General features: G+C 37.9%; 3 protein-coding genes across 4 annotated transcripts; 1 reads left to right on the forward strand and 2 right to left on the reverse strand.

Annotated features, from left to right (window-relative positions):
* Positions 1-2,964: 2,964 nt before the first annotated feature.
* Positions 2,965-9,157, reverse strand: LOC146315699 (homeobox protein Hox-D11b-like). 2 transcript variants are annotated; one of them, XM_084736355.1, is made up of 4 exons: positions 7,286-9,157; positions 5,577-5,715; positions 3,905-4,020; positions 2,965-3,591 (listed from the first exon to the last, which is right to left on the reverse strand). In XM_084736355.1, exons 1-3 carry the CDS (start codon positions 7,974-7,976, stop codon positions 3,927-3,929), a joined length of 924 nt encoding a protein of 307 aa, XP_084592481.1. In that variant the 5' UTR covers positions 7,977-9,157; the 3' UTR covers positions 2,965-3,591; positions 3,905-3,926. The 2 variants fall into 2 exon arrangements, with proteins under 2 accessions (XP_084592481.1, XP_084592480.1); XM_084736354.1 differs by having other exon boundaries at positions 2,965-4,020.
* Positions 9,158-19,206: 10,049 nt separating this feature from the next.
* LOC146315700 (endoplasmic reticulum junction formation protein lunapark-B-like) lies at positions 19,207-30,632 on the forward strand. The gene is made up of 16 exons (XM_084735873.1): positions 19,207-19,333; positions 20,469-20,538; positions 21,778-21,819; positions 22,262-22,312; positions 22,406-22,542; positions 22,829-22,887; positions 23,416-23,456; positions 23,854-23,937; positions 24,040-24,091; positions 24,298-24,405; positions 24,663-24,773; positions 24,980-25,085; positions 26,387-26,457; positions 26,656-26,826; positions 27,711-27,800; positions 30,225-30,632. The coding sequence occupies exons 2-16, from the start codon at positions 20,512-20,514 to the stop codon at positions 30,428-30,430; spliced, it is 1,356 nt and encodes a 451-aa protein (XP_084591999.1). The 5' UTR covers positions 19,207-19,333; positions 20,469-20,511; the 3' UTR covers positions 30,431-30,632.
* A 3,867-nt stretch (positions 30,633-34,499) lies between these two features.
* Positions 34,500-57,654, reverse strand: LOC146315701 (acetylcholine receptor subunit alpha-like). Its single transcript, XM_084735560.1, has 10 exons — positions 57,371-57,654; positions 47,175-47,317; positions 41,794-41,838; positions 40,139-40,248; positions 39,844-40,039; positions 38,916-39,153; positions 37,490-37,713; positions 37,289-37,403; positions 36,884-37,008; positions 34,500-36,383 (listed from the first exon to the last, which is right to left on the reverse strand). The coding sequence occupies exons 1-10, from the start codon at positions 57,423-57,425 to the stop codon at positions 36,255-36,257; spliced, it is 1,380 nt and encodes a 459-aa protein (XP_084591686.1). The 5' UTR covers positions 57,426-57,654; the 3' UTR covers positions 34,500-36,254.
* Positions 57,655-72,089: the final 14,435 nt, after the last annotated feature.

Here is a 72,089-nt window from a genome sequence, read left to right on the forward strand (position 1 = left end):
GTTGTTGCAATTCATTCCTGTAGGTGGCAGTGTGATCATGACTGCTGTGGTGGTGGAGGTGGGAGGTCAACCTCAACCTGCTGTCATAGAGTCAGGAGAGATTGCTCTGTAAAAGCCATGCGGCCCGACACATGCATTTATATGACAGACTGTAAGAAGTCATGGAAAGATACCAGGCAACATTGCCCATGGTGCATTACTATAAACTGATGTCAGCTGGGATTAGCATTAAAGGGACAGTTCACCCCAAAATTAAAAATACATATTTTTCATTTGTCCCTAGTGCCATTTCTTATTTATATTTATCTGGATTGTTCTGGTGTGAGTTGCTGAGTTTTGGAGATATAAGCCACAGAGATCTCTGCCTTCTGTCCAATATAATAGGATACTTCTGTGGTACTACTACCGCTTCTTTGCTATTGCTGTTACTAGCACTATCACTATTAATTTCACTGGTAACACAAGTCCCCCTAGCTTTAAACATTTAATAAATGGTTTATACTGTAATGTAAGCAAATGTATGGACATTTTAAGTGTTTATTAATGTATAATATTTTTCAACAATAACCTCTCTTATGACGTATTTTATATTATTATGTGTACTTTCTATATCATCATTCATTAACTGTTTACACACCAGTCTTCTTTTATGGCTGCCAACAAGATGACTTGTAGTTTACATTAATAAACATGTCTTCTTGAAATGACATCCTAGTGTTTTAGAAACAGTTTATTAAATGCTTATGCACTACTCATGAATGTTAAAGTGAAGTGTTGCCCTATAACTGTTATTTTTTTTTATATCTCTGTTAATGATACTGCTACAACAAGTACGTAATATTACACTGCTTCACATCTTACTGCAGTTTACTACAGCTACTGTCACTTTTTCTCATTTCAACAATAATGCTGTTGCCATGCAATACCACTATACTACTACTACTACTGTTGCTGCTGCTGATAATAATGATACCTACTATATCATTATTACTGTCTCTTCAACAACTCCAACTATTATCACTATCTGCACTTCAATGATCACACATTTCAAGGTAATTTATTATAATTTTCATCATCATTATTTATTTATTTAAACCCTTGGAAAAATCATCAAGAACACTCTGAGGAAGCAAAAAACGAAGAATACAAAGTAAAATGAACAACGTTAACAGGAAATAGTGCATGAGTTTGCAGAGACAAATACATGAGTAATAAAATCAAGTAAAAATGAAAAACAATTGCAATTAATGTCAATAAAATTTGCAATTAAACCATGGGACTGTCTCAGGGGAATTAATGAGGAAATCTTAATTATTTTCTGGAGCAAATTCCAGGTATGGCACAGTAACAAAAAGCAAATTTTTTTCACTCTGTATAATTTTTTGGGACCTGCAAGATAATCTATATCTGTGAACAGGTACAGTGGTGACCATCATTCCTATTAGTAATTATACAACATGGTTTTGCACAACAGAATCAAAGTTGCTGTGCTACACATAGAACATTAAGACATTACAGATGAGTGCAAATTAGGACAACAGGAGATAAATTAAAATAAAACATATTTAAAGCATGTACAATTATTTATATACATATATACATATTCACGCAAGTAAATAATTCTTTAGTGCTTTTGAATTTGCATTTTGGGTAATTTAAACAGCACTAACAAGGCAGCGATGATGCCACTGTTGATTTGCCACTGCTTCTACTACTGGTTCTAGATTACAAATTGAATTAACACAGCACAATGCTTAGCAACAAAACTAAAGATTAAATAAATGTTAAATAAGTTGAAAACGTGTCTGTGTTGGGGAGAAAAAGGCTCAGCATTCTTGCAGCCGAGTTTATTGTAGGTCATTAGGTTGAATGCCTTTAGTTCCAAACAGAAACACAATCTCTCCTTTCATCTCCTTCTCTTTACGTCACACACAAACACACACTCACGAACAGTCCTACACACACACATACACACACACACACACACACACACACAGACTGAGTGTGTGAGACAAAGAGCAGAAGAGACAGCAGACTGTCTGAATTGCCCCAATAAAAGCCTTTAGGTTGAGGAAATGGTGGTTGTGACAGTGTGTTGTGTTTTGTTGCGGTTCAAGGTTCATTTGCAGCCTTGGACTCACGGACTGAGTGTTTCTGCTGTCTGGCCGGGTGGTGTTCAAAGTCTGGGTCAGAACTCCACAGTGAAGACGAGACAGAATACATGACAGAAAATGTACTATTTACTACTTTACTGGTTTCTTTTATAGTTTGACACTTCTACTTTTCACTGATGGATGTTGCATTTTATTAGCGTAACCTGCTGTGACCTGCTTAACAACCTGATTTTTAGTTTGTCTGGTTGCATTTACGATTTAGGCATCATCCAACTAAAATGTGAGTCTATTTTAATTGTGCTTTTGGGTATACTTTTGCCATCACACATGACATCATTTCATTTTATTACTATATAAATTCCTTCAGATAAACCCTGTGAATGGCCCAAGATAATGCCGTAACAAAAAAGGTATTTGTGTAGTTTATTTATTTTACATGTATACAACATTTGATTTTGTAAAACAAATTTGAAAATCTTGCGCCATCATTAAGAGGCAGTGTTTGAAATTTTCCATTTATAATTTCAGAGTCAGACTGAACTTAAACCTAAAATGCTAAATCTCTCATGAATTTGGTGTGTTTTTTTGTTTTGGAAGTTTTGGAACATTTATCAATTTTAATGAGAAATCCAAACATATTTTAAAAATATGAAATTGTAACTTTTTACATCAAATGAAGGATTACACACTCCTCTGTAGTTGAATAAATTCCATCAAAGCTCCTTCAAAACATGCAACCAACAAAGGATATTGTATAAAGGTGTCAAATCCAGTTTGTGTATTATTATAATGGATACACACCTCACACAAAAGTAAGATAGGCATGAAATAATGGACTCATTGATAAGGGTGTCATTCAATATTTAATCATATTTTTTACAGCTAACATGTCTCTCTTGTACAGTTAGTCTTAATAATCTTGTTCTTAAAAAGCAGGCAAAATGCTAACAATATCAATATCAAATGTCATAATTATCAGAATAATTAATGTAGATTGTCTTCGCTTCTCTAAAATGATTATATTTATATGCTACATAGATGAACTCATTTGGCCTGCAAGTATATTGTCACATGTTATTAACCTTTAGCAGGTATGTCAATTATAAACAAATTAACATGAACAGCGAGAGGATTTATAATTCAAAAATCAAAGTGGCATAAATACTGATAAATCTATTCAGTTATTAGTTGTAAAAGTTCACGGCCACACCCATTTACACACAAACCACTACCGTGTCAGAAGTGCAAGTGTTAACATCAAAAAAACAGAAAAAAACACATCAAGTCAAATATTTTCAGAGATGTGACGTCAAAAACACAAGACAAGCATACAGAGGTACGTCTGTATTTGACGCTGATGTCCTTATATGAAGATTTTTTTTTTTAGATGAAAAGCATAAAGAATGTATGTCCTCATTTGTGAAGGCCTGAGGCAGAAGGGGGGAGGGGTCATTTCTTCACAGTTCGCCACATGACACTTCAGAGGGAAGATGGGTTCAAATGAGGAAAGAGGAGCATTCGTGTTATTTTATTGATGAGAGACAGAATATTCAATAGAGATGTTACTGTTTTTGACTGCTCCCGGCGTTTTCATGCACAAATAAGGATGGGACCTAAACCTGAGCCTTGGGGTTCCTCATTAATGGCAGGAATTAACTGGGTTTATTTGTTTGTTTTTTACCTTATATGACTCTATTACCGTGACCTGCCAGTGCCTACGGTGCTGTGACAAGGTTTGCAGAGTTGCCCCGCGGTTTGTGCATGACACCGAAAGAAAGATTGTCTCTTACTTCTTTCTCCCTCATCTGTCCATCAAAACAGAGTGTATCCTGTGTAGTACTGCAACCTCTCTCTTTTCAGTTTCTTCTCTTTCATTCTTCTGTTCTGGAACCAGATTTTCACCTGTCTGGATCAGCAGAGGACAGAACAGAAACATGTGTTTACGGTTTTCTTTGTGCTGTTCCAGCTGAGTTTATTTTAAGCGATTCTCGAGACAGAACATCCATGAGGAAGGTAATTGCATAATGGTAATCAGCTAACAGTTTCTGACTGGTTATGCCAACAGCATGTGCTGAATAAATATGATTATGGTGAAGTTTACAAACTAAAAATATCAGGTTATTGAAACGTTGTCAGTTGTCCAAAACTGCCCTGTGTGTGTGGAGTATAGTTTCAAGGGGATCAACAGGCCCCAATCACCACCTTGACTTCTCACTGCACCACATGAATGTTGCACTACTTTGTACCACTGAACATGAATTGTCTGCACGGCTGCAACTAGCAGGCGATTTGAGGGGGGATGAAGCGGGATGACATCCCTCTTGTTAGTGAAATGACCAAAAATTCACGTAGTATGCATGTAGTAGCAGGGCCAAAGAGGTTGTTTAGTTGAATATGTTAGTTTAGTCTCCTTGGCTCACTGATCCTTTATCTGATTGATGTTAAACAAGTCATTCATGTTTGCTAGTCACAGATAGAGCCGCAACAATTAGTTGATTAATCGATTAGTCCATCAAAAGAAATTATTTGCCAGCTATTTTGAAAATTGATTGGTCATTTCAGTATTTTTTCAAGCAAGAATGTCAAAAATTTGATGCTTCCAGCTTCTTAATGTAATAGTTTGTTGCCTTTGTTTTTCATTTATTATTGCAAATGAAGAGTTTTGAGGTTTTGGCCTGCTTGTTTGGATAAAAGAAGCAATCTGAAGATGTCACTATGAGTTGTGGGAAATTATGATGTGCATTTTTCACGGTTGTTTTTTTGACATTTTATACACTAAAAGATTAATCAAATGATGAAAATAATCAGCAGATTATTGATGATGAAAATAATCCATAGTCATGGGTGACTGGAATGAAGTGGATCCATCCACTCTGTTAAAAATGAATAAATCACCCACTGCCCACAACTAACTTGTTTTCATTAATCTGCCAGTTATTTTTGTGATTAACCAATAAATCTTTGGTCGACGAAAAGTCTTAAAATTGTGGAAAAAAAAATCAGAATTTCTTAATAACTTCAGTCTAAATGACATCACTCAAAATAGTTTCTGATTAATTTTCTGTCAATCAATGAATCAGTTAATTGACTAACTGCTGTAGCTGTAAGTTTTGATTTGATTTGATTTGTTTTTTGTAATTGTCTTATACTGCAAAGACTGAGGTATGTACTGTAATAAAAGTGCTGCAGCCTGGAGCTATAGGCTGAATAACACCTGGTGAGTGCAGTAACAATCACCCCACCACTAATTTAACCTGATCTAACCCCAACTGGTGAAAGGTTGTTCCTTTGTGCCCCTGTGTCTCAGGCAGCAGCTTGTTTTTTACAGCTCTTTCATTTCACATGTGAGTCAGTGAATAGGAACCTGAGTCCAGTCCTGCTTGGCCTAATTATTTTACCATGCAATATGCAGCTTTTATGTAAATGATATTTCATTAAAGGTGTGTTGCAACATACACGCACCGATCTGAGAGGCGCAGAAGGCGGGACAGCTGCATGCGTCTGTCCTTGTTGATGTAAATGTTGAATAGAAACTCTCTCTCCAGCTCTCTGATCTGCTGCTTGGAGTAAGGACAACGCTTCTTCCTCCTCACATAGGCTTCTGCCAGACAGAGGGGAAACATATTAAACAAACAAACAGACAATTAGATAGATAGATAGATAGATAGATAGATAGATAGATAGATAGATAGATAGATAGATAGATAGATAGAATACTAATGTGATATAACAAGAAATGATCCAAGAGCAAACTTCTAAACATCCAACAGAGGTGCACAAAATTCACTTACATAAATGAAACTCATGTGAATCAGTCTGAGTTTAATTTAATTGAAAATAAATTTAATTTTTCATATCAGTTGATCTAAGTCAAAACAGTGTGTTCAAGAAGTCTAGACCTCCATGAAGCCTGAGTCTAATCAAGGCTCTCATTGCAAAGTGTTCATATCAGATAAAACAATTTGTTTGCCACAAGAAGTTATGGTTCCATATTTAGGCCCACGTGCACGGTTAGACTATTTGCTAATTTTAACAGCCAATCAGCTAAGCGGGCAACTGAATAGCCAACAAATAGAGATGAAATTGGAACATTTACTAACTAAATTGTGTAAACTGATGAATAATCAGATTTACCAGCGCTGTTTAGCTCCAACAGGCTTCAAATCACAGAGCAGTATCTGGGCCTACACAAGGAAAAATGTTCATATTAAAGGTACGATTTCTAAATGTAAACACGATTTTTTCGCTGTATTCATTCTGCGAGATTATAGTTATATTGAACCATACATTCCTTAAATTTTTAGACATATAGCCTATAAGAAAATTACATTACTTTGTTATTTTTTGCGCTATAGCTACCTCAATGCGCTTTATTTTGAAGAGTATCCTGGTCTAATAAAATACTATATCCGACCGAATAAACACACCAATTTTAAAAAACATTAATAAAAGAGCTGAATCTATTTTTAGCCGAGACAAAGGTTGAAATATTAAAAGGACCATTTTTAAACTCGCTGTATACAATTAGCGAGAGATCATATTATTACATTTGGGCCAATTATTCCTCAGATTGTTAGACTTGTATTAGAAAAGTAGTTGCATTTTTACAAGGCTATTTGTTGTTGTTGTTGTTGTTGTTGTTATTCTGTTTATTTTTTACGTCATATTCGCTCGTGCAAGCTATCCCATTACACTGGTCTAATAAAATATATCAGACTGAATAAACACAGAGAAACAGGCCATTAAACACATAAACAAATACATAAATGAAAGAGTTTACTATTAATCTATTTTGCCCTAGACAAAGGTCTATAAATGACTTTTTTTTTTAGCATTTTATATGCCAAAATCTTTATGTAAGTTTATGTTAATCTCAATGAAGCCAAAAAAAAAAAAAGAAAGAAAAGAAAGAAAAAAACAAACAAACAAACAAACATAACAAAACCTTTGGCACAGAGCATTGAAGGAGTCCCTGGAAAATATAGAAATGATAAAAAAAAATAAAAAAAAATTGTGACACGCACAGACGGATTATCAGTTGTACAGATCTCTCGTTACTCTGTCTGTATATCAAATTAACTTGAAACTTGTATTTTTAAAAGGTCTCATTTATGTATTAAGCCATTTAGCTACACTCTCTAATTGGCATTATAATAGGCTGCCTCACTTACTCGGTGTGTGACTGTAGTCTCCTCCAGAGCCGCTGGACAGCGGCGCATCCTCCTCGTCCTCCTTCCCAGCCGGCAGTGACTCTGACCCCGCCCTCACCTCGCTGCTCTCCCCGCTGTGACAGCTCCTCCACTCGGCTCGTTCCGTCTCTTTCTCCTGCCGGCTCCCAGGTGTTATCTCCGCTTTCGGTTCCGCTCCCTCCTCCAGATACTCGAAAAACTGGTCGAAAACCGGCGGCAGAACTTTGTTTCGACCTACCGGGATGAAGTGTTGTGAGTCCGGGTTGAACCCCGCGTAGCTGCCGGTGTGTCTCCGCGGTTCTCCAGAAAAAGACCCGTGAAAACCGGGAGCGGATGCGCCGTACAGAAAGCGGTCCTTACCGGCGTTGAACACGTTATCCGACGGGGTACCATGATGGTACTCCTGATAAACAGCTTCCCCGCTCGGTAAATTGAAGCAGGACGACGGCGGAGAGGTGACGGGACAGTTCGCCGGGTAAAGGGTCCATTTCCAGGGAGGAGGAGGAGGATAGTGCTGCCGGGGCTCCTGGTAGCAGTGGCTCCGGTACTCCGACAGTCTTCTCGCTGAAGCGGTGCTGTGGTCCAGCAGAGCCGAGCTGTTCTCCGTTAAAAACGGCGAAGTGATGGAGCCAAAGTCCGAGTTTGACGGATAGGTGCAGCTTGGCAAATACATGGACAGGCCTAATTAAAACAGCTGAAATTTGAACAAGCTTTGGTTTAGCCAATAACCCAACAAAAACAAGAAACTGTCTACCCCTTTCTCTTTGAGAAACATTAAACTAGTTGTTACCCTATAGTCCTAAATGTAGTAGGAATTATAGTCAATATAAACTTCATATAAACATTTCCATCGTGGCCTATAAGTCTAAAAAGTCAAAACTAGAAACATAAGTCTAATTTAGATAATAAGACAATCTCCTGATGTCCTAATTACCCCCACAGCCACAATGAAAGCACGTCTCAGTGTCCTCTGGAAAGTGAGGAAAACATACTGTAGTCTTTGACCTTGAGCCTGCCCAAACTGTGTCTACTGTGTACAATCAAGAAAGTACAGACTGGGCTGCACGTTTTTGCAGACAGGCCATGTCAAATCCGAGCGTGGCCAGCCCCAAAACACGCACACACAAAACTGCACTAACAATAGTGCTATAGTTAAGCCTTTATGGCATTCACTGTAAAAATATATATAGATAAATATATAAATATAAATGATCAGGTGAGATTGACATTTAAACATTCCAGTGAGTTTTCTGTTTTTCTAGCACAAAGAATAGCATTCCTGTCGCATGCATATTGATTATCTACGCATGTGTGCAGGTCATAAGACTTCTGGGACATTTTTTGACTTGTACTGTAAAACCACAGCAGATGTTTAAAGCAAATGCCTCTGAAATGAAGGAGCACAGACAAGTCTTGATGGAGGCTGTGCCAGGGCTCAGGGAGAGAGACAGTTTAAGGCTCGTTGTATTAATTAAAACCCAGAAAGAGGTATTTAAAAGGCGTTTATCCTCTGTTATTATCCATTGTGTCCTGTGTGCCCAACCAATTAAAGGAAGACCGCTGAGATGAGACAATTAGAACCGCTTGATGTCTGTTTTTTCTTTCCTCTCATCTGTGTTAAACTGAAACATTGTGGCTTAGTGACTGACTTGTTGTAAAGTATCTATCAAAGCAGTAAAAAAAATATTTACAGATCACTATTCTGTTATTCAAGTGAGAAATAAGTGAAATCAAACTACAGCAGTGAAAATATGATTAGAGAAATGATTATTGACCCTATTATTATTGTGATATTTTCCTGACATCTGTGTTTTACTGAACATCTTTCTAGATCCCGACTGATGTATCAGCCACTATGATCAGCCCAATATTGGACTATCACAACTATATCAGTTTCTATCAGTATTTTTTTTAGTTTAGTGCATTGACAAAGGATTAAATACAATATATCAACATATTTTTCCAATATATGCCTATAAGTGCTTTTCTTAACAGAACATGATGTAAATTGTTATTTGTTAGCTGAGGCAACATTTTGTGTATATTTGATATTTTTTTCTTAATTTAACAGCTTAATATGTACATATATTTTGCTGTTTTTGTGTTTTTTTTTTATTTTTAGTTCTTTATAATCATTAAAAATACCAGTGAAAGTTTTAGTGCCATGATGTCATTTTGGACAGTAAAGTTTATTGTTAAACTGTAAAATGTCCTGTCTCTGTTACATATATTTGTCAGTGCTAACCACTGTCAAGGGATCACAGCAAAAAACGTGTGTGTGTGTATGTTTATATTGTATGTTCTGTATATTATATTCTGTATATCGGGCCTCAAAGATCCAGTATTGATGGGGTCCTATATCAAAATACCAAATAAAAAGTTGAAATTGTACTGTATCATTGTTAGAAATATTGCAAAGTTGTTTTAAAATCTTCTATAAAATAACTTTCAACATGTTTTGAAATTCCATTATTGACTCAGTATTTTGCTAACTAATTGATCTCTTTAACCCTAAAAAAGTATATATTTTTTTTCTTATATTGAATTAGATTAAACATTTTTTGTTGGATTTTTGCATTGTGATTATCAGCAACTAATGTTATGATACTGTTTGGAAGACCAGCTTTCAAACTCTGTGTCTGCAGATTGCCGTCTAAGCACAATAAATAAAAATATATCAAATGAAATATTATCCTGTTTGCTATATTGTCAGTATCATTACTGGACTGTAATCAAATCAAGCTGGTTCATCTTAGAAACATAAGTTCCCTGCTGCCATAAAAAGTTAGTTGACTCAATTTATTTTAAATAAGTAGGTCAAAGTTGTATAATGGCAGTGTTTCTTTTGAAATTTTGAGTAGAGTGAACTCACAACAGGATATTTCTTCAACTCATCATTTTAAGTCAAAAGACCTCATGTTTATAAGTTATGAAGTGGTCTGTAAATGATGTCAACTATTATAAAATAATAGAAACTAGAAATTTTGAGTTGAAATAACTTGATAAAATAAAAATCTACATGTTTATTTTAATGTAAAGTAAAAAGATGAGTTGATTCCACTTAATTCCCGTATGCTGTTTTACAGTGTGGTTATAACAACCTAATAACAGTGGTAGTAGTAGTAGTTCATTGCAGAAGATATAGTAACAGTACAGTATAGTCATACAGCAGCAGTATAGCAGAATTACAACTGTTGGCCCATCAGTCTCCATATAAATAAAATAAATGGCTATAATAAGATTTCTTAGTTGCTCTATAAGTGCCGGCAGCAGCAGTAGAACAACCAGTACTGGTAGCAGACAAGCTGGCCAGCAGTAGCAGCAACAGTAACAGTCGAGCAGTAGTCCTCAGGTTACATCTTGGTAATTTCCTCATGAAGTACAGCGTGAGCTCTGTAAAAGGAAAAGCTTGTGGTCTGAGGGGATTTCCAGATTTATTGTTCAATAAATATACGTGTCAAATCAAAAGACATTTCCTATTTCATGCATTCACTCATCATGAGGACATCTCACTGAAACACATCCATGAGCCGCTCTGATGGAAGGGTCATTGACACTTAATGCACAGAGTTATGTTCTTCGCGCACATTGACCATATAATTTGTTCAGTTCTGAGGCAAGGCTGATTAGATAAAAGCATTGCTGAATATAGATGCATGTGAACTCAGACACCGTCACACAGAGAAGGATGTCTCAGTAGGCTTCTTTACATATGAGCTCACACACACTTGCATAGGCTCAAATAAAGACCACGCCACTATATATTTTATTATTAAAGCACGATTTAAAATGCCAACAAACAACCCAGGCAGATGAAACCAGATCCACAATAATTTCAAACTTAAATACTGCGAATCAAAACCTGCAAATAGGACTACCAACAAAAATCTGAATTATATAACAATAACATAAAAGGTCTTGGTGAGGAGCCCGTCTCTCTCGTGTTCTCCTTATAGCCTGTGGACATACTCAGCTCTGGTTCATGACTTCATTAGGCTCTGCAGAGAGAACACAGAGGACATGAGAACAGAGACAATAGACAGAGGGCGGGGGGACGCCACCAGAGGTTTGGCAGCTACCTTTCGGTTAGAGCGACTGTGGACAGGAGAATCCTTGAGTACTATGTAGGAGATGTAAATCATGACTTGGAGTGGTTTCTTAATGTAACAGGACCAGCACAGACAATTGCCATGAAATATAATGCAAACTGTCTCAGTGGGGGAGGCTGGGGACAGTTGCAACATTTTTATATTTGTCTCAGTTACTGAAAGACTAGTTGAACTTGACCAATTAAATCTTGGTATGTGTCCACTAATTACCCAAACCATCCAAAGATGATTACATTTGACACATTGTTTGCAATATCTATTTGAAAGGAAGAAGTCAGATGTTGCAGCTGGGGACAGTTACAACTCCATCAGGGGACGTTGCAACATATTAAAAATATGTTGAACTTTGCTAATATACTTTTGCTTTTGGTCTGAAAATATGCACTTTTTTAGAACAATATTGTAGTTTTATTTATTTATTTAGTAATATTTAGTTATTATTCATTTATGTGCAGGACATAGAGCTATCTTGAGTCAGTGTGCAGATGCTATTAAATTTCTCTATATTTCAGTATAAAACAGCTAGAATGGAACAATTTGCAATGCAACAACTTTATTTGTATTTGGGTGAACTATCCTTTTATGTTCCCACAATGACTTATGACTGTCAAAAAATTCCATAGTCTGTTTTGATATGGCTGTGTAGCTTGCAACTGTTGTGCTAGCTGGACACACTGACCTTGACACATGCTAACCATGTCACTTAGAAGTCAACAAAATAATACTTAAGTAAGTAAGTTTTGATTAATTCATACAAAATCTTGGGACAGTATGACAAACATCCAGCTCATGAAAAAATGCTTTCATACTGACAAAACTTTTTTTCTTTCTTTCAGTAAACACAGCAGTGGATGTTGAATGTGTCTTCTGTCTTCCTAGCAGGGATGGGGTGGAACTGAGCATGTACAGCATGAGGATCATATCTCTAAACATGTTTCTGATTGGAGCAATAAGACTTGCTGCAACCATCCCCTGTTGCAACTGTCCCCAGTCTACCCTTACTTTTGTTTTGCATTATAGTTAAGTTACACAGTATAAATAACTACTTTTTTCCTGCCAACCAAGAGGCCTTTTTCACAGAAGACATGTGGCATGTCACAGTAGGAAAAACAGGTGTAAATAATGAAATTATAATAAATAACAATGGCTGAATTTCAGCTATTGTTCTTGCTGGTTCTCTGTCACACTACTGGAACACAAAAGAACGGAGCCATCGTTTTCACCTGAACACCTGTATTTTCCCTCCTGTGAAAAGCTTGCTGAAACCATAGTTTCCGTTTGTTAATCAGGGTGTTGGATTGTGTGTTTCTGCTGATGTTTAGTTTTCATATGACTTACACTGTCTTGGGTGTCCCAGCAGGTGGCTGCTGAGCGGCTATATGTCTTTACAACAGATTCTTAGCTGGGTGGTTTTGCTTCTGGTTCCATCTCATAAATTTGAGTGATATAGCTTATAACTTACAAAACTGCAGCCACAGTGAACTCAATGAACAAACCAGATGTAGACCTAAAATGGCTATATTTAGGCCATCACATATCATAGGCAGTTATGGGCTACACCAGAAACCCCTTATTGTCTTAGAGCAATATAAAAATCCTTAGTGGTGCATAGGGAGTTTCACATTTATTGCACAATAAATATTTATGTATAATTAAAAGATTTAGGCTATTTAATGCTCCGCACTAGGACATCTAAACATATCATCACATTGTCCTAATGGAAGGTCATCCTCAACCCATTTCAACAACTCCTTCTCCTGTTTTTGATCTTATCGTGTACTGATAATAACCATGTACTCATGTTATATGGTTTATTACTGAGCACATCACTGTTATTCTAATGTTTAACATCCCAGAACACGTGATGGTTCCCAGTAAACATGTTGTTTGCTGCTTGGTCGCCTGCTGATTGTATCTCCCTCAGTTTGACAGCCACAAGTCATCTGTGCTTCGCCTGTGCTTGTGTTGTAGTGTATGTCAGATTGTGTATCCTGCCTGCATTTAATAAATATAGCAGAAAATATCATGTAAGCGCAGTAAGTTGGAGGGACACAAATCTAACCAATTTTTCTGACCTTAGCTTCCTACCTGGTTAAACAATGACAGGACGACTATAACAGAAAGAATGGACAAATGAAGCTCAAGGTTTAAAGTGACCTAAATCACGTGGGCTGTTTCCGGCATTGCTGTTGTATTTCAGTATTGGCTCTAAATCGATTACTATCCTTTGTGCAAATGTGTCTCACTTCAGGCTGATAACGTTTGAAACGTCCAAACTTGGTTGAAGAATGAACGTCCTTACGAAAAATAAATAAAATTAAATAAAATTAAAAATAAATTAAACCTGATGAATAGATCATCCCGCACAGCTCTGCCAAAAATCACTAAGGGTCGGTTATTATTATTATTATTATTATTATTATTATTATTATTGTTGTTGTTGTTGTTGTTGTTGTTGTTGTTAGAAGTAGTAGTAGTTGTTGTTGTTGTAGTTGTAGTTTAAGAAATACGGAAGTCCTTCGCTTCCCTATTCAAATATTAACAAAACTTATTGATTCTATTAAGTTAGGATAAATAAATAATGTTAAAATATTTAGAATTATGAAAATAATTTGAAAAAGCAGGCCTTGCGTGTTATTTAGTCTATTGTTATTTTCTTTCATTGTTTAGGGCCTAACTCAAGTCCACAGTTTTGTTTTGTGTTTATTGTTGTTCATTAAAAGTAAACGAATAAAACCTTTCTGAGTTATACGTTATACGATATTATGTGCAAAATACAGTTCATTGCGTTACATTCAATGCATCTGCATTCAGGGAAGTGCAGGTCAAAAAGTGTTATTTTAATCTTTCGCTAAAATAATTTGATGAGTGTCGAAACAAAGCGCATAGGGAAGGTTGTCGAGCTGAAATGCGGTCAATGGTCTACACAAACTAATCAGAGCAAAGGAAGGAAAGGAGGTAAACATTAAAAAAAAACAAAAATATATAATAACATATTTTCAATAATGATTGAATGAAAAAAAAAAAAAATAACTAATCCAGAAGAATAAAGGAGGCTTACCTTGCTGGATCGATGAAAGGCCGAGCAGCAGCAGCAGCCTCACGCGCCGTGCGTCGGCAGGGACATCTGTCCTTAAGCAGGTGTCTCCTGTTTTGAGACACACTGACTGCCAAGTCCAATAAATGGTCTAGGCCCCCCAAACCAAAGTGTCTTTGAACCGTGTGCCGTCCACTCGAAATGTTCAGTCCATAAAAGAGACACAGGCAGCAAATGGTGGCATGAAGGCCTTTCATCCTCACCGTGAAGACATGTACGATATCTATAAAACCACAAGTCTTAAAATCATACCTGTTCACTACCACATTCATATCATGGCTCTAACAATTTTGAACACATGTTAGATGTTTTTAATTCTACGCAAAACACATTAATAAAATCTAGCGCTTCATTTCTTAAACTCTCTAAGAGTTTTAATGAATCAAGATTTTACGTTGCGGAACAAAATCTGTTGGAATTAGTCTACATGTTATATGTGGATTTATTTGGAGCATTTAAAATGCTATCAACTATTAAATCCGTCATCTGATGAAGGCTAGCTGAAAGATTAAATAAATTAAAGATTATAAAACACAAACGTATTCTGCCCATTTTTACATTTCTACTTTAATTAAAAAAATCTGACACTCATTTAATTGCACATTTTCTTTAAAGCGAATGCAACGAAGTTTCATATTTTGTTTATTTCGGATGTTTTTGTGGACAAAAGCGGAAGTGTTTCCACTTACCCACAAAATTAAGGTCAAAAATATAAATATATGAATAAAAATCTCCTTTTTGTACTGGCTATACTACTCACTGTAACTTTACCCGTGAAAATGTAAACGCAGACTCCTTATATTTCACAGAGAATCCGACCCGGTGGCAGCCATTAAAAATAACTTCATAGGAATAGCCAATCTTTTCGCGAGTGGTTGCATATATGGTGTTGGAAGGTCATACAGAGGCATCAGTGTTAATTTGAGACTTTTTCATAACCAGTTAAAAACTCCTTGTAGTTGCTTTAATTGTATTTTTTTTGATCAAATACAATGTACATTTGGCCCACTGAATACAAACACACTTACCAGCATATGTGTGTGTGTACTTTGTCTAAGTGGGATGCTGGAGAATTGTGAAAAAAGTCCCCACTGTTCATTTTTATTCAGAGTGTTTAATTTATTAAGGGTTAATGAAACGGAAATAACATCAGCATCAGGATTATTCATCAGCTATAATATACATCAACAGTGTGTATGTGTGTGTGAGTGTGTGTGTGTGTGTGGAGTGGGGGGAGAAAGTGGGAGGGGGGGGGGAAGAGAGAGAGTTTTATTAGGCCCATAACTCTTGAGACTCTAGAGGAAGCTGTAAGCATTAAAGCTGAAGGCCAAATCTCTGCACACTGCAGCCTAATCTGAAACAGCTCAGCTGGGAGTTGAGAAAATGCTGCTGAATATTAGGGATCTTCCACAGCTTCACAAGATTTTTCTACAATGTGATAACTGTGCAAACACTATGCCAACATATGTGTGTGTTTGAGAGGCTGAGCTGGGCCCCAGTTTGTTTTGCTGTGTGACACTCAGAACTCCAGACTTTTTTTTGTTTTGCACTACAAGTCACTTTTACTACAAAGACAACAATGAAATTCTTTATCAAGAGATTCCCAAACCATATGCAGGTAGCATATGGGCTCAAAAGTGCCTCACCAGCTGTCCTTACTCACAGAGAGGACAAGAGGGCATTATTGTCAGAATGTTCAACTGGAAAGGAAATTATTCCAGAGAAGATATTTTGGAGGTGATTATATTAGTATAACAATCTATGGTGGCGTTCATGATGGTAAGATTACCATTAATTGTTTAATTAAAGACGTAATATCATCACATCTTAGTGGCAAACTCAGAAAAAATATAGACCTTTTCTGAACCTGAACCTTAATTAGAATCATTGGTAACACCTGTGTTTACTCTACTATTTCATGTCAAAATGGCTGCTGTGAAAAATGTCTATTATTCTCTGTTCCACTCAGCTCTGTTGAACCCTGCACTGAGTAGTGAAAGCACATGAAATAATAAAATTGCGACATCTAGTGGCGAAAACTTGACTTACATTTTATCTTAATCTGGTGACTGACTTTAAGTGTAACTTTTTATTAATGGCTCACTTTAGACTTGTCTACATGCAGTGTTTTGCTATTAGTAGCAATGTGTACTTTTGTTGAATTTAAAGGTACAGTTCACCCCAAAATCATTTCCCCCTCTGACCTAATGCTATTAATACATCTAGATTGCTTTGGTGTGAGTTGCAGACTTTCGCAGTTATTGGTTGTAGAAATGTCTGCCTTCTCTCAAATATAATGAGACTAAATGGCAATCAGCTTGTGGTGCTGAAAGTATAAAATAATCCCAAATGTTTTGTGTGTTTGTGTGTGCTTTAAACACCACAAGATGAGTTCGATTTAGTCCCTTTCATTAAATGGATAAATAGCACTACAGGCAAGAGGATTTTTTTTTTTGTTTATTTATTTATTTTTTTTGTAATTCAATTTTTATTTCTTTTATCTTTGGTGTTTGGCAGTACAAACGTATACATTGTGAGACGTTTCTTATTATGCACATTACATGGCATATCAGTGACATGGCGAAACAAAGATAATATGAAGATGCAATATAAATAATACCATTTGTATAAAGGGCTTGCTGATAATTACATAGCTGAGAAACATATCCATAAAACAGATTCTAATGTTGGATGCACTCATAGGATGGTATTCATGCTGCAAGTTCGTCGGGCAGTGTGATGGAAGTCCCAGATTGATGCCTTGTTCTTATTTCTATTGTTCATCCTGTTGAGCATAAGTTCGTATGAAGCTGTTTTTATCATGATGTTTACCCACTCTTTCAGCTCAGGGGGTTTGGGTGTTTTCCACAGCTGAAGAATTGTCCTGGCAGCTGTTGTAGTCCCTGCCATGATTACAGAAAATTTTCAGCTTGATATGTTGGGTATTTGGCTTCTGTCCCCTAACAGGCATATTCTGGGAGATAATGGTATGTCACTACCCAGCCAGTTAATCAGATTATCCACAACTGTTTTCCAAAAAGGTTGAATAACAGGGCACTCCCAGATGCAGTGTAACAAAGTACCTATGTCTTTCTGACATTTCCAACACAAGTTATTGTTTATTATACCTGCTCTGTTGAGTCTTTGTGGTGTCCAATAATACCTGTGTGTTATTTTGTATTATGTAAATTTCCCTTTAGCTTCCCTAATATATTTCCCATTGTTAGATCTAATTCTCAGCCATTCCTCTTCATCCATCAGACATCCCAATTCTCTCTCCCATATTGTTTTCAGGCTCTGACAGCCTTCATCAGGCAGTTGGTTGGTCGTTCTATAAAATATAGAGGCTCGATGACACTCTGCAGGTAACATAAAATAATCCAAGATGTTCATTTCCACCTTGTACTGAAGTGTGGATTTAATACAGTCCTTGATCTGCAAATATTTCCAAATATGATCTTTTCACTTAAGATTGTATTTTCTTTTTATGTCAGAGAATGACATGAACACCCCTTCCTTATATAAATCAGCAATATGACATAATCCATTCAGGTGCCATTCTTTCCAATGTACTGATGTCTTTCCATGCTGATCATGGAATTATACCACAGAGAGGAGTCTTTGGAGTGAGACATGATAGGGTTCAATACATTACGTGAGGACTGGGATAGTCTGTCAATAGGATTGAAGGGGGATGACAGCTTATTTTCAATAGTAACCCACTCTAGCTGGTTGTCTTTGTTCCAGTGTTTGGCTAATTTAGCCATTTCAAAGGAGACATGATATAATCTTGGGTCTGGCAACCCCAGACCTCCTTTGTCCCTAGGAGAACACATTTTGCTGAATTTAATTCTAGGTCTTTTCCTGTCCCATAAAAATTCTTTAATTATTGTATCATACTGTTTAAAGATCTCAGGAGATATAGTTACTGGAAGCATCATAAGCACATAATTAAATTGCGGTGCAACCGCCATTTTTATCACATTGACCTTCCCCCATAATGTAAGCTTAAGTTTCCCCCATTTATCCAAATTAGTTTTTATTTTTTGCAGTAATGGTTCTAAATTTAATGTAGGTATTTCCTCCACTTTGCTGCTTATTTTGATTCCCAAGTATTTCATCCCTTTTGATATCCATTTAAAGCCAAAGTTTGTCAGTAAATTTGAATTGAAGAGGATTTTTTTTATTTTAGGATGAACTGTGCCTTTAAGGTAAAATGAATGCATGGGAAAGGTGTGTCTAGCTCCAATGTTTGTGATTTTGAAGTTTATGAAATATGACTTCTTTACAAATCAGTAGACATTTGTCATAGCAACCATATTGCCACGAAATAGTGGGGTAAACACAGGTGTTACCAATGATATTAATTAAGGTCCAACATGCACTGTAGCAGTACTCTGTTTGACCTGAATACAGCCTTACAACCTTAATTAGTATCACTGGTAACACCTGCATTTACAGTATTTGTCATTTGTCAAAATGGCTGCTGTGACAAAAGGTCTGTTAGGCTAGATGGTTTAATTGAATCTATCCGTTAAGTTTTTTTGCTGAATGCAATAATTCGCTCTATCTTAATGCTTAAACCCCACCCAATACGGTGAAAATATGTAAAAGTTAAAAAAGACTACAACGCAGAGGACTCTGGGAAACAAGGTTCTGGATTACGTCATCCAGTGGTGCACGTCAGTGACGTTTCCACGCCGCGCCAAGTGTCGCTTGGCAGTTGAGATGACAACTCATAGCAAAAGTGTAGTCTTTGCTTTTTGTGTTTTCTTTAACTCGACCAAATGTCCGTCTAACAGAAACAGTTAAACAACACCTAATGTAAGTATTTAATTAATTTAAAAACATAATGAAGGTGGCCTATCTGAAAGAGCAGGTTTCTCTGTGTTGTTGGTGACTGTTATTGTTATTCATGCAGTAGCTAAGTTAGCTAGGTACAGCAGTTAGCTAACATACACTTTTGGTGTAGCCAGTTTTGTTTAATTCACACTAAAGATATATGTAAAGTTAAAGCTTAGATGACTAACGACCTCTAACGTTATATAACGTAGGTTAATTATTTCTTGCTAGCAGCGTCGTGAAGTATCTAGTGTTTTGATGGAGCAGCTAACGTTAGCTATAACCTCATTAGCTGCAAATGTTAATATATATTGCTGTATATTTGCATAATGTAAAGGAACAATGCCTCATATGAAGATGAGGTATTTGCCTGCAAAAAGTTTTAACCTATGAATGGAAGGGCTGGAAGAAAAGCCAGTTAGACTAATGCTGTAACGTTACTGTCTGTGATCTCCGTGGGACAATAATCAAGGTGCCTTTACCGTATTTATTTACATAATTACACACGTATACTCTAGATCTTTAGGTAATCTGCTGAAAAAGAGTGTAAACCACACAAACGTAAGAATATATACTGTCCAGGCTGTGTTCTAATGTATCTTTTTATTTCTGCGCATTGGCAATCAGTGGACATTTCTTATTTCTTTCCCATTGTCTTTTCTTCTAAAATGCACCCCTGGAATGACAGCTGTGATAACACAACAGCAGCCACTTAAATCATGTGTAAAAATGACTGAGTCATATTCTCATACCATATGACTAGATGTTGACCTGAATCCCGCATAAAACTGTTCATAGTGAGTTTACTGGCCACGTAGAATGAACAGTTTTCACTGTTGAATATAAGACAGAATATGCTATTTGATATAAACTATGTTATAGGCATTTTTTATCAAAAGACCCACCCTGTAGTGTGATATTGGCCCTGTGTTTGTTGCATTCTTTATGTTATCTTGCCTCCCTTAAGCAAAGATATTCTCTCCACAATAACAATGGCAACCATTGTGTCCATTTCTACTATAGGTAGCTTGCTTAATCCTGCGAGGATGTAAGTGCAAGGATTATGTGCTTTGTTTACCAGAAACGTGTTATGTAACAGAGACTTTCTGTTCCATAGTGAGCCAAAGGAATCCAAGAAGAGGCTACTGTAATTTACAGATATGGGGGGGCTGATATCCCGATGGAAGGTAAGTGGACAATTCAGTCAGAAAACACTGGTTTAAATACATGATAGGGAAGTGAAATAGACACAATATAAACAACAAGCAATATAAAAACCAACAACAGTTAGCACTTATCAGACAAGACCTATAAAGGCTTCATAAAACCTTAAAGAAAGTCCTCTTTCATAAGAGATTTAGCCGAATAAACTGATTTTCTTGGCCAGGGATCCTTAGGGAGTGAGCTGGGGCAGACATTTAAAAGGCTGCCTTTCATCACAGGGATTTAAGAGGGCTGACATGTAACATGGGGCCAAGTCATGCAATACCTCAACCAGTACCAGTAAAATCTTAAAATGAGTTCCAAAATCCACAGGCAACAATTGTAGATAGCCAGAAATCAATAAGACTGACCTTCTACTCTGACAAGTCAAGTTTGTAAAACTAAAATTCTTAGATTGAAGTGACACAAAATATCATTAAAAAGTAGTTGGGTGAGCTATCTATATATTTTGTGTATTATTTTTACAACTGAATTACCCTTGAACAGTGACCAGAATCATTATGACTGGATACTGATTCATAGGAGTTTTTTTCTTGTGTGCTGCTAATGTCATGACAGTATTAGAGACAACTTGGATGTGATGGCCATCAACACCATGTGCCTGAGCCAGATGAAATTCATATTTTTAGATGTTCTATTTTTAGACATACTACAGAAGTCAAATGGAAAGAGAGGGAGACAGACAGAGCGACAACAGGAGAGATTGAGCAATAGAAAGTGCAACCCTTGGTTTTTGTGATCATTCATTTTTCAGAGAGATATCTAGGAGGTAGTTTTAGGGGAGAAAAGGGGTGGGGTGGGGTGGGGGCTTCCCTCCCCCCTTATTAGCAAAATGACCAGAATGCATTTCCCTTGTTAATCTGTCATCACCCCTCTCCAGCCCCTAGTAGCAGAGATAGTGCAGGAGCAGAGGGATTGTTGAGTAGAGTAAGTAGAAAATGTTTGTCTACCCTGCCTGACTTATTGATCCTTTATCTGACTGAGGTTTGCACATGGTGGAATCTATGGCTCTAACCGTGGACTGAAATATCAGTAGCCAACCTGTCCTACATATTGATAAATCCATGGAGTTTTGACTTAGATCTTGGGGGATGTTTTCATGTTGTTGTTGGGGATGTTTTCAGTTCCATAGTTCCACAGTTCTGAATGTGTTGGCTGTGATGAACCTGATGATTTTCTGATTGTTTTTCCCCCAAATCCAGACAAAGCCAACCACGGTTGAGCAGCTGGAGAACATTGACAAGGTACTGACTAAATATAATCAGATTTTATATACTCACGCAATTCTCTATTACACAGAACATGTATAGCTGATTTTCTTAGTCACAGTTTTTCATTTTAGATTTTCATTTATTCAACTGAGGCCCATTTCAAAAGCAGGATTATTGAATTAATGGGATGATCACGCTGAACATGGCAAGATACCCAGCTAAGGTCAATATTACTTTGAAGATGAAATGTGGCATTCACTTGTATCAACCTGAAACAGAAATTGACCCACAGGGATGAATAAAAGATAATTTAACTGATACTTGAGTATCCTGAATGAAGTGAAAAGAGCACGTTGAACATAACTTAAAGTTAAGGAAATGGCCTTTCTGGAAGTCCACTACTGATGAATTCTAAATTTAGGATGTGATTGCTTGAGATTATTTGCACTGTTTAACCTCCATGTTTCTATTGTAGGAGATTAAAGAGCTGGAGGAGTTCAGAGCCAAAAACCAACGTCTGCAAAAGGTAAGGTCGCCAAAACATTCAAGATGCAAAGTAATAGTCTTGAATTGAGTTTTTCTCTTCCTCATCCATGTGTTTGTGTGTATCTATCTGCAGCTGTGGGTCGGCCGCTTGCTTCTCTACTCGTCAGTCCTGTACCTGGTGACCTCTCTGATTGTGTATTGCCTCTACCTACCTGAAGAATGGCTGCAGAGACTTGCTATGGCTCTGCCTTTCTTCATATACCCTGTGCTGTGAGTGTTCACTTTGTTTAACAGTACCTTTCACAACTGTCTGCAAAGCACAGACATGTGATTTTTTTTAATCCAGTCCACAGCTGCTTAGATGTGTCATCTCAAAGTATTGTTATGATAATCTGTTCCTTTTATGCACTGTGTTTTTGCACTTTTATTATTATCCATGTGTTTGATAAGCTGCATAGTAAACTAAAACTGCTGGTGTTAGCTGACAAGTTTGCGTCAGAAGTTGGTGATTAAGAGCACCTCTCTCTTGGCTCCTCTTTTTCTTTCTCATCATCAGAGTATGGTTCAGCAGGAAGTTGTTGATCTTCCTTTTTTCCAAACGTACTGAGAGAAACAGTAAGTTGTCTTTCCTTGCCTCTATGTTCAACTTTCCACCCAGCTAAGACATAACACATCTTTTCCAGGCTTTTGGTGATTCCAGGACTTTTATTATCACAAAATACTGAAATATTTCCATCCCAGTTTTTCAAAGTCCAAGCTGATGTCTTTAAATGTCTTGTTTTATTTAAGCTTAAAGATATTCAGCTTAAGATTCAAGTAGACTGGGAAAATCTCCGTATTGGAGAGGATGAAAACATGTAACATGTGACATGTGAAACTGTTTTGATTTTATTGCCTGTCCTATAATGTTAAACAGATGCCATTTTATTGTGTTCCAAACATTAGAAATCAATCTCTACACGGTATTTTAAACTGCATAACAATATAGCTTAATAATATTGTAATAATACTAAATCTTTAGCTTAATAATATGCTAAGTATACACCAATTCCAAACACATTGGACATAGGATATTTAAGTGAATGGAAATGAAAATGATTGATGAAATATGTCAGCTGACAGTTATTTCTGCTTCTTTTTTAGATGAAAAACTAGAAGATTTAAAAGCTGCCAAAAAAAAGATTGTAAGTGGTCAATGCTTCACTTTTTTTCCATTTATGTGTCTCTTACTGACTTATTAAAAGAACATTTTGATGTTATTGTGTGAGAGAGTGTGGCTTTTCTTGTCCTTGCCCTCAAAGTCAAAATACATAATTATATCTTAAGTCTGTTTTCCAAAATGAAAAGTTACTTGTCATCATCACAGTGACTCATCAAACAAGAATTACTGCTCATTTTTTGCTGCTGCCTCCTGATATTTAATTTTGTGTCTTTTACTAATGGTTGATTTCAACAACTTCAAAAAACTTACTTAAAGCTAAATCTTTCTGGTTTATCCCCGCTGCTCCTTTGTGTTTTAACCAAAGAATCACAATTCAGTCTGCATGTTAGAACAAAAGTTTCCCTGTTTTGCGTTTCCAGTTGGAGGAAGTGATGGAGACAGAAACATACAAAAATGCCAAACTCATCCTGGAGCGCTTCGATCCTGAAGCTAAGAAGAAAGCTGTGAGTGCCTTTGTCTAGTTTTTGGCTTCATTTGTGTTTGCTTAGATTTGTCTTTCATTTTATCTTTGCTTTGTTTGACTTTTATTGGATGTTATGTCGTAGGAGCTGGAGTCAACTCCAGTGCGGCCTCAGATGACTCCCAGACCAGGACAAGGTACAACACACATCAATACACAACAGAAAGATAGAGCATCACATTTAAAGGTTGTTAAGTGGCATTTGATGGAGCTCAGGTCAGAGTTCTCAAAAGACCAGAGCTATGAAAAGTTTTTTGAATACAACGATTAAAGGATCAGACTAGTTAAATTCTTGCCTCTGCAGAAGAACAAATTCTATGATGGCTTTCTCTGCTCTATGCAGAGATTCGACAGAGAGGAGTGCCAATGAGACCCATGCCGATGGGCACCCCGACGCCAATGACCCCAGTGGGAGGACGGCCCCCAGTGGGACCAGGGGGAACACCTGTGGGTAAGGAATATGCAGTGACAATGCAGTGTCACAGTCTGTAAGTGCATCAAATTTGATGCCGAGTCCACACAACACTGTGAGTTAACAGAGAGCTTGTCAGACCCTTTTCCAGTCTGTCAGTGCAGAGTCTCAGGCATCCAGGTCACGGGCGAAGCACCAAGTCAGAGGCAACTGTAATGAAGTCAAGTCCAGTTGCCTCTAACTTAGTTCTTTTAGACATCTGTCTGTGTCTGTATTCCATGTTGCTCTCCCAACAGAACGTGTTCCTCTCTCAGCTCCAGGAGGACCACCAGAGAGATCTGCTTTGTCTGCCTCTGTCCTCCAGGGGGCAGTACCCAGGACCCCCTGTTCCCCCATACCAGGAGTAGGTAGGTACCTTTGAATGCATCTTGGCATAAATGTGTGCTTGAAGAAATAACTAAAGGGTTGTGAACTGAAATGTGAAAGTCTATCTGAATCTAAAGAAAACACAGCATAATATTTCTGAATTTAAAGAGAGCATGGCATCCTCGTGTGTGTATGTGTACATGCTTGTGAGCATACTCATTTCCGTATATGTGAACTGTCTTTGCAGGCCTTCACCCACCTGGTCCTCCATTGGCAAGACCCATTCTACCCAAAGACAGAGGAGCTGTAGACCGAGTCATTGAGTACCTGGTAGGGGATGGACCACAGAACAGGTGAGAAGATGTGAAACCTTGTGGGAAGTAGCTTGTAACTTGCTCCTAGTGTCATATTCTCATAGAGCAGTCTGCAGAGTCGATAACTTTGTTTACATGCATGCTAATATTCCACTATTATCCACTATTAGTCTGAATTTAGCTTTTTCTGATTAAGGCATGTGGGATATGTCGATGTTAGTCTGGTTTTATGAACATTTCTCGGACATGTATATGGTGCATTCAGGATGTGTGTCTCAGCTGGGGTTTTTACAGCAACCTCTTGCCTATTACGGTCAGAGCATCTTTTTTGGAAAAAAAAAAACAATTAGCCAACCGTTTGCGAGGCCAAGATAGACCTGCACGCATAAAAGAAAAGCCCACCTTTCTGCTCAGATACCAACAGGTTCTGGATATGTTTTAGCTGTGATATATATTCTAAGCTGTAGGATGTGCATCATTAAGTTAATCATTGTACCCATGACTGTAGGAATATTAGTAGAATATTAATTTTCATTAACCTTGTATACAGCTTTCGAAATAAGGGCAAAACCTGTATGTGAATATAGTCAGTGTCAGTGTCAGTGAAAATATTCTAAATACGGCATACGTTGCCAGCATGTAGCAGAAGTATTATAATGGCAGAAGAATTTAATGTCCTTTCTTGTAGATGGTGCACATCAGCATGTCTTCATCTGCAGATCTACTGCTCCCACAACTTTTCCTGCTTATAAGGCTCGGGTGGAGCCCTTGATCACAGACATTCCCTCATTTTGGCAGTTAGGTACATCTATTCAGCCATATATTCACGTTTTGATTGAAAGGTATAGAATGTGCTTGGGGTACATGTCTCCTGGGGTTATCAAACGCCATCTAGGAAACAGGAAATCACCAGCATAAATAGATGAGGAAGATTTATAAAACTTTTACCAAATAGCCGTTGTCCTGATCATTATGACAAATTTGTGAAGAACAGAGAGAAACAGGCACCAGTGGAAAAAAAAACAACCTGTTGACAGTAGTTTTCTTATTTTGTCAAGTGAATGTGTACATTTTGAAAAAAACATTGTATTTAATGCCCGCACCACAATAATACTGGACATAATAATATGTTAATTCCACCACAGACTTTAAGTTCTTTGCAATCAGGTGGAAAATATGTGCATATACTGGCATTAGAAACCAGACAAAATGAGTTTGAAAATATGAGCATATCGGCAGAAATTCAATATTGTGCATCCCTACATGGAATATACTGAATATGACGAAATGTGTATCAAATAAGCTCTCTCCCTCTTTTCCTTCCTCCTTTCTTCCCATAGATACGCTCTGATCTGCCAGCAGTGTTTTTCTCATAACGGCATGGCTCTGAAAGAAGAGTTTGAGTATCTGGGTAAGAACAGAAACACACCACTGCATTAAATGAGAAGGACCATCTCAATTAAGATAAAATGTATTTAAAATTGAGAGTATAAACTACAGGAAGTTTGTATAATGCATAGCCATAATTTTTAAAATCTTGGAATCTCTCCCTCTAATTCTATTTCCTTGTTTTCTTTCTTCCTCCCTCTTTCCATCTCCGAACCCTCAGCATTCCGTTGTGCATACTGCTACTTCCTCAATCCTGCCAGGAAGACACGCCCTCAGGCTCCCAGGCTTCCAGAGTTCAGTTATGAGAGGAGGCTGAGATCAGAATCACGTTCCCCTGGACCATCACCACGTTCTGGGACAGACACCGAGGAGAGCGCGCCCCCTTCTGGAGGTATTGACAAACACAGATAGAACAAGCAGCAAGCAAGACCAACCAAGGTCTGAAGTGAGAAAACAGTGATTTGTGTTAAAGTTGAGAACAATGCTGAAGAAAGCAAATCCAAATGAGTACCAGGGCTAATTACAGCATCTGCCCTGGTTCAGTCATACTGGAAGAACACTCAGATGTTGTTTGACTGAATAAACATCTGAGATCAGACAAAAAGTAATTATATCTGAGTCTGAGACAAGAAGAGACTTTAGTCATTTGGTTTAGACTTGAGGCCAAGATACTGAAATTGTGTGCTCCACCTCAGAGAGATCCCCCACACCCCCACACACCCACACACACACTCTCATACTCACACCGTTCTTTGCATCTTTATGCTACTTAATCTATGTCTTCCTAACCACCCGTGCTCAGCGTTTCTTAGCACAGTGCTCCTGTTGACCTCATTTGTTTGTGTTTGATTCTTCTCCCAACCTGAATGATGTCAACTTCTATCCCATCGTAGTTGTTAGTGAGACAGCAGAGATGAGACACCACCACAATCAAATATCACCATCTTCTTTGCTTCAGGAAGCAACAACATGTTTAGGTGGTTGGAATATTGAAAACTGAGAAATACAGCTAGCATGAGATATAGACTATCACTCATGTTCTTCAAAGTAATCTCCCTATTTTAAGGCATTATTTTTTAACCAGATAAAATCTGTTGAAAAATTGGAATCCTGATATAATTCTTTATAGTGGCAGACAATCCTATTTGAAGTAGATGCAACAAAAATAATAGAATATTATAGAAGTCAACACATTTCCTTCGTCAGGCCTGTGAGCACACTAACCGTGTTACGTTACAGTGGCCAGTGGGTTTAACAGTGTGATCTTGCCTCTAGCCAAGGCTCCAGCTCCATGGAACTTGGTCCACAGTTTCCAGATCCAGCAGAGTCCAAAGAACCCTCAGACCCAACCTCTGCAGAGTCCAGGTTCCCCTCCTCTCCCTGCACTGTCTGATCTGGCTTAATTTGAACTGATTTGATGGATTTGATTACCCCAGAATGGATCGATTTTCTTCGCTGTAGAATCCATAACATCGTAGAAAGCAGACCAATGCCTATCACAAATCTCTGCCTCTAATCACACTAAAGCAACAGTGGGTTTTAGCAGTCACTGGATGTCTACACCAGACCTGGGTTAAATAGTATGTATAAATACTTAGAGAATTAACATTCATCCTGTTTGGAAAATCACAGAAACTCTTGTGAAAATTGTATACTTTGATTGACAACTGGTCTAGTATCGTCTGAACTGTCCTGATGCATTAATCCTTAACATTTGTGGCCCTATGAATTTAAGCAAATGCTAAACAAAACTAATAATAAATATGTTTGAGTGACCCAGATCTGGTCTTCACTGAGTGCTCAAAATATTTGGACGATCTTCCTAATTGATTAACTTGCTTCCCAGTCAACATAGTCAGTGTCTCAAAAAGCCCAACATTTTCTTAACTTTAAGACGAAAAGAGACCAGAGTTTGTGCCTGGTCAGATCACTTCATAAACACAAGACCGTCAAATATTTTGTGCACAATGTGTCATTTTGTGTCTGTCTGATCATTTAACCTCCATTCGGACATGATGTTCTCTTTATGTGTGCTCATAGCACATTATTATCTAATCCCAGTGTAATTACCTCCTTTTTATGTGCATGTTGTTTATTCCATGATTCATCATTCTATGCATTTTAAAGTGAATATCTGAGTTTTTATAAATTCAGACCTGTGTTTCCAGTTATTTTCAGTTCAGCAGGCCATGTGTGTCATGTGAGTTTTGTCCTTAATATTCTTGTCCACCTCCTGTATTCAAACAACATACCCTCAACAAGTTTAGTAACTGCAGAGCAAGCCAGTTATATTTTATTACCTCCATCCTGTCTGAACGGGGCTCAAGTCTTCTATTTGCCACAGTGTGAATTCATGATTATTTTCTATGAAATGGAATGCATTTTAAAGGGACAGTTCACACCAAAACTAAAAATACATTTTTTCCTCTTACCTTTAGTGTTATTTATCCATCTAGATCTGAGATTCTTAAATTGTGGTATGGGTACTGCTGATGGTACTTTAGCTTCCTCTAGTGGTACACTGAGGAATATCCTAAAATGTTAAAAAAAAAAAAAAAAAAAAAGTAAATTAATTTAATTTTAATTAAATAAAAAAACTTAAACGTAAAGATAACTGAAATATAATTTAGAATAAGTTTTGTCTTTCCTGGAATCATTTTGTTTCAATATCAGCCTTCTAAGTAGTCATGTTAATGCACGTAGCATGTGCATACATCATCTGTGATTTAGTTATGAGCTAACTAGTTAGGAGTGATGGCTGTAAGCCACTGCCTTACTGTGAAGGCAGTGCATGTGTCTAACAACAGTCAACAATAAATAATCTCTTATTAGGAACAAATATGGCTCTTGTGTAAACTAACCGTAGCTAAATAAGGTGGTGCTTTGAGAGCCTAATATTTTGGTGGTATGCAGTCGAATATGTTTGAGAAACACTGTATGAGTTGCAGAGTCTTGGAGATATCTGCTGTAGAGATTTCTGACTTTCTTTGTAGAGTTAAAAGAAAGTAGTTCCAAACTGAAACTGCTCACAACAAAGTTTGTGGATTATCTTGAGTAACCAGGTTTCTGGAAAGAGATAGTGCTGTTTAGTTTCAAATTTTTATTTTTATTTTGGTGCTTTGAGCTCCACAAACTGCGTGCCATCGAGTTCCGTTATATTGGACTGAAGACAGACATCTCTAGGTCCTTTGTCTCCAAAACTCTGCAACTCACACCAGAACTATCTAGATGAATCGATAGGGCTACAGGCCACAGGAAAATTATGTATTTTTACTTTTGAGGTGAACTGTTCCATTAAAGTGTGCAAGTAATGGTGCATTTTCATTGTGAGTCCTATGTGATTTTTTTAGATAGATACTGAAACATACTAAGCATTTCATTAAAAATAAATGCATTATAAAATGTAATTATATTATGTTATTAACATGTGTCTCACCAGAGCCTCTGGCATTAAAATTGATGATGAAAGGGCCTTTATTGGTGTTGAACAGAAACTGTTTTAATTATCCTCTTGAAGGTGTGTTGTTGGATTGGAACAGGGAATTTTTTTAAGGGATGTTCTCTGCTCCTCCTGTGGTGTTCAGTCAACTCTTGTTTATCTTAACAAAGGAATGCTGCTAATTTTCTTTGATTTACCACTGATTTTAACTCCTAACAACCAATCATGTGTTGTATTGCAAATTGTCCACATTATCTCAGACACTCCCTCTTTCTCTCACCCTTCCCTGTTATACTTTAAGTCCACTTCCTGGTGATGCACATGTCTTACTTAACATGTGTTCTCCTCAGATGAGAAAGAGCTGGGGGAAGACGAAGCACCCACTCAAGAAGTAGAGCACGAGACTCAATCTGAGGAGCAGCCAGAGCAGCAGCAGCAGCAGCAGCAGCAGCAGGAGGAGGAGGAGGCAGAAGAAGAAGTGGTTCGGGAGGAAGAAGAGGTGGAATCAGAGCACAGTCACAGTGCCCCCTGTGAGACAGAATCTCAACCATCGTAGTTGCAGAGAGACTAGACGAGGACGACGTCTGATAATTCTGTCCAAACAAAAGGTGTTGGTATTGGCCATGATGGATGTGTGGCATTTTTAAGTAATATAGGTGGACGAGGATTGTCACCAACAATAGTTTGATAATATCACTATTTCTTGCAACCAAAATCTACATCAATCTCAGCTTTTAGCGTCCATCTTAATTTATTGTTCTAAATTTGACATTACTCACAGTCAGAAGATGATCATATTAAGACAAAACATATAGGAGATGATTATTTTCATCATGCTTAAAACAAAAAATTGTCCTACGATATTGCCTGAAATGATGCCAACATATCATGGCTTCCACACTTTAATTGAAGGCCTGGGAAGGTGTAGGAAGATTGATGATTGTAGTTTTAATCTTAAGGCTGTTTCTTGATAGACTTGTTGGCTGCCTCTGGTTCTCTATATGTGGTGACTGACAGATAATTTTTCAGTATTCTATGATTTACACTATAGGGTTCATTTTAGGTTTGAAGTAGCTAGCTGCTGTATGATTTGTTAAAGGTAAAGCTGGGATTATTTCACGTGGGGTTGTATGAGGTACATGTCTATATTTAGTGTATTGCCTGATAAGCATGTCCCTAATTAGGTGAATCAGAGAGGGACACCAGCATGGAAACCAAGCCATGACTGCTGTGGACAGGGTCAGCAACAAAAGGTTTTTTAGCCCCTTAAAAAATGTCCACCGAAAAAAATCAAATCAGTTTAAGGCTACGCTATATTTAGAATATGTTCATAGGAAATCACTGCTTTATTAGCCAAATATCACGCTCTTCAAAGCAACCACACTTCATAGGCAGAACCTGTATTTTTACCTTGCAGAAGACAGGAGTTGGTCTGCCACTGGCATGATCTGTTTGTGTTATTGTGTGACTTCAGTGTCTTAAAAAACTTGTTCGGATTCATCAAAGTCACTTAATAACACAAACAAACTAACATATCGAAGCAGCAGTAGACCAGAAACTCCTGTGTTCTGCCAGATAAAATTACAGATTTTATCTATGGAGTTTGGTTGGTTTGTTGGAGTGATATTTGGCTTATATAATCTTAGTTTCCCATCAGAAAAGGCTGCCTGATGCCAAAGTAAAGCAGTGAAAAATGCTCTAAATATAACATACACTTAAACTGATTCGACTGATATTGCAGCTAATACACTGACTACTGAAAGATCCCTCATACGACCCTGTATCAAATAATCCAAACTATCCCTTTAATGAGAAGGGTCATGATTTTAAATAGAACTGCAGGTTCATCAGATGCAGCATAATCAAAAACATGTCGGCACATTTAGCTAAATATCGGTTTATTATGATGTAAATTTAAGAATCATAGATATCTCCTATTTATTATTTTGTTGGATGTTGTAAAAAAAATTCTCTTTTAAGGTTGATGAAAAAACATTTAATTCAAGAAAGTGCATCTTAAGACAAACCTGTTATGAATTGGGACATCATCACTTGTGTTTACAGTATGTAAAAGAATGCCATGAAGTTTCAGGGTACTGCTGCGGCTTTCTTCATCCCCATTTTTAATCCCTCATACAAGATCTTATCTTAATAATACAAAATCTTATGATCATATTTTACAGCAAAATGAAGCATGTACACATGTTATCCTGCTGAGATTTTTAGGTTGTTTTTAAATTATGTTTTACTGGCTTTTTTTTTTTTTGTAGACAAGCGGTATCTGGGATATGAAAGGTTACCCAGTTTGTCTATTTGAGCACAGCTGCTGTTTTTGTTAGCTGCACTCACATCTGGAAGGAGCAAAGTTTCTGAAGTTGTAAGGCCTTAATAGAGGAATAGACCAGGGTTTATATACCAGTGCTTGTATCTCCAGTAAATGGATGACACTAACTAGAGAAAGCAGCTCCTGCAAGTCTGTACATGCAGTCTAATGTTTTGTAGGTCAGCTTTTGTCAGCAACAAATTATTTTCACTAATGTCCCACTTATGGCTGCAGTTGCCAAGAACTGAAGGAGAGGCATGCGTTTGCTAGTGGGTTCGGGCGTTACCTATTTTTTTCATACCTTCCTGACATTTTACCATGCTGTATGATATTATGACGGTAATTGTCTAAAACTTGTGTGAAACAGCTTAAATCGACTCTGCTCCTCTGCAGATAGACTCCCATACTGTAGAGGGAGCTGATCGTCATAGCAACGCTATTCCTACAGTTGTGGAAACAACACACACAGGACCTCTGCTTTGGTCTGAGAAGTGGCAGCCTTTATTCACTGTTATTCACTGACAGTTGAAATAGTATTTTTTCCAAACAAGATTTTTTTTTTCACAGTATGAGAAAACTGAACCTTTACAAGAAAATTTGAGTTGTTGGTTTAATAGAAAATTTTCTTTGGGATGGGGCCTATGCTAACTTGAGAGCGTTAGTATTGATGAGCAATGCTAACAATGAATGAACTGACCCTTTAAACAGTTGGCAGGTCAGAGAAAAAGTACAAGACTGGAGCTGTAACTGCCAATTTATCTCTTATCTAGTCGTTGCCAAGCACAGTTCTCTATAAGAATATCATTGGCCAAATGCACTGTTTCTTTATTTATCTGGATTTCCTGACTCCGTTTGCACTGAGTTTCTCTTTGTATTTATTTGGCCATATTAACCTGTTCTTCAGGTATTGCTGCACTGTGGTTTCAAACCTTTAGAGACGTAATCTGTAAATGCCATGGTAATGGTATTTAAAAGTATAGGCCTGGTTTGGGCCTTGTAGCCTTCAAGTTGCTGCCGATGAGCATTTATTGAAATATTTTTCAAGTTTTTTTTTTTTTTTCTTTGTGCTTACATTAGAAGTATTTTAAATGTGTGCACTCACAGTAGGAACCTGGTGCCATCATAAAGCCTGCTCTGGTTGCTACTGTTTGATGAGTTTACAGTGTGATCTGCCATATGTCTCGCTACTGTGGCAGCATAAAAAGTGAGGAGGCTTATGGTTCATTTGGTCAGCATGAGCACCTAGTATTGTTTTAGTATTGTTTAATAGTTTGTTCTGTTATTAAATTGAATAAGGAGAAACAGTGAGTGTCTATGCAAATGTAAAAATGTTGTGGTCCTAGAAACACAACCAGGCAAAGTGGGCAAAATATTTTTGAGGGGTACACAGACCACACTAAATTCTATTTAATGTGTTTAGTTTTGGATTGTTCTCACTTATCCTGTGTGTGTTTCTGATTAGTTATTGACCTCAAAATCTGAATCATTTAGCAAAAGTTGGCCGTAAATGTTTGGGCTCGCCTCCTGAATCTGTACTTGGCAGCAAAAGTGCTTTTGGTCAAAATCCTTGTTGAATGTTGAGGAGAGATGATGTAATGAATTTAAAGTTGTCTGACTCCTTGACCTCAGCTTAATATTTTTTTTATTTTGTCTTGCAATTTCCCTCCACCATGCAGCCGTGTTTCCAAAAGCTGCAAAATATAGTGAAAAGTGTTCCATCATGGTACCTGTACCAGCTTACTAACTCATGGTTAGCTGAATGGTTCCAGGGTTAACAAGCTTTTTATTCCTCATAAATACATGCTGGTGAAAATATGAAGCTGTCACTTTAATATTTAAAAGCCTTTCAGATCCTCAACAAGTTGACTCACACTGACACATGTAATACCCGTTTACTTTGTATGTGACATTTTGTTTTCTCCGCTAGATTTGTCACTTAAGTTTTTGCCAATGCTGGTTGTCATAAAGTGTGCGCATGGCACGCCTAATAAAATTTTTCAACAACAAAAACAAGTCAGTGGTTGTTCTGTTCTGGTTCTTTCATGCTGGTCGTGTCTGCTTTACCGATTAATTAAGTTAAAATTCTTAACTTAATTAACTTTCTGTGAGAGGTCATGCCACTTAAGACAAGTAAAAAAAACAGGCTTCTTGTGATTTGGGAGAACTTCTGAATTGTTCAGTCTGAACACTAAGAAATCTAAACTTTGGTCATGCAATGATGTACTGTATTATAACAGAAAAGTCTTTGCTTAAACAATACCACTATAATACGTCACCAGAACAAAGATAAAATGCCATAAAATAAATGATTAATGACTTTTATTTTTCACTCTATTTCACATCTACACAACTGCAAATATACATTTAAAAATGATCAAATATGACAGCAGAACTTCATTGTATTATTAAACCAAACTACATGGAGGCTCTTCTGTCATAAGGAATCACAGTTGCAAAATAAATCAAGTTGCCTTCAGCTGGTTGCAACGCTGCACCTGTGATATTTCAAACGTACATTTCATGGAATTCTTCGCATCCGTCGCTTAACAATGTTCCTTTGCTGTGTCACCGTTTGCTTCACTAAAGCTTAATTAAAGCTGCACAAAACACAATTCTAATCAGCTTTAATCCCACGTTCCCTAAATGAAAAACAGTTGGCTGACCTAATTTATTCTAATCATCATGTTGATGGTAGGTACGGTCACAAGTGGACAATCTCCACATGCAGGAAGTGACAATCAAAACTGTTGTAGAGGAATAGCACGGCAGCTTGATGACCCACCTACAACAGTGTTGGAGTCGTTCATCATTTTCACACATTTTCACTGAAAAATATACTGATTATTTCTAAAGCAGTAGATCACTTTTAACCAGTCCTTCAGTGTGGCTGAAAGTCATATCAAATAATTTATTGAAATATAATACTAAAATGTAACGAGCTCTTGACAAATTGTATATCAAAATTGAGAGGAATTTATTACCAAAGTTCCAAAAAATTGGGATGCTGTGTAAAATGTAAAAACAAACAGAAGGCAATATTTGTAAATACTTTTGACCTATATTCAGCTGAATATAGTGCAGAGACAATTTTACTTCATTCACATTTTACACGGTGTTCCAATTTTTTTGGAATCAGAGTTGTAAATGCATCAGTAACATCAGACACCTTGCTACTAACATGTTTTTTTTTTTTTTACATTTTACAACCTTAATCCATAAACATAAATGAGCAGTTTAGAAGTCAAATGACGTCAGGCAAAACGAAACAATAAAACTTCCAGTCAGGAAAATATCTTGCCTGCACTCAAAGACCAAGACTCAGTCATCAACCAGACTCAGTCAACTAGAAATTAAACTGTACTGAAATACAATTAAATGAGTCGCTCTGTTTTGAACAAGCTGAACACATTTTCCATCTACCTGTAACATACATGTCAGGTTTATTCGCTCTCAGCTGAATCCATCGACTGACCTACAGTAATGGGATTTTCTCTTCACGCAAAATGTTACCATAAAGTACACGATGTATCATTCATTCTCAGTTCATCCACAGCACAGCCGACATAAAAAAACTTTCTCATGTTTTTTCTGCTTTAACATTTAACTGAATCCTCTGACTTAAATCTTGAAACAAGCTGCCAGAAAAGACAAAAAGAGATCAATTACTATTCTTATGTTTTTTACATAGGAGTAATAAGATACACTCATAGAGCCCACGAGAGTGAATTGCAGCAATAAAACACTGTAATAAAAAAAACTAGAACAATGGAAAAAATGTTAGTGACAAGAACAACTTCAAGTATGACCCCATCTAGATCAAGAGACCTTTAAGATGCCTTTAACTTCAGTCTCCTCAAACACACAAACCTGCACTTTACAAGACGACATGAGAGCGACAGCACTTTAAACTCAACCTGTGTCTGTTTGAGAGACAGACAGAAAGAGAGCGAACACAACCCGGACCACTCTGATGACAAAAAAACGTTCCCGATGCATCGCCAAGTGTGGCATCTATCAACAACACGACACACACACCCTCCTCTATGGGTCAGGCCTTCTACAGCATGTTGAGCTCGATGAGTCTCCCGGCAAAGACGGCGAGCGTCCCGATGATGCACACGGCCATGAACACGCAGAGCAGGATGTGGTCCAAAACCATGGCAACGAACTTCCACTCCTCTGCAGCCTGGAAGGAGATGACAAGTGGGAAAGACACTCTGATGGTGCTGCTGTTGGTTATGTTGATGTTAAGAGTTCGGCCTTAATAAAGGCAGTACGGTTGATTTTTGATAAGATTTTACTGCTTTATATTTTAAGGTTTACTTTACAGACACACAGGAGACTTGTTGATGTGGTAAATTATTAATTAATTGACTGCCAAAGGGATTAAAATTAAAAATATATAATAAAAACATCAGATTTAAAGCCTGACACAGCAAATAATTGTCAGATTTTTTTTTTTTAATTGAAGTGTTTAATGAACCCTTTGATAAAATCAAAAATAAATGAATAAAATGATATCATTTATGTATAAGATATTTTGGTTGTATCATATTTGAGACACTGGCCATCTATGAAATTTAATTATTGACAATGTTTTTTTTTTATTTTAGAAACAAAAACAGACATTCATTGCTTCATTGCTTAATACACTTGTATCCAGTACTCATGCAGCCATGATCTTACGTTGTTAGATTCCTCATCTGATTTCATGGTCTCGGCGATGTACTTCACCCCTTCAATGGCGCTGCGGACGTCAGGGTTTTTAACGATGGGAGACTGGTAGGTGACGTTGGAGGGGGTGGGGTTACCTGTCGAGGAGAGAGCAGGGACAGGTTGTAGTTTTGGGGATGCACAAAGTGATACGACAACTTTAGGATGCACCCTAATGATCCTCTTATTACTCTCTTGTTTAGTGTATTATTGCTTTTTAATCATAATGTATATTTTATATGTTTCATGTTTTAAACACTGAATAACATCTAAATGTTACATGCCTCTGGTATAAAAATCTGTCTTTCTACTCAGAACCTGCACGACATGTCCTATGTCAATATGTTTGTGGGATTTGCCCTTTATTTGTATCCTTGCCTGAGATGTCAGAGATGTCCATGTCAGTGGGAAACAACCGCTTCTGCCGGATCTCCTGACTGGGACGCTTCATTGTTGAGAAGAACATCATGTTGGGGATGGTTTCGATGAAGACCTGAAAGACAAACTCCAGTGTTGGTTACATTTCTTTTTTAAAAATAAATTATGTGCAAAAACAGTTGAATTTCTTAAAACACAAACCTTGCGGATCAAGGGGGGCATGGTGTGTGTGCTGGGCGAGCGGTGATGTGTGTTGATGACGATGACGGTGATGATGATGGAGGCGATGACGAACACCATTGTGAAGAGCATGTACTTCCCTATGAGAGGAACAGCGCTGGAGGTGGACGGGATCAGCTCCACAATAACCAGCAGGAAGACAGTCAGGGACAGCAGGACAGAGATGGACAGAGTCATCTTTTCACCTGGAGACAGAGAAATGGTCACAAAAAGACACACATTCAGGCTACTTTACACTTCAAATCTTGATGGCAAACTTATTTTTACCATTTACTATATAGTCTCACCTGAATTTCAACTATATTGCCAATGCAATTTTTTTTTGAAGATGCTATTTGCACCCAGGATGGAGTATCCAATGCATGGCAGACAAACCATGATCTCTTCTTAGACTTAACCAAATGGTTTTGTTGCCTCAACTTAACCAAGTAGTTTTGCTGCCTAAAGTTAACCAACCAGTTTTGTTGCCTAAGCCTAACCAAACTGTGATTGAAAAATTCACCCACTGCAGCCTCTTGCTGACTCAGACTCTAGACTCAGGGGGTTGGTGTGAATAGCTGCAGTGTGTCTCTTCTCACCCAAACAGACACTCTGATTTTTTTTTTTCAACATTAGACAGTCACATTCTGCATTTTTAATTGTTTTAGCTGTTAGTAAAAACATTGATCCCAATGTGTTTAGATAGGATCACACATTTTAAATTGTAGTATGTTCATAAAGTACAAACAAGTGACTGAAAGTTCCAATCTGGGAGTTTTAAATGACAGTCACCAGGATCCATCCATATATCCATCAAGATATATGAAGAAGAAGATCTTTGAAGATCATATCCAAATCCTATTGGGTTTACAGCTCCTACAAGGAACTTTCATATTCTGTTAATTTTGGAGGACAAAAGCGTAAGAACCATATAATATAACATCAAAAATAATATAATCTAAATAAGAATCACTTTCATTTCAACTGGCTAATGCACTACTCACTGTAACTTTGCTTGGGAAAATGCAAACAGGCTTGTTTCATCTGATCTCAAGGAGCAACTATACAATAATAGCTGATCTTCTCACAGATCATCTTGTAAACATATGTAAGTCATATAGAGGCATCAGTAATGAACTGAGCCTCTTTCACAACCAGTTAAAAATTTCCTGCAGTAGCTAAATGGCTTTTCCACATGGCCCTGAAGGAAGTGAAAATATTTGACTCCATGTGCCTTTTTGAATGTCCACATTCATAATACATGATATATGTGCCACATGTGAGCACACAGATTTGGGTACTTGTACAAATTGCTGAAGAGGAGGCATGGACTCACCTACTCTATTTAATCACCAACAAAAATTTGGAATTTTTTTTTGCACTTTAAAGCCCACGAGGATCTACGTACCGGAGTCAGTAGGCAGGTAGAAGACCAGTCCGGTGAGAAACGAGAACAGCATGCAGGGAATGATGACATTGACAATGAAATAGAGAGGCAGCCGCAGCATCAGGAAATGGTAGGTGATGTCAAGGTATGGTGTGTCGGGACAGCAGGTGTAGTAAACCCAGTGTTTCCAGCTCCTGTAGTCCTTTAACACCCATTCACCCGACTCCATAAAGTTACTGAGGTCAGGCCGATCATTGTCCTAAAAAAACAGAAGAGTTGGAAATAATGCACTTCACTGGAGAAGGTTATTATAATGGTAAGGGTCACATTGTTTAAACTATGGTTAAGTTATTTTCTTTTTAGGATTGTATGGCTACTAAATCTGTAGTATATTTGACACTTTTCACATCCTTTCATACAAATCTGTCTATAACCTACTACATTAAACGGATAGTTGGTGCACAGTGGATACCAGTTAATCTAAAATATCAACATCAGTTTAAGTGTATGCTATATTTATATTTATTTATTTATATTTTCACAGCTTTAGTTTGCTGTTAAACAGCATTTTCTGACAGGAAACTTGTGTTATATAGGCCAAATATTGCTCTCTCCAAACCAACCAAACTCCATAGGTAAAATCAGTAATTTTATCTTACTGTAACATAGGAGATGCTCGTCTATCACTGCCTTGTTGTGTTAGTTATTCAGTGCTATTGTGTGACGTCAGTGTCTTAAAAAGATTGATGGGATTCACTGAAGTCACACAACAACAGAAACAAATCAATTGAATGAGGCAGCAGTGGACCAGCAGCTCCCGTCTTCTGCAAAGTAAAGTGACTGATTTCACCTATGGAGTATGGTTGAGTGATATTTGGCTTATTTATTGATGTTTTCCTGTCAGAAAATTCAAATAATTCAAACTATCTTTTTAATAAATTACACGTACTGGGTTGATGACGACCAGCAGTCCATCATACGTCCAGGTTCCCAGTTTCATGCTACAGTTCTGCAGGTCAAATGGGAAATGGAGGACAATAATCTCACAGTAACTCTTAAAGATGGCTGGAGGGTTCCATGTTATCATCCCATTGTGCTCCAGCAGGACTTTGGTTTCATGTTTGATGGCAAAGTCACCGTCAGCACTGAGAGGACAGAGACAGAGGAGAAGAGCAGTGTGAGAAGAGCAGCAAGATGTTCAGGGATGTTTCATATTCCAAAGAGACATGAGGAGGTGTGTTTACTTGTTGTATAGCACCAGGTCAGGTTTCCATATGTCAGTTGAAGGGACCCTGATCTTCTTGATGCCTCCATAATCATCTGGATTCCACTTCAAGTTCACATCTGTCCATTGCTGACAGGAAAAATTCAAAGTGTTAACTTTTTCCATTTCCATCAGAGCATTATTTAAACTTTTTTTTCCCCTTTTAAATTTGTTGTCATGTCAAATGAGCACCCACCATGTCACGAATGCTCTTTAAGAGCGACAGACATAAATGAAAATTATGTCGATATCTACTCACCCCTGTGCTGATGTGAGGATGGGTGGATCTTCATTTCACAAAAAACTCTCGGAGCTTCAGAGGAGAACAGCGTTGTAGCCAAATCCAGTACAATTGTTTTAAAATGTAAAAAAAACAAACAAACAAACAAACTCATAAAAACACAACATGTCTCCACACTTTTCGAGGGGTGTAATCCAAGTGTTGGTAAACTGCGACATTAAAAAAAAAAGCCATTTCCACCTTACGTCAACTGGACCCGAGCGCGTGCACACGTCTGAAGCGGGGTTCAGCACGCAGCGCAACACGAGATATACCAGATCGCGCGATACCTTCACACCTGTGTTTAAATGCTACCTGGAAGCGACTCACGCCAGGTCTGCTCGGAAATAGCGACTTGTTGCGCGCACAGTTGACTTCGCAAACTTTCAGCATAGAAGAAAATGTTCGAGGACTTCGACATAGAAGAGGAACATAATTCACATAATTCTAGAATTCATGATTCTAATTACTGACGAGGAACTCGGACAGACCCGCGTGCAGCCGCGGACTACACAGCCAGAGCAACGGAAACCTGGCGGTGTAGTTGTAAGTGGCGTCTTCTGGGGTCAGGTTTTAAATGTCGCGGTTTACGGACACGCGGATTACACCACACGAGCAGCATGGAGACACTTTGTGGGATATTTTGTGTTGTTCTTTTACATTTTAAAAGTGGTCACCATTCACTTCAGTTGTACTGGATTTGGCTGCAACGCTGTTTTCCGCTGAAGCTCCAGGAGTGTTTTATGAACTGGAGATCTTCACCCATCCTCACATCAGCACAGGTGAGTAGATATTGAGTGAATTTTCATCTTTGGGTGAACTGTCCCTTTAATATTTTAGGATCTTATCTCCTACAAGAAAAAAACTCAAGAGAAGAAAAGTTAATAAAACTATTAAGAGCATACATTTGTGATTTAATTTGTATGTAAATACAAAGCATTTAAACGAAAGCCTAGTAATCCATTTGCAGCTTCATCTGAGTACTCTGTATATAAATTCTACATCAGATTAATTGTTTGTTAATTGTGAGAAATAGTTTATAATAACTGTAGAAACACTGTGGTTCAACAAACACCTTTCTTATTTTCAGGTGATTATAATTCAGTCAATTTCTGCCTTATCTGACAATAAATCCCCATAACTCTTAGACACTGAACCTTGAAATTTGATTGAGTTTGTTTGAAAATTTTTAGATCCTAAAAATTAGGTCTAACCTTGATCTTTTTGTATGTTTAATTTACGTATTGCAATGTAGCCTACCCACTGAGTTTTTCAATCGTTTGACTTGTCATTAGGATTTCTATATGAATGGTTTGGATATTTCTTGTTGTCATGAAATCAACAACCACATTTACCTGTCTGAGGCGGACATTACTGGTCACAATCTGGTTAACTTCATCCTGAGAGATGCAGAAAAAGAGGGAAAGCAGTCAGTTAAGTATCCTGCATTTTTGAGCGATCTGATGACAAAATATAATTTGTATGCTTGTAGCCATTTTTAAATGTTTTTATGAACTTGGTGCACCATTGTAATTATTTTAGAACCAATGACAAAAAGGACAACTGTCATTTCCAAAACAGAATTAAAGGTCCTTCTTCAGAAACTTTCAAGACAAAGTTTCTGGAGATGGACACACAACGTGTCAGTAATATTAAAGGTTTGTTCAAACATTTGTTTCAGTGTACGTCAAGGCCAAGAAACATTAATAGGTTTATTAGGAAGGGAATTAACTACTTTTGCAAGTAACATAACGGTTTTGTTGTCAACACTAAAGCTATTTAATTGTTCTTCACTATCAACAGCTGGTGGGAAGCTGGATATTGCGACTGAAAAAGAAAAGGAGAGGACGTTTTCACTTTCTGGAAAAGGAGTAAAGTGTTGTGGAGGGACTTCTCAAGAGCGACCTCAAACATTGGTCAACTTTACACATCGGTGAGGCCATGTGGAGACGCAGAAGGAGAGCTACGAACAGTAAGAGCAGCTTTTTCAAATTTGCATTGCGCTTGTGTTGTGGTGACTGTGTTTGTGGCCGCCGTGCCATCACTGAGCCCATATGCTTTTTGTGACCCTGGGTCTGTCGTAGCCTCTGTGTGGTATAGCGTTACCCCACAAAGTCACAGTCATGTGAAAAAATTAGGGCACCCCATTAAATATTCAACAAAAATGTGGATTCTAACTGAGGAAGAAGTTAGGACACCTGTTACATGCCACAGTGTCTGTGTGGTGCTGTGCTCTCCTGTGTCCAGGTTCTGCCCCTCCCCCCTTGCAGATTGCAGTGATTGGCATCAGGTGCAGCTGCTCTGCAATCAGGACCTGGTGCGTAAAAGCCTGCAGCCTACTTCAGGGCCAGTTGGCCATTCAGACTTCAGTCTGCAAGCCTTTAGTCTAATCCTGCAGCAGCAGGTTAGACTACTCGTGGTGGTTGGCAAGTGCTTCGCTAGCGCTCTCAGCTAGTGAAGTCACTTGTCTTTGTGTTTCATGTGCCTTGTTTACCTCCATGGTTGGCAAAGGCATTTGTTTGGGCACCCCCATGTGCTTTGCTAGTCCCACTCGTTGTTTTCTGTGCTTGTGTTCTTGTTAGCCTCCCTGGCTAGCATGGGCACTTGTTGTCTTTTGTGTGTGCGTGTGTTTAATGTAGTAGGTTAAGTAAACCCTTTTGTTAGTTTAGTTAGTTAACTTAGTTTGACACACTTTGTTAATAAGAGAACCTTTGTTTACATCACTTTTTCTCCTGGTTAAATTTATTTAATGTTGCACCCCTCATCCCCTAGCACAACTTGGGGTCGTAACAACACCCCATCCCCTAATTGCTAATGTTACCCCCTTTGGCTGGAATAACTTCAGTGAGATGCTTGTTGTAGCCATCTACCAGTTTCTGACATTGGTCTGAGGAAAGTTTGCCCCACTCCTCAGCGCAAAATTCTTTCAGTTGTGAGATGTTTGAGGGGTTTCTTGTATGTGCAGCCCATTTCAAGTCACCCCACAGCCTCTCGATGGGATTAAGTTCTGGGCTTTGACTCAGGTACTGGTATGTTTTAGGTCATTATCATGTTGCAGGTTCCAGTTCCACTTCAGCTTTAATTTTTTTTAACAGATGGTCTCACATGTTCCTCAAGCACCCTCTGATACACTGTAGAATTCATGGTTGATTCTGTGATGGTGGGCTGCAGCAAAGCATCCCCACACCATGACACTTGTGTTCTGTGTTCTGGTGTCCAAATAATTCAATTTTAGACTCATCTGTCCAAAGAACATTATTGCAGAAGTCCTGGTCTTTGTCTACGTTCTCTCTGGCAAACTTCAGTCTGGCCTTCATGTTTTTCTTAAAGAGCAAAGGTTTCCTCCTTGCACGCCTTCCATGAAAGTTAAACTTGTGTAGTCTCTTTCTGTTTGTAGAGGAATGCACTTTGACATCAACAGTAGCAAGAGCTTGCTGTAGGTCCTGTGATGACATTTTAGGGGTTTTGGTGACTGCTTTTAGCATCTTGCGGTCTGCTAGGACAGCCAGACCTGGACATGTTGGCAGTTGTTTTGATTGTCCTCCACTTGTAGACTATTTTCCGGACAGTGGAATGGCTGGTTTCAAATTCTTCTGAGATCTTTTTAAATCCCTCACCAGACTCATAAGCTGCTGCAGTCTTCTTCCTGAAGGACTCTGACGGCTTTCTTGATCTCACCATGGTGTTCACTCTCACTTCAACAGTCGGGAGCGCACCAAACTAAATGTCTGCGGTGTAAATCTGGCAAGCCTCCTTCAAAATGCTGAGTAATGATGTTCTAATCATGTGCACCTGATGTGATACACCTGTGTGTGATTTTAGCCATTTTAAGTGGGAATAAATGTGGGGATGTCTTAATTTACTCTTCACCAGAAATTGCTTTTTTTTTTAATATTACATTTTACATAAAGTTTTAAAAAGTCTTTTCTTCAGTTTTAATTATTTATGTAACTTGAATCTCTCAGTATTGTTAAAATTGATATTAAATATCAATATGTCCAAATACGTTAAAAAAAACATGTCCTATTTTTTTCACATGACTGTATATATGGCCGCCGAGCCTATTCAATGAAGGCCTAACCTCCTGTGGGTGACTGGTGTGTTCAATAAGGCAGTGTAGCTGGATTTGTAGTAGAGTTGCAGTTTTGGTCTTTAAAGTGATCTGCATTCCTGGGTGTTTGGCTTTATGTTTGTATTTTTGGCTTTCTTGCCATGGCATTGTGTAAAAAGCTTGTGACTTGCTGTCTGAGACAGATTCTCTGTTCTCATGATGATCTCATGATGTTGTGACATTTGTGGGGGTCTGTACCAAACAAACACATCTTCTTACATCTGGAGAAGAAGATTCGTGGGCCAGCTGATCTCTGCAGCACTTCAGTACTTCATTATAATGCTGTTCTGTCACGCATTTTACGTTGCAGATTCTGCAATTTGGATATTGCACTTGACCCTATTGTGATCTTGTCAGTATTATGACTAATTTCGCCACCTTAATATTAATGACATTATTTCAGGGATGGACATTAAGCTTTTTCAGCTACTCGTAATCGAACAGGCTGGATATTGTTACCCAAAGAGAATACATTTGCACTTTATGAAAAAAGAGTAATAAGTGTCAGTGAGGGACAGTCAAGAGGGACAGTCAGCCATGATCTTCTTTACAGACTGGTGGAGACGCAGAAGGAGAGCTACAAAAGGTAAGGGCAGCTTTTTAAAATTTGCATTGTGCTTGTGTTTTGCTGACTGTTTGTGGCCGCCGTGCCATCACTGAGCCCATATGCTTGTTGTGACCCTGGGTCTGTCGTAACCTTTGTGTGGTATAGCATTACCCGACAAAGGTATATATGCCCGCCAAGCCTATTCAGTGAAGGCCTAACCTCCTGCAGGTGACAGGTGTGTTCAATAAGGCAGTGTAGCTGGATTAGTAGTAGAGTTGCAGTTTTGATCTTTACAGTGAGCCGAATTTTTGGGTGTTTGGCTTTATGTTGGTATTTTTTGGCGTTCTTGCCATGACATTGTGTAAAAGCTTGTGACTTGCTGTCTGAGACAGATTCTGTGTCTTGAATCAGTGCTGGTTGGATATGAGGTGTGCTAGAATATCTTTGTTTCTAATTTGACATCACTTGCCATGAGACAGCCATGATCTTCTTTACAGACTGGTGGAGACGCAGAAGGAGAGCTGCAAAAGGTAAGGGCAGCTTTTTGAAATTTGCATTGTACTTGTGTTGTGCTGACTGTGTTTGTGGCCGCCGTGCCATCACTGAGCTCATATGCTTGTTGTGACCCTGGGTCTGTCCAAGCCTTTGTGACGTATCCCCTACAAAGGTATATATGGCCGCCGAGCCTGTTCAGTCAAAGTCCAACCTTGTGTGTGTGACAATTGTGCTCATTAATGTGGTGTAGCTTGATTAGTAGTAGAGTCGCAGCTTTTGGTCTTTACAGTGAGCTAAATTCCTGGATGTTTTGTTTTGTTTGTATTTTTTGGCTTTCTTGCTGTGACATGTGAAAACTCGTGACTTGCTGTCTGTGTCTTGATTGAATTGCTGGTTGGATATGAGGTGTGCTAGAATATCTTTGACTCATGGCAAGTGATGTGAAATTAGAAACAGCCATGATCATCTTTACAGACTGGTGGAGACGCAGAAGGAGAGCTACAAAAGGTAAGGGCAGCTTTTTGAAATTTGCATTGTGCTTGTGTTTTGCTGACTGTGTTTGTGGCCGCCGTGCCATCACTGAGCCCATATGCTTGTTGTGATTCTGGGTCTGTAGCAGCTTATGTGTAGTACCCCACGAAGGTATATGTAGCTGCTGAGCCTATTTAACAAAAGCGCGACCTTTAGGTGACAGCCTGTTGATGTTAGTTCACTGTCACTTGGTTACATTATGTGTTCTGCTCATTAACTGTGTGGCTGGATAAAAGTAAGTCATAGTTTTTGGTCTTTACAGTGAGCCTAAATCACCCAGATTCACTGGCTGTTCTGCTGTATGTTTGCATTATTTTGGCTTGCTTGTCCTGACATGGTGTAGAAGCTTGTAACTTGGCTGTCTGTGACACATTCACAGAAGTAAACCTTGCTTCTTGAATGGATTGTAGATTAAGCAGAAGTTTTAGAATATCCATGATTGTTATTTGGCAGCTCTTGGCCAGTGTATAAAATTTCTTCCTTTGTGTATTTCAGCACCAAGGACAGTGGCATATGCATAATAGCTCTGCATTGTGATCCACGGGTTGCTGTGACTTTTTCTGTCATGAATGGGACTGTTTGTATTTTGATGTTATTTGCTCTCAGTTAATGTGACGAATCCCTTATTTTGGTGGCAGCATGATATCACTTCCTGAGTGTTATTCAACCAGTGATGCTGTTTTACCTGGTCTTTAAAACAGCAGTGTGAAGAGCCATTTTTGCAATCTGTCTTGGTGGCTCCTGCATTAACTGTTTCACGTTTCTTTAGGTTAGAAAATTTTAAGAAATGTGGTCTTCCTGCATAAGCAATGTTTAGTGTGCAAGTCCCAAAACTAGAGTGTTTTGAAGCAGTAGTTTTTACTTGAGATTGTAGAGTACAATCTTTACAAGTCTGCCTAAGTGACACAAAAATTACAGCTGTCCCAGTTTGTTCTTTGAAAGTATAAGATCGAGTTACAGATGGTTTGAAAGCCTCAGTTGAAAATGTTGTGAGCCTAATGTCATGGCACATATTTTTCTTTTTACTTTATCCTTTTTTCCCCATCTCTTACCACACTGATCAGCTGTATCAGCTGCAGTCCCACGGTGACCACTACAGCCTCGCTGAAGTGGTTAACAGGACGAACCACCTTGTTGTATCCAGTAAACAGTTTTTTCACCAGATCTGTCTCATCCTGTGAGCAGAACACTGGACCTAGGACACATAGAGATACACAGAAATTCAATCAGGAGATCAGACTTCATTCTCTTACATATTCTTTACTTGATTTGTCCCATCTTTTGAACATAGTGCAGAGGGAGGTCAAAGATTCAGACTGAGTGATCGATAAGAAGCAAACACAGACTTGGTCTGTGTAAGTGGTGGTATGGAGGAGTGAAATGTAAAAAAAAGGTTTATTTGAAACGGATGTAGTTCATGTATGAGTTATACTAAGTTTTACAAGTTCTATATTCATACATTCATGACAAATTTTATTTTGGGCTCTGGGGTACCCCGTGAGTATGACATGTTGTCATACCCTGCTGACGCCCATGTTCCCGCAAATCTTTTCACGCCAGAACTGAAATCACAGCTGACGGGAGAGGGACCTGTGATTCACACACCAAACATTTCCCTGGCTTACAACCAGCAACCTGAAACCCTTTCAGTGTGCCTGCGAGAGTCTGTGAGGGGATTTATAGGAGGAGAGAAAGACGGGAAGCAAGAGGAATTATCAGATGAGAGAGATGCAGGGACGGGCATATGCAGTGTTGATCAACAGCAGTCAAACAACTGGCATTCCATATTGGTTAAAAGCCTCTGCACTGAACGCCCCATGAGCCGTCTAAGCACTGCGATCAAGTCGGTTTCTGCGTAAGTCCTTGGAGCGAACCTAATCTGAGTGTTAAGAGCCTGTTTGGGAAAACCATCTCAAGGCCAATCCACTTGACATTAAATCTGGATCAGTTGGAGTTCAGGATGGTTAACCTGTATTTAACGCCTCTTCATGCAAACAGTGTTTCCAGCTCGCAGCCTTAAAGTGTTTTTTTTTTAAACCATGCCTTTATGAGCCCATAACTTATGTTGTTCATATAGTATATGCACCACTAGGGCCTGTGTCTACATAGTGTTCCTTTTTTCAATTGTTGCAAATGAGGAAAGAGCATCTGCGGGAGCATGCAGTTGCTGAGACCAGACATTCCCAAACTTAAGAGGGCCAAGGCCTGATTTAAATCTGAAAATGTTGTACTGCCCACCAAGACCTTTAACCCAACTCCGATCAACACACAAGACTAATCATACCAATGACAACATATCAGATAAGTTCCAGGGTCAATCTGACAGGTCACCAAATACGGAGTAACACCTGTTAAATTAGCACAGATAAATGAAAAATAATGTGTAATTGAAACTTCCATGGCTTTATTTTATTGTTTACTTTTGGTTACTTTAAAAATATATATATATTAATTTCAGAGTTTGAAATTGTAACTTAAATAAATTTTAAAAAATGTTTTTATCATGACCATTCAAGGCTCGCCTGCAGGTCCTTCACGGCCCACCAGTGGGCCCCGGCCCACACTTTGGGAATCACTGGCTCAGAGAAAAGGCACTGTCCCTTTTTTCAGAGCACTTCAACTTTTTTTGTGCAGCTGCTCTGATATCTTCTAGTTCTACTTTAAGTTTTTGTCACCCTGGTAACCAAGAAAATGAAGGAAAATTCACGTTTCTGTTTATGTCCATTCAGGATCCCATTGAGAAAGACGTTTTCAAGTCTGTTTGTATTCAGCTCTCAGTACTACTGTACTGAGTCCCCTAAGTCCCTGCCTTTGTGTCAGGAAAAAAACACCAAGTGGACACAGACCCTAAAAATGTACCGAAGCCCCCTACAGTTTAAACTGGCTTCTTTTATTGGTTTCTTTTGAACTTGAGACATATTTTTTGACACAGATTTAGTAAATTAATTTGGTGGTTCAGTGGTAACTTGTCTGCTTCCCAGAGGCTGTTAGTATGCATTCAATGACAGCTCCATTAAACCGCAAGCATGTTTCTGTAGTACAGCTGAACTGTATAGGGAGTTTTTATAAAGCTGTGCTCTGTGATTGAGTTTAGACCTTTAGGTTTGTGGAAAAATCCCATCAGGCTGTAATGTCTTGACATGACATCACCTAAAAATCAGCAGACTAGATGTTAGCAGTAGTCAAACCCTGAAGCTACTTTACCAGCAATAAAGTGATGAGTATTTTTTGGACCCATTGAGCATAGTACAGCCGTCAATATTCCAAATGTGGACAAATGTTTTACACTGACATACAAGTAAATTTCTTTGTCCTGGTTTCTTTTCCTTATCTGGACACAAGGGATGTGTTCATACAACAAAACAAAAGGTAAATTTAGAAATGTTTAATTCATCTCTATGCACTGCATGAAGCTAACTTCAGTATTGAACTGTAAAATAATAATTAGAAGCAATCCAAATAAATATTTTGTAAAAAAAAAAGATTTTATCTGATCTATTTGACATTTACCACTGATAATTCTTGCAGTTTATATTATCATCTGCTGGGCAACTTGAAGTGATAAAATGCCAGTTTAACATAAACCCTGCTAGTGAGATAGTGAGGTAGTGAGATAGATATGATTATATATTGGTCTAAAGATTACAATATTTAGATATTTGAGATTGAGAATGAGATTGAGATACAAATTCTTTACATATAGATGTTTGGTATGCTTCCCTCAAATTGGGATATTAAAGGATTTCTGACAGCAGTTTCTTATTACTTTCTTTCTTGAACATTTGCAAATGCATGTCTATGATCAGTCAGTATCGGTTTAAATTAACGGCCCATCAAGACACTGGTCAAAAAGGAATGACCATTTCTTCTTTGAAATAACCACTGATAGTTTCACAGTATCCAACAGGTTGGTCACTATTCTCAAGACAGAACTAACTTGACTTTGTTGCTGTTTATTTTGCCCACATATAGACACTATAACTGTAGTGGACTGCATTTCATACTACATGAGGACTATTGCATCACCTTTGTTCATGCAATCACAGTACACACATCACATAGATTTGTTATCTTATAATATGACCCAGCAGATTAGCATAGTGCTGCTAGCCAGGTTGTGACCCAAGTTACATCCTTTGCATGTTATTTCTGGAATCTGCTGGCGATCCACAGTCAGCCTGAGCTGAGCAGGATAGGATCTTGTTTCATTTAGCCAGCAAGAGCAGAGAACACATACGCATGAAACACCACACACACACACACACACACACACACACACACACACACACACACACACACACACACACACACACACACACACACACACACACACACACACAAGCATGTTTGTTTTTGGTTCTCTTTCAAAGCCTTTTTTCGGGATCTCTGTCAAAGATGTGGACGAGGATTGCGGTGGTGTTGTGTACAGTGCTGATGTTCATTTCCTTGGCTGTCAGCCTTTGTCTCCGTCTGTCGCTGGCTTCCTGCTCCCTGTCTGTTGTCCTGCGAGCACGCTTTGATCTGGCCACGTACAAAAATAGAACGGAGGCGGGACAGAGCAGCCACTTGGAGCTGTCAATCACTGCCTACTGAACTCTGATTTCCGCATGAACCACCAGTGCAAAATAAAACAGCTCTTTCCATTTTCTTCCACTTGTGGCCGTATGCCAGCTATTGACCAAATGTCACTGGTTTGAGCCACATGACAGGCCAGGGAAATGCTGTTGAGGAAAGTGTGTCAGTCCTACTGACAACGCACTTGAGCAGGGCTTTGAAAAAAAAGAGGTAGCCACTTTCCCTCAAATTGCCTCATCTGTCTGCTTTCCTATTGACTTTTCGTAACCTCCAGAGAGTGGGCATGAACCGTTGCATTCACTCAAACTCAGTTGAATGGGTATGGTTGGCTATAGACAGCCAGTTGGCTTGCTCTGATCATAGCATTGTATCTGCAAGGACGGCCATACCTCTTACTCAGAACACAAAGTATCTCTGACTGCATTGCATTCCTCTCTGTTAAAGTTGTCAGTGAATAAATGCATGGCCTATCTTTTCCTTGATTAAAGCTACTACAAGGGCCTTTCATATTTTGCTGATTTTGGATGGTTTCCACCATGTTAACTGCAATATGGGCCCAGCTAATGTAAAAAATTAATTTATCTAGATAAAAGTGTCCTCCTTCCTCTTTAACTGGCTAACAACATGCACCTCACTGTAACTTTGCCTGTGAAAATGAAAACCCACGGTTGATTGTATCTGATTTCAAGAAGACTGATATATAACGTAGCCAATCTTCTTACAGATGGTCTTGTTAACTTATGTAGGTCATATAGAGATATCAGTGATAAATTGAGACTGTTTCACTACCAGTTAGAAGATCCTTGTAGTAGCTTTAAATTCTTGTATACTGTGTGGTAGACAAATAGCCAGAAATTAATCCTTGGATGTTTTTGTCTCTCTGACTGACACCAGCCCTGAATTTTTTTGTTGATCTCATGATACTTGAAATATTTCTGTTGTTAACCTTCCTTGCAAGGATCTGTTAATGCGAAAGATCTGTTCTGTGTTTGACCAGCTAATCATGGCATTATTGCGAAGTAGGATTGTTGCAGTCGTAGATTTTTCCGGTCTGACATGAAGCTTTGAAATCTGCTGGAAGGGCAGTTATATGAAGCCCTAGCATTGCCAAACAGTTGTGGCGTGCAGGAGGACATAAAAATTAGTATTCTTTTGTTCAGTACATAAAACAATCTAGCCCTGACAGAGAGCTAACAATACAACCAGCATGTACTTAACGTTAGTGTTACGACTCATCTGTGGATGTTAGCTACAGTGTTTGGGCTCAGCTGGGATGTTTGATAGATAGACGTGGCTAGGAACTTAATAATGTACCAACATTCTAAGCAAAGTGAAATATCTAAAGAGATCTTCCACCTTAGAAAATGCTTATGCTCTTCAAGTACCTCTGCACTGTTTTACGCCGTTTTGTGCTAGCAGGTGCTGTGGACGTTTCACTGCTGCTTTTTCAGCAGCCATTAACACTTGCTTCACAGTCAGCTACTTAATTTTCAACACAACTTGCTAAAAACATTGTCCCCCTGATCATACCCATTTGGAGCCACAATTGTCGTATTTTTGAAGCAATCATTTTCAGTCTTTTTGTTTTACCTCCACTTACGATCTTGCCATTATTCTTTTTGTTTACTTTCAAATGAAAATTTGTATTATTTTGATAGCATGTTTGTAAGGTAATTTATTTCATTTTGAAAAAAATATTCCTCACAATTTTTGCATACCACCAAAGGGAGCTTGCATACCATCAGTGATACCCATACCACAGTTTGAGAAGCTAGGATCTAAAGAGCTAAAGATGAAGTAAGTTTTCTCAAGGTATTGAACATCATCCCTCATATCCTTACTCGTACAACATAAATTGTGTGGTGTAATTGGTAACACCTGTTTTGTCTTGGGCGTGGTACCCAAATGCGGTTCCTATGTGACAGGTGTTTACTGAAATGGAACGATGCCTCATGTCGGTGCCACGCTCCTCAGCAGTCACTTGAAATAGCTGCCCACTCCTCACCAAAGTGCTAATTAGCATTACAGCAGCGCTCTCTTTACATGGCTCTGGCAGCAGGTAGCCTTCCATTAGCTAGTAGCTCCCTTGCACACGGTTAAAATGCCAAGCTATTTGGTCTCAAGTGTGGCTGAATTTCACTTAAAAGGACCAACATAGTCATTGTTGATGGTCTTTTTTTTTGCTTCCTTTGTCGTAAAAAGCATTGGTTTGGGCACCATTTAGACAACAGTATCATTTTAGCACTGGTATCGGGAAAAACCCCAAAGGAAGCTCAACCCCAGTGTTGTCACAAGTGTAATAACTGGTGGGAAATTGTCCTTGCCGTGGCATCTTTAGAGCTCACCATAACATTCATTGAATACATACCACCAAGAACCAAATGACATAACTACAGCCAATCTAGTATCATTTGACATTCTTTGTGCTGTTTCATTGTGGCTCTCCCACAGAGACCACAGGTGACTGGAGATTTATTGTTAAGATTCCACTTTCGTTATGGTTGAGAATTCAGCCATCACTTATAGCTGCTTTTTATGCTTTCTTGACTGTAAATCACTTAAAATGACATCAGTTGTATTACAGGTTGATTTTGTAAATCTACAGTACATGAACATAATGAGGATGATGGTTATTACAAGTCACTGGTCAGTGACTTTATAGGATATTTGCCATATTGCTTCAGTCTTTCACAGGGAAACATGTTGCCCTGATGCAACTGTTCTGACACAAAAACCTATTTTAAAGAATAGTGAGGCTGAGTGAGATTTCACATTTCAAATACTTTAAATACTTTAGTTTATTAATTTGAAAGTGTGCAGTCTTAATCCTTTTTATCCTTTGTTCTTGAGGCTCCACTTGTTGAAAGGGCACCATGATTTAGTATTAAAGTTTTTGTAATCTCAGTATCTTAAATTATTAACCTGATCATGTTTGAGGCTGGAGTAATCCGTTTGATATACCGACATACAAGCTCAACCGAGTAAATATTTTCTCAAAGTGGATATGTAGCATCTGGGAATAAAGACCTTCAAATGATTTACTGGGCATCATTTTTTATTGCACTTCTGCACTGATGCAGATAATGTCCAACTGGTGGCTTACAGGCTGCATCCATTCATCCTGACAGACCACCTCTATCCAGGCATCACAACAATCTGTCACCAGTATGTTTCATAAAATGTGCCAGTTACCAATTAGTGAAATTGGACAGGAAAAATAAATGAAATCTTATTGAAATTAATATACTGGCAATCTCTTTGTGCAGACACTGCATGCATAACACTGAAAGAACTAGAAGGTAAACACTCACACTGGATCACATATCAGGGGTACATTACCATCAACACTCAAAAGTAAGGTCTCACTGTCCAAGGGACAATAAATATAGTGTGTGGAACAGTTTCTGAATAGGCATTATTTGGATGAACTTACCACACATGGTTACTTTCTGGCCTGAAAAATATTGAAACTTTAAAATATTAATATACTGTGTTATTCCAGTTTGCTCATATGTGCCAGAAAAATTCCACATACTAAATGAGCCGTACCATATTTGTCATCGTCCATATTTGTTCTCTTACATTTCACTTAATGTGCAGTGCGTGACATTATCTAAATAGTGATTACAATGTTAAAATGTATGTAATGTATGAACTTTTTACAACCTGTTGTATTCGTTTTAATGAGCAGCAATTTCTGATGGAAAACAAATGAACTTCAGTTTGTTACAATGGTTGTAATAGCTGGGAAAGTTGAAAGTAGGATTTGTAGAAGATAATTGTGGAACACTGAGGAAAAAAATAAAAATGCATAGTTTTCCTCTGGCCTGTAGTGCTAGTTATCCATCTATACTGTTTTGGTGTGAGTTGCAGAATTTCAGCCGTAGACATATCAGCTTGCAATAAGCAGCAATGACTCTTTCCAGAAATCATGACCCTGTTGCTCAAATTGTCCACAAACTCTGTTGTGAACAGTTTCATGGAACCATTTTCTTTCTGCTGTACAGTCTACCAAAACCTACTTTCTTTCTACAAGAAACCGCTCAGATGTTTTTGTTTTTTCTTTTGGTGCTTTGAGCACCACAAGCCAAGTGCCATTTAGTTCCATTGCATTGGATGGAGCAAAGGCAAACATCTTTATGGCTGATATCTCCAGAACTTTGCAACTAGATGAATAGCACTCCACAAGCCAGGCGAAAAATATGCATTTTTTATTTTATGGTGAATTGTCTATTTAGGCCTTTCTGGAGCTGTTATTAATCTTGCATATGTGTGAAAATAATAATCTATGATTTTATGTTACCTCTCAAATGCATTTAATGGCCATGTGATCAACACAGAGGACGCTGGGAAATTTCCCTGCTCTTATTCCTTCTACTTGATTTAATTTATAGTTGATCTTATGTTCTCTGAGATACTGCCAAAACCTCAAAGCTCCACAGCAGGTATGAGGAGATCATGAAATGTGATGTTAAGATGTTTTCAGTAATTGAAATAATCATCTCCTCGTTTGCTTTTTGCTGCTCATCAGATAAACCAGTCATATTTTGTTCTAATTGCTGTCTTCCTTTCAAGGGAATGTCTGTAAAATACATGGGTTTGAGCATTTAATTAGTGGTTAGTGTATTAATTTGCAGGAATCGGTGAATGAGGATAAGCAAACATTTCTTTAAATTATATACACTGTAAAAGTCATACAGTACATACATACAACTAAGTGGAATCAACTAATCTTTTCTTCAGAAATGTCTAATATTTATTTTCAGAATGTTTCAAACATATAAAGTTTTTTGTCTCACTTCAAGTCTTTTGACTTGAAATGAACAGTTGAATCAATGAGAGGTTCAACCAAGTAAGTTTCTGAAGAAACGTGACCATTATGTATCATCAGACTTCCCAGCATGCCTTGTGTGAGAGTTAAAACTCTCTCAAGAGCATTTTTTTAATGGTTTGAAAATGATGAAATCAAGGAAGTAAAATATTTTTGTCATGTTTGACTGCAGAGTTGGTTCAACTTAATATCTTAAGCTTATTGAACATGTTTTTGTAAGTACAGCTGAATTAATATGTTCTTAAAAATAAGTTTATTTTTACAGTGTATACAGTCATTAAAAGGGAGACACAGAATAGACATATGGGTGGCTTACAAATCTGGATAGTGCTGCATGTTTTAGGGAGGCAGAGCAGGCCTGGCTGTTAGACTGCCCAGTGCTTGAAAGGTCACAAGTTTAGTCCCCCCCCAAGAGACAGTGAGTGCATCAACAAGCATGTGTTGTGTCCAAGTGTCCTTGAACAAAGACGCTAAACCCATAAGTACTCACTGATAAATATAAATCACTCTGGAAGAGGACATCAGCTACAGTAAATGACTCAAATATGAATGCAGAGAGGAATGCTAACAATGCTGAGCTGCCTTTTTTAGGCTACCTGAAGGACAAATGCAAACACACTCATTTCTAGAAGTACTTTACACAGAAAGTAACAGGCAGAAATGGATATATGATTCAGAATCATAAAATATAAGCATCCCAATTCTTATGTGAATCGATTTACTTTTTGTTTTTTTCCCCTGTCTGCTAATATTGTTCATAGCGCGACACTGTAGGTATCCCTTTAATATCTCTGGCTGTGTTAGGGCATTGTGGGAATGTTGCTAATCAATGTGCACGTCTGCTTTAAGGCTGTGTTAAAGCACTCTGAGCTGTCGGGTATTTCACTGGCAATTTCAATCGATTAGCCAAAACGTGATTCCTGTCTGGTTACTTTATCCATAAACTGTTTTGCAAATGTGTTTCCAGAAAATGTACTATGCATTACAGCAGGCTATGTATCATTATTATGAAATAAAGTTACATATTGTCTATTTATACAGACAAATAATTTGAAATTAAGAAAAGAGGGGGAAGAAAGTATCTAAAAGTAAAATCCTTATCATATGGGCCTCCAATTTGTGTCTAAGTTAATGGTTTGAGAACCACTGGTTTAGGCTACAGTTTTTTTTTTTTTGTTCTCAGGCCATGTCTCTCAGAGCTGTGTCCTGTTTCTCAGTACAGCCACTAAAGACTGGAGAGTTCAGTATTTTATCTACAGAGAACATGAGTTTAGTAAAGTACTTTGCTTAAATACATTTAAAAATGTAACTAACTAGATAATGACTTTTATAAAAACTTTGCCAAAACTGTGGAACTATGTACACAACAGTTTTCTGTTTAATTTGACGTATCTTTGTTCAGCTTTGCTCTCTTCTTGTCAGCTGTTGATTTCTATCTTAGTGTAAACTGTTTTTGGAGCTGTGTGTGAGAACATTCAGAGCAACTAAAACTCGAGTCAAATTTCTTGTGTGTGTAGTCGTGCGTAGTTATTGAAGCTGATTTTCATTCTGGAAAGGCAGCTGGGAGGTTGTTTTCTAAGAAGTTAAAGTTTGTGAGATTTAATTTAGAAGCGTAGAAACAGCAGGTCAACCTCTCCTTTGATAATTTAAAACATGTTTTTGTAGCTATTGTGGTAATATCATTCAAAAGATGATACTATTTTTTTTATTGATGTTTTCACAACCTGTGCTGCTACAGCAAGCCCAAAAAACATAACTAAGAATATCAAGACCCTCATGCCTACACACACACACACACACACACACACACACACACACACACACACACTCAGGAAGACTTACCGGCACACATGCTGAGAATCCATGCCAGCAAGATCTGGACCTTAGAAAGGTTCATATCTCCACCAGATGTTAAAAAACAAAAAAAAAAACACCCTGAAATCTACAGCATCAGTTTGATAATATGTTGTTAACCAGTTAGCAGGTCGCGAGTTAACCTTTCAACTGACTTTACACAGGAGCACACACACGCACGAAAGCTGCAGCAGTCACTTTGGAGTTAGTGGGAAGTGAGTAGTGGGAAGGTGGTTCGGCCAGCAAGTGAGCTCTAGTTTCTCTCTTCCACCTCCCCCACCCAGCATCCCCACCTCTCAGCACACTTCAAGGCACGGGAGACAGCTGGGAGTGTGTGTCACTGAGTGTGTGTGTGTGTGTGTGTGAGTGACTATACACAAATCAACACTGTCGTCATTTCTCACACATGTGGAAGTTTTTCTTACGGTAATGGCTTGAGTGTAGCGCAGTGAGATAGAGGAGCAGAGGGCAGCGAGTGGCATTAAGACAGAGACTGAAGGTGACAGGAGGAAAGACCAGCGGACGGACATGCGTGGGGCACGGGACAGAGACAGGGAGGCAGACAGGAGGACAGCTGAGAGCTGTCACTTACGGAATGAAAAGCATCTCCACACATGCTCCTACCACGTAATACACACACGAACACACGCACACATACACACTGTACCCTCCACCCTGCCAGCACACATGCCATGACAGGAAACCCACCAGTGTGCGTGTCAGACTGAACAACTGACCAGTCATACATCATAGAAAAACAACAAAGGTTTGAAGTTTCACTGCGTTTTGACGTGCCAAGTTTTCTGTTTTTTTTCATCAATTATATGATTACAAATTGAAGCCGTTTGGGTTGTTTGTGTAACTTAAAGTGACAGTTCACCCCCAAATCAAAAATATATATTTTTACTCTTACCTGAGTGCTAGATATCAGCCATGGAGATAAAGCGTTAAAAAAAATGTGAAAAATTCAACAGCAATGTCTCTTTCCAGAACTCATGACCCAGTTACTCAAGATAATCCACAGATCTTGTTGTGAGCAGTTTTGTGTCTGAACTATCTACTACTGTCTAGAAGGAAAATAGTCCCAGTAGATTCTATTGTAGAAACAAAATAGTTACTACATGAAACTGCTCACAAGATCTGTGGATTATCTTGAATAACCAGATCATGATTTCTGGAAAGAAATTAATTCAACTGCTATATTTGAGCAGAGGCAGACATTTCAACAGCTGATATCTGTAAAACTCTGTGACTCACACCGAAACAATCTAGATGGATGAATAATACTAGGCCAGAGGAAAAGTGTTTTTTTTACTTTAAATCGCATGTTTTTCAGAATACTACTAAAGCTTTTACATGACTTTTGGCTCTCAAAGCTTGTGATGCGCATTTGTCATTATTGTTGTTGAGATTTTAATTTGAATGTTCAATTGACTGATCAAAAATGTCAGGAGATAGAGAATTTGTTGCTTGATCCAGTCAGTATTGAGATAAAAATCAGAAAGCCAAGTAAGGTTACTCCTATTCAAAATGAGTACACATTTACACTTAAAGTCAATTAGAGAATGAGAATTAGTCAGTAACTCCAATATTGAAATATTTTTTAATTCTGGTGTGTGACAGACCAATATACCGATATTACTGACCGATATTATCTATAACAATAATCAACATAGATGTTGTTAGATATGCGCCTATATGGAACTTTTCTCTTTTTACAGAACGTAAAGCATACTGTTAATTTGCTAGCTTTATAAGCATGTATATCCAACTTTTTCTCAATTCAGATTTAATAGATACATATGTTTTTTTTATTTATAGTTATTTATAATATTAAAAATACCACTGAAGGTTTACTGTTTCTTTGCCCTGTTGTTGTTTTAGACAATAAAGTTTATTGTTAAACTGTAAAATATTCCACCTCCAAAGTGTTAAACAGTTTTGAGAGACCATGGCAAAAAAATGTTTAATGTATAAATTCTGTATATTATATTGTCTCTATTTCTAGTTCTTTTACTCTTATATCGGTATCAGCTTTGGCACCAAAAAGCCAATATCAGTCGGGCCCTAATTCTGTCAGTACGAATGATAAAAAGGAAACTTTGAAGAGCGCCTGTCATGTGTTGGTAAGCAGGCCGAGGCTGTTATGTTGCTGCTCATCCAGTGGATGGCAGGAAGCAGTTGAAGAAGCTCAGCCTAGAGCAGAAACTTAGATCATCAAAACAGGAACAGATGTTACAACAAAATAGGCCTGTGGGTCAATTTCCGACAAACCCTACAAATGGTAAGCAGCTCAAGCATTTCAAGTGGGAGCAGTATTGTATACCTTTATATTCTAGCTGCGAGGAGGTTGGCTCTTTTTGCAGATGCATCATTTATATCCTTCAAAATTCTTTCTCAAATTCAAACATTTTTTTGCAGAGCAATTCAAGGAGTCAGATGTTCCCCAAAGGAGAATTCAGTATTCAGTGGAAGCAGACACCTTTTGTAAATTCCTTAACACAGGAGGCAAAAGTTGTACTTGAAGGTGAAGGTAAAAGATAGAGTGGGTAAACCACAGCAAATTACTTCACACCGTTTAAAAGTTGCCAGGAATATTGTATCATGTTTTGACTATGTTGCCAACTCTTCCCGGACTGAGAGCTCCCAGTGATCACTGACAGACCGGGACCAAAATAGCCTCGTAGACCAACGGAGACCATCAACATCCACAGAGTTTTAACAACAGGAATATAGTACCTGGGTGGTGTTTTTGCTGGGTTGGTTTCCCACACCCAGGGCTGAGTTAACACTTTAGGAACAAGTAAAGCTGTATTTCCATCAAGAACCTATATAAACAGCCTCTGTACTGTATTCCTTGATGAAGTGGAAGTTGTGTTCACCCCAGTGACCAGTCCGTCTTACCTGGGAGGCTGCTGAGCCCAGTTCTGTTGCCCATAAACGGGACCCTAACAGATACCTTTAGCTACTGTAGTAACAAGCTAAAGCTATCCGTCCATTTGAAAAACTAAGCAGCAACTAACGATTATTTTCATTAGTGATTAATCTGTTGATTCTTTTCTCCATTAACTGATTGGCTGTTTGGTCCACGTCAGAAAATGGTAAAATGTTGATCAAAGGTCAAGATGACGTCCTCAAATGTCTTGTTTTGTCTATAATCCAAAGATATTCATTTAACTTTCATAAAGGTGTAAAGAAGCCAGAAAATAGTAATGTTTAAGAAGCTGTAATCAGAGAATGTGGACTTTTTTAACATTAAAAATGACTCAAAATGATTCAGCAATTATCAAAATAGTTGGTGACTAATTAATGATTGATTAACAATTGATTTATTGATTAATTGTTGCAGCTCTATTTTCTACATATTGTCTCCTTAAAATAGGAGCCAGTTTCAGCCAAATCGGTGAATTAAGTTATAAAATTATGTTTCTGCACAGTGAGGCCTGACTGATTCCTAGACACTGTATTCTCCTCATGCCCTACAGTGTCATAAGTGAGTGAAATTTAGTGTATGCCCCCACATGCAGGATGACTCAGTTTGCAATTTTCTTTTGTCCTCATGCAGACAAAGTCAATCCCTAAAATACGATTGAAAATACCTGAGACTACCTGCAAAAAAACCTTTTTTTGTCATTGTTTGGCCAGATACTGGTGTAAATGTGACATATAGCATATGTGACACACGCAACTGTCGATTTTGATGTCTTGGGAACTTTAATGATTTAACTTTAAGGCCAGAGTGTTCATGACTAATGAACTTGTGTGGACGAACTTCCTTTCCCTCCCATATCTGTTGAACTCTTTCTCTGGTTTTTGTTTTGTTTTACTTTACTGAAATTAATGTTAATGCTGAGTTAGGACTCCTTGTTAGCCATCAACACTCCTGCACCACTTACAAATGTTCCCATTGTTATTTATTAGGGTTTACATTGTGCTCACAAGATTTAAAGATCTCTGGACACTGGTATTTCATGGTGTGGTTAGTTTATAGTGAGTCACTCAGTTAAAACATGACATAAACACAAACCTGAATGAATCAGCTGCTGTCCCCACTAGATGGCAGTACAAGACTAAGAAACCACAGCACACAGCACAGGGTTTGAAGGCATTATGGTCTACATTAGGGTGAAAGTGTAAATATAGTTATGTGTTTTTCTGCCACATTCACCACCCATTGGTTTCTCTCTCTGTCTCCTCTTCTGTCCATTTGTCTCGTTCTGTCTCTGCTCATTTTCCTTCCCGCCTCTCTCGTCTCTGTTTCTGTCCAAGGGACACGCACATTGACCTCCATTTTTTCCCCCTTCTTCCTCGCTCATACACAGGGCAGACAAAAATCAGACTGAAGTTTGAAAGCAATATGAAAGAGCTCTTTGAGATGAGTAATGTAAATCTCATATCTCTGAATTTCATTATTTCCATTCCTGTTCTGGCCTAAAATCATTACCCAAAGTTCATCAGTATATCTCTTAATATATTGAAGATAATCCGGCGCTGTCAATCAAGACCTTGAATTACTGAATACCCTTTTAAAGTCTCCATTTCTCAGTCACTTTCGTGACAGTGATTGCCACCTCTTTGAAATGGCAGACATCTCATTTTAGAATGAAACTTCATTTACTTGTTGATGAAAAGGTTATTTAAGGTTTCTGCTGGAAACTGACACCAAACCAAGACCAACAACTTATGCATTAGAATTGTGTTTTTGATTTTACTGGAGAGACCGTTTAGATTGGATTTACTGTATTGTCTGTATATATTATAAACTACTGATCCTACACTCAAACAGATGTGACTGGAGGCTTATTGAAATATATTGAATTAGAGATTCAGACGTAGATGTTGTGCTCTCAATGGCAGAGACAAGATTTTAAGTTGTTGGGAGAAGAAATTGCTAAGTGTTAGTGTCTCACAAAGGATTCATTTGCTGTTGCTGTCAAAGGAAGGGTCAGAGCAAAGCTGTTCTGCGAGGATGATATGTACACTTAAAGCAGATTAAAGAAAGCCTACTTTTAAGTGCATTATTTTAGAGCAGTATTTCACAAACCCTTTTCTTTCTTTTTTTTTCCTGTGGACCCACTTTTTCAAAGTGACAAACCAGTTCACAACCGGCCTTATCTGGAAAGCGTTCTTTCATGGATAAATGAATGTCCCCGACCATTTTTACTGCCATTTCAGCATCGCCTTAAAACAACATGTTATGGAAAACTTATAAAAGAAGTTAAAACTTTGGAAATTAGAAAGAAATTCATTAGGCTGAGTTAACAAGTCATTTCATTGTTTTTATTTCTCATCAGGAGAATGATGTAGGACGTTTAAGCTTCCTCATAAATTAGATAAATACATGCGTTTAGATAGAATTAACAGGTTCTTTTCCACTCATTAAAACAATATACACATTTTAAATGCAGAATTTTCCATAGTCTTTTTTTTATGTGGGGACCCAAATAAATCTCCTGTGACCCACCTGTGTATCCTGACCCAGTCTTTGGATGACTGATCTAGAGGTACACATATACAAAGTATGTGCATCTTTGTGTTCTTGAGACAAACTCATGCTTTGACTTAAATGAGAGATGGCAGCAAACAAGGAAATTTGTCAAGACTGTTTTGATTGTTTAGTTTTTACTTTGTGGTTTACAGAAAACTTTCAACACATTGGCTACATATGTTTCTTTAAAAAAAAGAATCAGTGCAACAAAATCTTTCCTTGTTTAAGTAATTGTTTTAATTGCAGCCTCAGTGAGCATGAAGGCAGCTCTTCTTAGAGTGGAATATGTCAGTATAAGCCTTTGCTAGTCTGAACTGACAGTGATCCTTTATAAATACAGCTAAGTGTCAAAGAAAAGGAATGGACAAAATCAATGAAGGATTTTATTTGGGCTGCACAATTTTTTTTAATCTTTGAATGTTCGACTACTCCTTAAAGGGACAGATCACCCCCAAAATCAAGTGGTATGATTTATCCATTTTAATTTTTATGGTGCGAGTTGCAGAGTTTTGAAGATATCGGCTGTAGATATTTATACCTTCTCTCCAATATAATGGAACTAATGGCTTGTGGCCAAAAATACATTTGAAAAGTTCAAAACCAGTGTCTCTTTCTAGAAATCATGATCCAGTTACTCAGGATAATCCACAGACCTTGTTGTGAGCAATTTTGTGTAGGAGCTACTTTCTTTCTGCAGTAGAATCTACTGGAACTACTTTCTTTTTCTACCAGAAAGCGCTGCATGCTCTGTGGTGCGCTGGGATTTTATAACTGAGGATGAGGACACAGTTTTACATTCACTGACTATTTACGGAAATCTGATGTTTTCACATCACAGGTGACAAAGAAAAGAGTTAAACCGCAAGGCTTGCTGGAAAAACACACCCATGTTGACTATTATATAAGAATTGAGTGTGGTGCTGAACTGAGAAAAAGGAACTAACTGTTGAATCTTTGTTTTGAGCAGCTTACAGTTATTGTTTCTATGTTTAGATGTTGGTTCTATGGTTAATTACTCTTAGTAACTGCATTTCAACTAGGCTATAATTGTGAGAATATATTGCAGAGATACAGTGTATGTGTTAAACATGTCATTTAGAGAGGTGTTGGTGTTCCTGCAGTTGTTGAATGGATCCAGACTGGAACACAGGAGGGGAGGTGCGTGTAATATTTCACCCATGCAGGGTGCTTTGAGATAAACTCTGAATGCTTTCAGATAAAAAAGGAGCAGATTTCTCCAGCTGGCGGAAAGATGTCTGCTGAAGAGCTCACATTCCAGTGGCTGGAATCTGAAAAGACCAAACAGAAATATGTTTAACATGTGTTGAATGAAAATGTTCACAGTGTGAGGTGCTTGATGATGATATAAAGTGATGTATATTGGCCGTGTGAAGGAGCTGATTATCACATGAATATGGAAAGTTAATAATAGAAAGTAAAGACAGAATAATAAAAGGGAAGACATATTTTAGATCTTAAAGCAGAACAAGCCTACAGGGCGAGTGTAGTCATAAATTTCTGAATGAAATCTATTTCTAGAGGTTTTGTAAAAGGCCTTTGTTGTGAGGCACCATCAGGAGAATTGAACGTGTCCTTACTAGGAACAAAAAAAGACTTATTAAGACCTATTAAGGTATTTGTAAATGCAGCTGTTTGTAACAAATGACTTTGTGTAATAGCGATGCTGCCCTAAGAGGACAGTTATTTGCCAAGATAGCAAAATATGTGGATGTCTTCATGAGTATTGAGTGAACAATAGAGAGCACAAAAGATCCAGATTTTCCTGAAAGTGTCAGTATTTTCAGCTAAAATGTTTTTTTTAAATATATAAATTACACAAAAGACAAAAAATGATCATTTTGACCTATTTCGAACATGTTCATATTGACCACATGGAAACTGCCACTGTTATTAGAGCTGCAACAATTATTTGATTATTAGTTGATTAATAAATTACTTAACAACTATTTTGGTCTAATTTTTTGAGGAAAAAAGTAAGAATTTTCTGATTCCATTTTCCTATCACCTGGTTTCTTTACTTGTCTCGGACAGTAAACTGAATATCTCTGGGTTGTGAGTAAAGTGGTACATAGAAGAAGGCTTAGGCTTTGGGAAACAGTCATTTTTCACAATTTTCTGACATTTTAAAACAAACAACTATTAATCCATTAAGAGAAAATGATTGATTAATCAACTGAAAATAATTGTAAGTTGCTTTCCTAACTGTTAGATTGTTACTTTCTGCGTAGTTGGAGATGCATGTTGCTCAGCAACTATCATCGTCTGTCAATAAAACTCAACAAGTGGTCTTGATTTCCAATTTTCCAACATTAAAATACAAGTAATTAATTAATTAGACTCAAATGAAACTAAAGTAGGGGAGACTAGGGTTGGTAGTACCACTTTTTGTCTCAGCACCTCTCACCCTACTGTGAATATATGCATTCATTGGTGTTTACTACACATGATGGCATGCATATTGATAAATAGATAAATTAATTTACATTTTGGTATTAATTCATTCTCAAAAGGGTAAACTAACAGAATAACTACATTCATCTCTTAGTCTATTTATAATGAGAGATAACAGAGTTTGGAAGTCAAGGGTCAGTATGACTGCTTATGGTCTTTCTAGTAGTTACAGAATTCTGGCACTTCTAGTGTTAAAGTACCTTTTACACTGGACAAAAAAAAGAACACTAACACCCACTAAAATCTGGCTTTTGTTCTCAGTTGGAAAGGGCAAAATTGGCATTAACACCCAGGTTCAATGACTCTGTGGTATTGGTGGGAATTTATTGGCTCCAGCTCAACTGGCAGCGATGGGAAAATGTGACACCAAGGTGGCTATGCACATTTTTGCCCCTTTTTGGCAATGAAGGCTTGTCATCTCCATTGTTAATTTCTGTCACTCTGTAGCTCCTTTTTCTTAAACATGTGCTGCTTTGCTTGACTGGATTTGACTCGGTGCATCAGCCCAGCACAGTGGAGTTTTCACCTGCTTAACGGTTTGTATATTTAACTGATACAAGCTCGTATTTAGTTGAGTTCTGAATGGTGGATAAACATTTTATTTCCTATGAATTCTTCACAACAAGCATCCTTCATTGTTTTATCTAAAAGCTTTTTATTATGCAGTAGCAAAATCAGGAATGATTAAGGTTTCATCAGCAGTACCTTAATGTGATGCTTCATCATAATGATACAGCTTAAAGCAGATACCTGACAGTACAAACGGCGCCACGGGAAAGAAACAAAACTTTAAACCACAGATTAATTAGTTAGATTAGTTAGCTGCTACAAAATTAAAATGCCTTTTTCTCTGCTCTTCTTCATGCACGAGTTGAGTCTGGACTTTCCAGCGAACATCAGAAAAACAAAAACAAACAAACAAAAAAAAAAAAGGCAGTGAGAAAAGGATAATTGTCTGTTTTTAGTGGGTTTAGCCTGTGCTAATTCTGATGTGAAACAATGTCAGAAGATCCAGTCTGCTTCATTGTCATTGAGTAAAACTCTAAATCTCTATCAGCTCTAAAATGTTTTGTAGGTATTTTGGACTTTTTACTTCAGTGAAAGAGAGAATTTTCCTATCAGGATCACTAAATTATTGCATTTATGACGAAAATATCCAGATTGTCCTTAGAAATGATTTACTTAGGGGGGATTTTTTACTGTGCATGAAAGTATTCTGTTTAACATTTGCATTTGTTCTTACAGATGTGTCTGAACTGCTTCTGTGGGTTTCTTCCTTGGTTTATTGGACCAAACTACGTTTCTAGCTGTAAATCGTTCAGGTTTACTCATGTCATCTGCTCTATCACAGATACATGATTTAAAATAAGATGCAAATTGCTTTGAGCTAAATCTGGAAGAGAACTGGAAAGTCTGGGCCGACGAACCTGTCAGGTCTGGTCAATGTCCTCCCACACAGTGGATGCTGAACACAGGTCTACTATTACCAGATCATGCAATGGGCACTGACAACACTGTTTATTTTTGCTTGGTAGCTACAATGAAATTGTGTGCTCAGGCACTTGAACAAACAAATGTTTAACCACAATTTTAAATAAGTTATTCTTCTGCCACTCTTACATGTGGACTATACAAATAATTTTGTGTTTAGTTACACCATCCTTGACTCCAGCAGAGTAGAAGGTTAAGAAGTAGAGTTGGGTGATGTGATGGTTTATATCATACAACCATAAAAATGTGTCCACCGTGATTTGAGAAGCAGGACTGCTTATTCTCATGTGACGTGAGAGTGACAGTTGGAGGTAATGCACCTATAAGCTTGTTTGCCACACAGCAACATGCATCCCAACCAATCTTAAAACCTGTAATTCTTCAAATTCTTTCTTTTTTTTTTCAAGATTATTTTTATTCATAGGACAGCTCAAGATATGACGGGAAAGGGGTTAGAAAGAGAGAGGATGACATGCAGCAAATGGGCCACAGGTGGGGGTCAAACTGGCGGCTGCTGCAGAGCTGCTAATAGCCTCGGTACACAGGGCACATGCTTTACCAACTGAGCTACAGGAGCACCCCAGCTTCACATTATTTTCATTTAAAACATTTTCTGTTTAACTTTTGTTTTTAACTCAAGTGACTTGTTTTTGACAACACTATACATCAAAATATTGATACTACAATACTATTTTGAAATGCTTTCACTACTTATTTTTGCAGTATTGATACTCTGTTACAGCTATAGTTTCCTGCTCGGCTTCTCCCCAATTGTCTCATTTGCTCCTGTTGTAAAATCCATTTCAACAAATAGAAAATTAGGCTACATTACATTTTACGGTACAATTACTCACTTCAAAGGATGAAGCTGTTCAAAGACCTGGGAGCAGCTGGAGAAACAGTTTTTACACTCAACCTGGATAGCTGGACTAAAATGAAGAAGCTGATGGAATATCTGCACAGTATTGAACTATGTACAAATAGAGATAACTGTCAGAAAGAACATTAATAACAGTGGTCTGCCTAATCTAAAAGAAGGGAATGATTGTGTGGGTGATGTTTGTGGTAGTGGGAAATGGTGTCAGAGTGAGACCTCTTACTTTCTCTGTGCTCATTTGGCAGCTGCAGGTATTTCTGTCCTCAAACCTGCCGGTGTTTAAGCAGCGCCATGTTAGCTGTTAGAAACGCTCTCAGCTCCAGAGGGCTGTACTATGAAGGAACTTCAATACAGCCTGACTCTCTTTGCATGAGATGACACGACAAAACTTAAAACCCCTATCAGAGATACAGCAGAATCAAATGATAATCACAATGGTGATTATCAACTGTCTTTCTTAACGTAGGCCGCCTTCTTCAGGCTCTGTGCACGGTCACATAAAAAAAGGCTGTTCAATGCGTCATTTGACTCTTCTTCTGTATGCGAGCCGCCCACTGCAGTCAAGATGAACAGATTGCTGTAATGGAGAGCAATGCAGAATATTAAAAAAATACATTACAGCAAAAAGCAAGACTGTTGCTGTGAATGAGACAAGACAGGAATGCTGGCAGAAAATTGCTCAGCAACTTAATGAGCTCTTAATGGCTGCTGTTTATTTCTAATGTGACAATCGCACATTAAACCTCATAGAGCAGATTTAAACATGATGTTTTCTGTCTCACAATGTCCCACTGTAAAGGAGACATTGAGTTTTTGTCCATACTAAAGTAAAATGAAAGTTATAGATAGAATATTTTTGTGATAAATAGGATAGACTGATAAAATCTCTAACTGTGTCCTGATCAGAATGGACTCGACAACAAATCAGGATTGAGCTTAAAACGTTTTGATTGCTGCTTCATTATTATTTTAGCATTAAATGTTGGAGTTGGATTCATTATGAACTTTAGAATTTGTTAGTTGTTGTTATGTAGGGTGTACCCCCAGTATATTAATGTTGACCTTTGCCAAGCCTGAGCATCTGGGATGTTTTTTTATTTTAAGTTTGAGATGATTTAACCCTCTGAAGACCGACGGCAGGATAATTTTTGTGCGTGTGCACATATATTAGGGTTGGGGGATTGGATGAATATATCGTCTATCGACAATGGGCTGAATCCATCGCCGGTTGCTTTTTTGGGGCAATTTTTGGGGTGATATTTGTCATTTTATTTTACTAATGTAATGGTCTGCAGAATGACAGCTGCTGCTCAGCGGCACGCTCTCATCCAGTGGCACAGTACACCCCCACTCAGCTGTACCATGAGTGCACTGAGCTGGGTGAGGAGTGAGAGATAAGAGTGCAAAGAGTGTAATTCTGCAAGCTGTTTAACACGGCGAATGAAGGATTTAATTCGACCAAACCAGAGTTGGTGATTGTTGGAAGAGTGGGCAGGCTAACAAAGATGGTTTCATTGAGCTTTGCATGTTTTTCCAGGTTTTTCCATGAATGAAGTGAATTTTCCAAGGATTTAACAAGCCAAATTTTGCTTGTCTTAATTCAGCAAAAAAGAGAAACTTGAATTTAGAAGGTGTACAGTTGTATTTCTCTGTTTAAAAAGGATAAGTGTAAGAATATTTAATTTCTTGACACTTTGTGAGTTTATTTTGTTTATTGGACATATGCAGCATGTGTAATGTAGTGAATTTTCCGCTTGTCCCAGCTGAGACCTGAGAGAGTGCGAAGGGGGACGAGGATAACGCCAGTTGCTGATCGATGGCTTGACGATGGTCATTTGGAAAATTTTAATATATTGCCCACCTCAATCAAGTCAGCTTTTAGCAGTTACTCAATCTAACTGACTTAATGTAGGGCTGACGTTCATCAAAAAAGAAATAAATAATTTTGCGACAGTCTGAACTTGCCACCAGGCCTAACAACTTTTCTCGGGGAAACTCTGCTTATGTGTCTTTATTCCAGGTGAGAAAGTGAACAAAATGGACTTTGTTGGACACTGTTCAGTAACTCTGCTCTGACTCCACAGCATGAAGTATTAACTGCAGCACAGTTTGAATGAAGGAGGAGGCAGAGAGACAGAAAGGAAGAGAAATTTAATTTGTTGGTGTTTCAGGGCATCCCCCCGTCTCTTTTCCCTTTTGTGAATTATGTGGTTACGATTCTCTGAAGCAACAAAAAGTCTGACCTGCTCTTCTGTTTAAAAGAAAGTGTTTGAGGGAAGGGAATTCAAAAGACAAATGTCCCCTTGAATAAGCCCCAGGTGAGAGACGATTACTAAGTTTAAGTCCCCAAATGATAAGAGCCCTAGTATATTTTAATTAGCCTGGATTCTTGGTTGAGATACTATATTTACTCGCATCGGGTCCTTGTAAGACAAGAGCACTGATGTGTTTTTAATTTACCTACATTTACGTTTTGGTCCCTGATGGACGAAAGGTAATATGATGGGGTCCCATGGAGCTCAGCACACATTTACCTGGTTTGGTGATAACAATGTGAAGTTTGTTTCGTTTGTTTGTTAAGATTCAGACAGCCTAATGACTCACTAAACTAAAGCCAAAAGTGTTATTTGGATGGATTTGTTTCTACCCAGTGAGGAGGGCAGAAATGAATCACAATTTAGTCATTGAGATGCCAGCTAAGTTCAGTTGACTTGCATCTCATTCTGTGGTATAGTTTGTGTGGTGCTGTTACAAGTTCATGCTCAGTGACAAACTTGCAACAGCAGGCAAATTCACCCCCACACCCCAGACCCTTTCTCATTCGTATAAATGCAGTGCATATCCTGGCGTGGCATATTATTAAATGACTACTAAATAATGAAATGGACAGCTTGGCTATTTTTCCCTCACCAAGGGCCCACAACCACAAGTGCTTTCGTGCCCATTAATTTTCAGTCTCCATCACTAGCAGACTTTTGTCTTTGTTTGACGAGGCTAGGTTGTCTGACGAACACCATTTGTCTCTGCTACAGCTTGTTGGATCATTTGTGGCAGTTGTGTTTCAAGAAGACGATGTTTGTTGAGAGAAAATTACTCTTATTCGCAACATGATTTCAATGTGCAATGTGGTTACCATGAGGCAAAGTATCATGGCTTAGTTAAGTTTATTTAATTTCTAAAAGAACAGGTGCAATGACAGTGATCATTTATATGAAATGAAAACATGGTTGCACCAGATTTAGCGAGATGCTAATTTCCATCTGTAGTCCTACACGTAACTAAAAGATACAATAAGTAAAAGAAAAAGAATAACACAGTAAATGCAGGTGCCTTCCATAATAAAAACAGCAGGTACACACTGCACAGTACACAATACAATATGAAATACACAATAACTACCTTTATTAAGTGACCAGATTACCAGTGTAGATGCCTTACATAATAAAAACAGCAAGTACACACTGGACATTCCCTTATAAAAATATACAGTAGCTACCTTATAAAATAACCAGGTTACCAATGCTGATGCCTTACATAAGAAAAAACACAAGTACACACTACAGGGTCAAAATACAATATGAAATATGCAAACACTACATTTTTTGAAGTAACCAATTACCAGTGCCCATAACTTAGACAATAAAAACTAAGTACAGGCTGTACGATTAAAAAATTCCTTAAGAAATACACAATAACTACATTATAAGTGACAGAATTACCAGCACATGTGCCCACAAGGGTAACACATATCTATGTAGCAGCTAGGGTAACATCTATAATAAATTGTCATGTGAAAAAAAAATTTAAAAAATGAAAGCGGACTACTTGAATACTTTAAGTGGCATTTGTATAGGAATGATTGTGTCCCAAGCTTTTTGATCCATAAAAGTGACACTGTATCAAACTGTTTTTAGATCGAGCATCAGCCAGCTGCTTTCTGCAAACAACTACTACTTTCTGATAAGCCAGCTGACTTCCTTTTCAGCTCAAAATGGTCAAGTTGTCAAAACCGGTGAAAAAGTCCATTTCTGTTGGTGGAGACGAAAATTAAAGGATATTGAATATTGGACTTCAATTTATCAGTTAGACAAATACTTAAGTCCACTGGGACGGTAACCTTGTTTCTGCTGAATGTGTGATTGTGTGCCAAAACAACTATTTAAGGCAATAATATATCACAAAAAAATCAATTAAAAGGGGCTGAAGAGCACGTGACAGAATGGTTTGTTATTCTATCCTATCCTGTTTGACATCATGTACGTCACATATTCCAGGTCACTTGAGAGAGGATGGGGACTCTGTTGATGTATACCAGTTGTAAAACTCTCCTGACTGTGCCTGAGTATCATGGTGTGGAAATAAATATTCAGTTTGATTCC

The sequence above is a fragment of the Lutjanus erythropterus genome, chromosome 14 (assembly GCF_056507025.1).
Source record: "Lutjanus erythropterus isolate fLutEry1 chromosome 14, fLutEry1.hap2, whole genome shotgun sequence".
Taxonomy (NCBI): domain Eukaryota; kingdom Metazoa; phylum Chordata; class Actinopteri; order Lutjaniformes; family Lutjanidae; genus Lutjanus; species Lutjanus erythropterus.

Bases quoted from the DNA above. Each gene is read 5' to 3' on its own strand.
- LOC146315699 (XM_084736355.1), bottom strand. From the start codon at position 7,976: ATGTATTTGCCAAGCTGCACCTATCCGTCAAACTCGGACTTTGGCTCC. The intron at 5,716-7,285 runs GTAAGTGAGGCA...TCTGTCTGGCAG, and splicing joins AGACTACAGTCACACACCGA to AAGCCTATGTGAGGAGGAAG. The intron at 4,021-5,576 runs GTGCGTGTATGT...CTGCTGATCCAG, and splicing joins CTTCTGCGCCTCTCAGATCG to ACAGGTGAAAATCTGGTTCC.
- LOC146315700 (XM_084735873.1), top strand. From the start codon at position 20,512: ATGGGGGGGCTGATATCCCGATGGAAG. The intron at 21,820-22,261 runs GTACTGACTAAA...TTTCTATTGTAG, and splicing joins AGCTGGAGAACATTGACAAG to GAGATTAAAGAGCTGGAGGA. The intron at 22,543-22,828 runs GTGAGTGTTCAC...TCTCATCATCAG, and splicing joins TTCTTCATATACCCTGTGCT to AGTATGGTTCAGCAGGAAGT.
- LOC146315701 (XM_084735560.1), bottom strand. From the start codon at position 57,425: ATGAACCTTTCTAAGGTCCAGATCTTGCTGGCATGGATTCTCAGCATG. The intron at 37,009-37,288 runs GCAAGGATACAA...TCTCCTCGACAG, and splicing joins GGACATCTCTGACATCTCAG to GTAACCCCACCCCCTCCAAC. The intron at 36,384-36,883 runs GTAAGATCATGG...ATCTCCTTCCAG, and splicing joins CAGATGAGGAATCTAACAAC to GCTGCAGAGGAGTGGAAGTT.